Raw genomic sequence first — 72,089 nt, forward strand, 5'->3', positions numbered from 1 at the left:
ATCAGTATCTTGCACATGTCTCCACTGCCCCATTGCATGCTGGGAAATGATCGCTCACTGGATCGGTGAGTTTATCTTCATTTGCTCGTTGCCTAGGGGGATCTGTAGTCGTTAGAAGCGATGCACCGCTTTTTAAGGCGCAACACTAACTGCAGGGAGGAAAATGCTGCAGATCATACAATCTATGATATGTGGCATTTCAAGAGACTTTGCCACAGAACGTAGATTCTATGATCTGTGGCATTTAGAGGGTTAAATACCTGCTCAGTCTTAATTTCATGAGGAGGCATTAATGGTTGGCCAAGCTTTTGTACTCAGACTATCACAAAGGAAGTCCAACGTGAGTTTACTAATCACAATCTGTTTCTGTCATCTGCAAAAGAAAACAAGAAGGTTAAGTGCTATGGAACCAAAGAGTTCAACTGTTGTCAATTTTGGGAAACACTGCAAATCACATGGTAAGACAACATTAAAATGCTACAGAGAGAGTTCCTGAGCAATGTGAGACTTTCTGCCACACACATGTAGGCCATAGGTAGCGGATTTCCTATTCTTTGCAGATAGAAGCAGTGACAAGCAAATAAGACCTTTTGACTGCTGACACAATGGAAACAATTCACATACTTATATAATGGGGAAACCTGAAATGCTTTGTTGTTCTTAAGGTAATGCTATAGAGAAAAAGTCCCAGTAAGCATAGGAATCAGCTGTGATAGCAGATGCCCAAAAAAATACAAAGAATATTTACATTTTACTTACTAGACAAAAATCCATGTTCTCAATAGTGTATACAGGCAGCGGCAATACAGCACATATATAAAGGCCAACTGCAATTGCACTGAAACATCCAAACATTCAAAATGGGAAAGGTAAGTCAGAACCATGACTAGTTTGATATTTTCTAGATAATACATAACCATGATCAAGCTATTCATAGAGGTACAGTATATATATATATATATATATATATATATATATATATATATATATATATATATATATATATATATGAGACACAAAGGAATTTTTCAAGATGCAAAATAACTATGCAATATTTTGCACTAGTGATAGAACTATAGAGTATGCTAATAAAGAGAGACCTAGAAAGATAATTTTGGCATGTTTATGAATAGATATCTATATAGACAAAAATACATTCAAATTCACCAATTGTGTATTATGAAGTTGACGTTCAAGCTCATTAGAGCAAATGTAAAACCGTTTCAAATTTGGACAGACTTTTTTCATTAAAAATGTTCATTTTCTATGTTTTTTTCAGCTTCGGTAATATTCTAATATGACTTTAAAAAATGATGGCAGTTTAATAAGCAAGATTGCAAAGATCAGCAATATATATTTAACCTGAAAAGCTGTATCAGTTTAATGCCATTATTATTAGTATTTAGTACTGATAGTAGTATTTATTAGTATTTATGTACCTTAACTTACCTTGAATCCATCTTTAAATATTTAACATGTGGAAACTGCAATACTTAAAGGTATGTTCCTGTATCTCAGGAATAAAGAGATAAAAAATAAACTTTTCATAAACCAAAAACACACAAAAAATTATCTCAAAGAATGTGTGTGTACCGTAGTGTTAGTTGTAAAATTGAATCTACAATGTCTTTCTTCAGATCTTCTTCTATGAGGAAAGGAACTTCCAAGGCCGCCACTATGAGTGCGGCTCAGATTGTTCTGACCTTTCCTCATACTTCAATCGCTGCAACTCCATCAGGGTAGAGGGTGGAAACTGGATCCTATATGAGCACCCCAGTTACAGGGGACACCAGTATTATCTCTGGCAAGGAGAATACCCAGACTTTCAGAGGTGGATGGGCTTCAATGACTCCATCAGGTCCTGTCGATTTGTTCCCAATGTAAGTTACATAAGGTTCTTAAGCAGAAAAAGTACTAATGGAAACGATGTTTGCGATTACTCATAAGTAGATGTTCAGACTCTTAAAATCTCGCATTTAACCTAGAAAATAAAATGCAGATACAATATAGTAGAAAATAAAACTGTATAATGGAAGGACATTATATATTTACCAGATTTACATTTTAAGTAGCTTAATTTGAGGTTGCATTGAAAAGAAATATTGCAGCTTTTGTACTTTTTTTTAATTTTAATGCTTGCACAAATCAATATCAACTTTAATTTTTTTAAACAGATATGTTTAATATGTTTCCCTTTCTTTGTAGTACCATGGTCAATACAAAATGAGAATCTACGAAAGAGGAGATTTCCAAGGACAGATGATGGAGTTCTTTGATGACTGCCCCAATACTTATGATCGATTCCGTTTCCATGACATTCACTCCTGCAATGTGTTTGATGGCCATTGGATGTTCTACGAGGAACCCAACTACAGGGGACGTCAGTACTACTTGAGATCTGGAGAATACAGGAGATTCAATGACTGGGGTGCCTCAAGCTCCAGAATTGGATCATTCAGAAGAGTTTATAACAGATTTTAAAATATTAACTTAGCAAATCAAATATGTCTATGTTTCAATAAAGCTGACAAATTCCAGATTAACTATTGGCGTTATGGTTTCTCTATTTACTGTGCAGCATTGATATCCATGCCATTAAAACAACATAACTACATGGCAATTTAGTGAAAGTAAGCATCTCAGTTATGCAGACATCCTGGCCAGTGTGAGTTTATGTAGATTGGAGAAGAGGAATGTGGGAGGAGGATGATAACTCTGTATTACTCTATTATATTCTCACAAATAGGCTTACACATAGTATACTGACACATGTTTTAACATTAAAAGAAAACAGGTTCAATCTTTAGGTTGGAAAGTTAAACAATATACATACAATATATCTTTTCAAATAGTCTTGTAGTTTGTCAGGTACCTTATGGCAGGGCCCTTTAAGGTCCTTATAAAATACAGAGGTTTACTGTAATTAATTCCCCAAAAACAATGTTGATCCAAAGATTGGTCTTCAGAAAACTTCCTGATTTAGTATAGCATTTTTTACCCTTATAATGAAAATGAAATACAGCAAAAATATTTTCTCTGATTTTCAAGCTAAACAAGATTTTTCTGAATGTACATTATTGAAAACTATTGATGTTTTTAGTCTAATATTGGGCAGGATAATAGTCTCTAATATGTATGTAGTTATGTATATAGCTAATAGTAATAATTTGAAACAAATGAAACCAATTTGCTCACCATGCAAGCAAGTTCTTCATTTAGAAAGGCTTAGAATTAAGTAATTCTTCATTGTCATAGGGTCAAAACACATACTGCCTGTAGTTATATTCAGACCCAATTGTTCCAGGGATGGTTTCAAGTCAGTTTTATGAGGCAGATTTATGAAGATTTGAATTGTGAAATAATGTAAGTTTTTTTAACTTTAATTTTCTTCTAAATTCGATTGGGATTTTATTTATTAAAAAACTTGAATATCTAAAACTCAGAAGACTTTTTACCGAACCAAAAACTTCAATCGAATTCGATTCGAATTCGACAAAACTCCATTTGAGTTTTTTATCTGAAAAATCTCGAATGTCAGGAAGGCTACAAACATCTCCATATTGGTCATTGGACCTTTCCCATTGACTTAGACATACATTTGGCAGGATTTAGGTAGCAAATAGTTGAATTTAAATTCTTAAATGGCCAGAGTTTGATTTAATTTAATTTTTTTAAAAAATTTAATCAAGTCGAAAAAATTTTGAAAATTCAAATTTGAATTTTCAATTCGACCCTTAATACATTTGCAAATTAAATGCCAGTCCTGTATTAAGGCAGCTGAGTATAAAGGACCTGCCCCAGTTTTGAAAGCACCATCAATATTATTAACATGTATTTATATAGCGCCAACATATTGCATAGCACTGCTATTACTCTGAAATTTCCACCATAAATAAGTGTAGTGTTTCTAATTACCTATAAGTTATGACAGAAGTTATTTGGCCAGCGAGAAGCTCTAGCAACTTAAAGAATAACATCCTTTTTATTCCAGTTACAAAATTTTTAGTGAAGTCAAATACTAGTAATATCAAAAGATACTCTACACACTCACTCTAATCGTAAAATTTAAAACAATAATATTGCTATTAATGAAGAAGCTTTTAAATAACTGTTCAGTCTCAATTTCATGGGGGGGCCCATTTATGATTGCCCAAGCTTTTGGGTTCAGTCAGTCGTAAATAAAATCCAACATGAATTTACTAATCACTATCTATTTCACTAATTTGAAAGAGAAATATAAGAGGTTAAAGGGATACTGTCATGGGAAAAAATGTTTTTTTCAAAATGAATCAGTTAATAGAGCTGCTCCAGCAGAATTCTGCACTGAAATTCATTTCTCAAAAGAGCAAACAGATTTTTTTATATTCAATTTTGAAATCTGACATGGGGCTAGACATATTGTCAATTTCCCAGCTGCCCCAAGTCATGTTACTTGTGCTCTGATAAACTTCAATCACTCTTTACTGCTGTACTGCAAGTTGGAGTGATATCACCCCCCTCCCTTTCCCCCCCAGCAGCCAAACGAAAGAACAATTGGAAGGCAACCAGATAGCAGATTCCTAACACAAGATAACAGCTGCCTGGTAGATCTAAGAACAACACTCAATAGTAAAAACCCATGTCTCACTGAGACACATTCAGTTACATTGAGAAGGAAAAACAGCAGCCTGCCAGAAAGCATTTCTCTCCTAAAGTGCAGGCGCAAGTCACATGATCTGGGGCAGCTGGGAAATTGACAAAATGTCTAGCCCCCATGTCAGATTTCAAAATTGAATATAAAAAAATCTGTTTGCTCTTTTGAGAAATGGATTTCAGTGCAGAATTCTGCTGGAGCAGCACTATTAACTGATGTGTTTAAAAAAAAATGTTTTCTGATGACAGTATCCCTTTAAGCACTAAAGAACAAAGTAATTTAATCTGCTATAAATTGTGGGAAACATTGTCTATGGCCGACACTGGAAGTCACATGCTAACAGGACATAGAAATGCTACAGAAAAAGTTCCAGAGCAATTTCTGGCTTCCAGCAATACACATGTAGGCCATAGGCAGTGGATTTCCTATTCTTTGCAGAGAGAAACAGTGACAAGCAAATTACCTTTTGACTGCTAAGACAATGGAAACAATTCACATGTGTATATAATGAGCAAACCTGTAATGTTTTGTTGCTCTTAAGGTAATGCTATACAGCAAATGTGCCAGTAAGCATACTAAACAGCTGTGACAGCAGAGCCCAAAAAATACAAAAGATATTTACATTTTACTTACTGGACAAAAATACATGTTCTCAGTAGTGTATGCAGACAGTGGCAATACAGCACATATATAAAGGCCATCTCTTTCCACTTGTCAATTGCAATGAAACTTCCAAACATTCAAAATGGGAAAGGTAAGTCAGAAACATGACTATTTTAATATTTTCTAGATAATGCATAACCACGATCAAGCTATTCATAGTGGTACAGCAAGCCATATATGAAATGTACATTCATATTTTACAGTGATTCATTCCAATATTAGAGCCAAAAAGGAATTTAAAAATATGCAAAGAGTTATAAAAATATTTATAATCCATTAGTGTATTACATTCTGCTAATACATTGAGACTTACACAGATCATTATTGGCATATATCAATAGATGTAGAGATTGAAAAATCCATACTTTTAAATTAACCACTTGTACAGTCAAGTGTTGACCAGTTGATCGAAATATGTTGTAATCTTTTTTTTTTTTGTTACCTTTTTTATTCCCTCAAAGGGTAATCTCAAGGGATATTTAGTTACAGAGAATATTTTTCCACCAGAATATTCGCAGGGACTAAGTTTACTAAACAGCGATGCGCTCAGAAGTCATTGCGATCACTTGCGGTAACTATGTTAATGAACCAGCTTACATTAGCGGTAATTTTAGTGAGTTGTGAATTTTCTGGCGACAAATTACGGTTTTGCGAATATTTATGCTATAAAATAGTCTTGTTTTATGGCGGTTATTATGGCAATTTTTACATTTATGGCCAGAAATGCATCTTCAAAAATTATTAGGGGATATTTCCTGCCCCTTGAGAATTTTCTGGCGAAAAAATACTTTTACGCCACTACATAGGTGGCGGTAAAATGTTGGGAATACTCTGGCGTAAATTAAGTCTTTTGCACATTTCGCTGTTTAAAATACCAGGCATTAATGTGTATGTGGCGTTATTTTCAGCGAATGCGATAACTGGCGAAAACATATTTTTGCGCAAGAAAATTCACAAATTTATATTTACAGTAGGTTAGTAAACTGGCAAAAACATATTTGGCTACAAATTTGTCTATATATTGTGAGAAGATTTTTACTGCGCTTTAGTAAACGGACCCCTCAGAGTTAGAGAGCTGAAAAGCAGGAAGTTTGTTTCTGTTAGACATCCAGTCACTCCAGCCTTTTTAGATTACAATTTTGGCTAACTAACTATATCAGAAACAGTTTATATTTTGCACAGCCTATCTATTTACCCAGTTATTTATTTTTACACTAAACGGTTCCTTTAAGCCATTCCATGATGCCCTACTGCATAGTTATACAAGTTCTTAAATGCATCTCTTCTCCTATGTTCAAAAAAAAAGACCTGGTCAGAAGTAAGATGGAACTGCAATCCCTCTCATAGCAACATCTGCTGTCATTGCATCCATCCTATTAGCCTGGACACAGATTATATTATCTGTCCAGAACAGCAGATTTTTATTCTATAAAATTGCATTTGTGTCTGTCAAATGTTCCCCATCAGGTACCCATGCATGTTTAATTGGCCTGACAGTAAGTAAAATAATTGTAAAAATGTACAGCCACCTATACTTACATTCATTTTTATTTTCTGTGTTTCTGTTTTTTTACTTTCAATTTTTTTCCAAAAAAAATTATGAGTTTAACTAATTAGCAAGCTTCATTAGGAATGATCTTACCTGTCTTTTTTCTGAAAAGCCACATCTATTTTCACTTCAATTATTTATGTACTGATTACTACTATTACCTTAACTTACCTTGAATTTATCTTTTAACGTTTAACATGTGGAAACTGCAATACTTAAGGTAAGTTCCTGTATCTCAGGAAATAAAAGGTGAAACAAATAAAACTTTTCATAAAACAGAACTACAACAAATATCATTTTAAAGATTTTATCTGAGCGCTAATTTTATTTGTAAACATAAATATACAATTTCTTCAGATCTTCTTCTATGAGGAAAGGAACTTCCAAGGCCGCCACTATGAGTGCAGCTCAGACTGTTCTGACCTTTCTTCATACTTCAATCGCTGCAACTCCATCAGGGTAGAGGGTGGAAACTGGATCCTCTATGAGCACCCCAGTTACAGGGGACACCAGTATTATCTCTGGCAAGGAGAATACCCAGACTTTCAGAGATGGATGGGCTTCAATGATTCCATCAGATCCTGTCGATTTGTTCCCAATGTAAGTTATGTAATGCTCTTATCACCTTTAGTAGAAACAGAACTAATGGAATAGATTTGGGTGATTATGCATAAGTGAATATACAGAATCTCACTTTTAAACTAGAAAATTAAGTGTAGATCGAATACAGTCAAAAATAAGACTGCCTAAAGTAAGGTCATTTTAATTCGTTTAATGTGAGGTTGGATTCAAAAGAAAATTTGCAGCATGTTTCACTTTTATGCTTGCACATAGATTATACCAGTTTTTAATTATGCAAATAGAAATAAAAAAACACAACCTATTGAAAGAATTGTACAGATCTGATTTAATAGTTTATTCCTGAAGCATAACTATATTTAATATTTTTCCATGTCTTTAAAGTACCAAGGTCAATACAAAATGAGAATCTATGAAAGAGGAGATTTCCAAGGTCAGATGATGGAGTTCTTTGATGACTGCCCCAATACTTATGATCGATTCCGTTTCCATGACATTCACTCCTGCAATGTGTTTGATGGCCATTGGATGTTCTACGAAGAACCCAACTACAGGGGACGTCAGTACTACCTGAGATCTGGAGAATACAGGAGATTCAATGACTGGGGAGCCTCAAGCCCCAGAATTGGATCATTCAGAAGAGTTTATAACAGATTTTAAAATATTAACTTAACAAATCAGATGTATTGGTGTTCTAATAAAACTGACAAATTCCAGATTAGCTGTTTGTGTTGTGGTTTCTCTATTTTCTATGCAGCATTGATATCCATACCATAAAAACATAATGTAACTTTATGGCAATTTAGTGCAAGTATGTTGGTCTATGCAAAGAAGCATCTCAGTTATGCAGACATCCCAGCCAGCTTCAGTTTATGTAGATTGGAGAAGAGGAATGTGGGAGGAGGATGATAACTCAGTATTACTCTATTATATTCTCACAAAAATGCTTTCACATAGTTTACTGATACATGTTTTAACATTAAAAGAAAACAGGTTCAATCTTTAGGTTAGAAAGTTAAACAATATACATACAATATATCTTTTCAAATAGCTTTGTAGTTTGTCAGCAACCTTATGGAAGGGCCTTTTAGGTCCTAATAAAATACAGAGGTTTACTGTAATTAATTCCCCAAAATCAATGTTGATCCAAAGACTAGTTAGCAGAAAAGGTCCTGATTTAGTATAGCATTTTTTCACCCTTATGATGAAAATGAAATACAGCAAAAGTCTTTTCTCTGCTTTACAAGCTAAATAAGATTCTTTTAGGACCAGTAACATCAAAACAATTTTAAAAAAAATTCGTTAGAATACAACGAAAAAAACCACCAAGACAAATTAAAATTTCAAATTGCAAAGGTTTTATTAAGAAATAACTCACCGAAACTCCACTTCCTGTCCTCTTCAGAAACGGCGATATGGTGACCATCCATAGTGCGGTGCTGGATTTGTCCTCCCTGGCTAGCTCCCATAGTCTACTGACAGCAGGAAGACGGTGCTGGAAATCGGCCCGGCTGGATGAAAAGCTGAATTGCCCGGTGTGCGGCTCCTTCTACAGGGAGCCCATTATCCTCCCCTGCTCCCACAGCCTGTGCCTATACTGTGTGCCTGGAACATCCTTGTGCAGAGCCGGCGCACCTCTGGGGAGATCTTGCGAGGACTCAGCCTCCTACTCACCTTGCCCTGCAGCATCAAGTGATGATTAGCGAGAGGGCCCCAGGCGGTTGGCAGGGTACACAGACAAATGGCGCAAATTCGCCCATCACTAATAATAAAGGCTTTGCAATTTGAAATTTTAATTTGTCTTTCGTTGTATTCTAACGAATTTTTGTATATAGCTAATAGTAATAATTTTAAGCAAATGAAACCAATTTGCTCACCATGCAAGCAAGTTGCATGGTGAGCAAAACACCATGTCATAGAGTCAAAACACATACTGCATGTATTTATATTTAGACTTAATTGTTCCAGGGATGGCTTCAAGTCAGTTGCTATTAAAGGACCAGTAACATCAAAAAAAAAATTAAAAAATTTGTTAGTGCACAATGAAAAATAAATACCAAGACAAATGAAACTTTTAAAAAGCAAAGACTTTATTAAGAAATAACTTACATAAAATCCACTTCCTGTCCTCTTCAGAAACGGCGAAAAGGTGACCATCCACACTGCATCGATCGATTTCTCCTCCCTATCTATTCACTGACAGGCATCCTCCTCCCGGCGTCCATGCAAGCTGTGTCTGAGGCTCTTCACTCCTTCCCCGTGGATCAGCTTCCCTCCTCCGCTCACCTCCCTCTCTGTCTTCCCTCCTCCCCTGCTCCACTACTCTGAGAGAGACATGCGGCGCCTGATTACAACCCAGGAAAGGCGCACGTTACAGGCTCTCCTCTCCTTCACTGAGCAGTGAGCGATCCTTGCCTGAGCCCTCCCCTCCCACGTGGGAACTGACCTGGGATTAACTCTATCGCTGCCAATGCACGGTGAAGAGGAGAGCCTGTGACACTGCTGGACGCCTGTAACGTGCGCCTTTCTGTTCTGCCTGGGTTGAAATCAGGCGCCGCATGTCTCTCTCTGAGAGTAGGGAGGAGGGAAGACAGAGAGCGAGGTGAGGAGAGCGGAGGAGGGAAGCTGATCCACGGGGAAGGAGTGAAGAGCCTCAGACACAGCTTGCATGGACGACAGGAGGAGGATGCCTGTCAGTGAATAGCCAGGGAGGAGAAATCGATTGATGCAGTGTGGATGGTCGCCTTTTCGCTGTTTCTGAAGAGGACAGGAAGTGGATTTTATGTAAGGTATTTCTTAATAAAGTCTTTGCTTTTTAAAAGTTTCATTTGTCTTGGTATTTATTTTTCATTGTGCACTAACCAATTATTAAAATTTTTTTTTGATGTTACTGGTCTTTTAAGATTACTTTAGGTTGGCAATTGAAGTATGTTGTGATAGGATAAAACATTTGGAACTATAATCAGAAACATATACCCTAAATAATGTAGGCCTCTATGAAAATATATTGCATAAAACAGCTCATATATTAACACCTTCTTCATCTAAATTTTCATAATATATTTTATAGCAGTATATTTTATTGCACAATCCTCCCCCAGGGATCATATCAGGGGTGTAACTACAGAGGAAGCAGACCGTAGAACAGGCCACCTTATCAATATTTTGGGGCCCTAAATTGAATCTGCTGTGGGGCCCAGTGACATATAGCTATGCCACTGGATCATATGATTAACAGTGCACACAAACAATGCATTATAGCTGCATTATTTCTGGGCAGGTGATCTCTGAGGCAACACAGAATATATCATAAAATAGGGGTTCAAAGAATAATAAGTAAAAGGGTAATATCTACTTAAATATATATTCCAGTTTGGTAAGAATCTTTAATATGCCACTTGTTATGATATAAAGTATCTGTTGTTAAAGTATTCATTTTGGGGTATCATTTTCCTTTAAGTATTTGCAGAATAGTACTTTCAGGGAATTTATCAGAACAAGAAGAACAACTATACAGTGGTGTGGATCTATGAGACTAATAATTATTGTCTGATTTTGTACCCCAAGATGAATTACAGGGAATGCAACAACCATAATATAGAGCACATCACAATATACTGTATTCCACATTCTTTAAAATGGATCACTTTCAAAGTTACAACAATGTTGTATTAACAGGGATGAATGATTTTTTTTATCAGGCATGGATTCACTGAGAAAATAGAGAATTCCTATCATACTTACCGTAATTCTCTTTTCCTGGCCACTCTCCATATCAGCATTACATACGGGGGGCTCCGCCCATCCCCGCCCATTGACCAGATAGTCCCTCCCTCCCAAGCTTTAAAGCCACCCCCAGGGGCCCACATACCTCGTCTAATACCAAGCTTCTGGCCGAAGAGGGGTGGGAAATGCTGATATGGAGAGTGGCCAGGAAAAGAGAATTACGGTAAGTATGATAGGAATTCTCTATTTTCCCTGGCCACTCCATATCAGCATTATCAGCATTGGGAAGAAAAACCACAAAACACCAGAGGTGCTGATACAAAAAATTTTTTACTGACAAGAAAAGGCAAGGTGGGCCCCTGCCGCAAAAGCATGGTTACTCGAAGAGGGTAGATCCAAACGATAGTGCTTAATGAAGGTCCGAGCCAAAGACCATGAAGCGACTTCACAGATCTGAGAAGGAGGAACATCTGCCAATGCTGCCCAAGAAGAAGCGACCGCCCTGGTGGAGTGAGCCGTTAAACCCTCCGGAGCTAGCTTGCCCTGAGCTTGATAGGCTTTTGAGATACACAAGGTCATCCATCTGCTGATGGTAGAAGTGGCAGCAGCCTGCCCTTTTCTGTTTCCCGCTGGGACAACAAATAGTCTGTCTGATTTTCTAAAGGAAGCTGACATTTCCATATATCGCTTCAGACTTCTTACTGGATCAATCTTTTTTAAATTCTCTGCTTCCTGAATGTCCTCCGAGAAAATAGGAAGAGTGACTTCTTTCCTCAAGTGAAAAGTCGAGACAACCTTTGGGAGAAAAGACTGAACTGGCTTAATAATCACTTTGTCATGCAGAAAGGTTATGTGTTCTTGACTGCAGGAGAGGGCTTGCAGTTCCCCTACTCTGCAAGCTGAGGCAATGGCCAATAGGAATAAGGTCTTTAAAGTCAGATTCCAGAATGAAATTGACTCAAGAGGCTCAAACGGTGGCAAGGATAGGGATCCTAGGACCAATGGTAGACTCCAGGCAGGTGAGGTTTTAACCCCTGGAGGGCGTACCTTCAAGGTTGCTTTAAAAAATCTTTGGACTGTAGGATCCGAAGACCAGGATTTTCCAGAAATGGCTGATATGGCGGAAGCATGAGATTTTAGGGTTCTATACTGTAGACCTTTCTCTAAACCAGATTGGAGGAAGCCTAGAACCTGAGGGAGAGAGATCTCTTCCCACGAGAAACCAAACTGATTGCACCAAAGCTGAAACCTTTTCCAAACTCTGCAGTAAGTGGATGATGTGGAAGACTTCCTAGACTTGAGCAGGGTGTCTATAACACTTTCAGGTAAGCTCAACTTTTCCAGCCTTTTGCGCTCAACCTCCAGGCCTGAAGAGACAGAGCCGCTGGGTTTGGGTGAAGGAGAGGTCCCTGACACAGCAAGTCCCTCCTCCTGGGAAGAGGCCACGGGGGATCCACTAAAAGTTTGAGAAGTAATGGGTACCAAGGCCTGCGCGGCCAATTTGGTGCAATTAAGATCAAATCGCTCCTGTCTTGGATTACTTTTTGGAGAATCTTCATGATAAGCGGGAACGGAGGAAAGGCATAGGCCAGGCTGAAGAACCAGCTCTGAAGCATGGCGTCTGCTGCTTGAGCTGTCGGGCAAGGTTTTCTTGAGAAGAAAATTGGAAGCTTTGCATTGAGATGTGACGCCATGAGATCGATTTCCGGAAGACCCCATCTTTCCACCAGCTTCTGAAAGACCTCCTGGCTTAAGGACCATTCGTGACTTGACACCGAATTGCGGCTCAGAAAATCCGCCTCCTGATTGTCTTTCCCTGGGAGATATTCCGCTGTCAGTGAGACCAGATTCCTCTCTGCCCAACTGATGATAGGTTGAACCTCCTGGAGAAGAGAAGAACTCCTGGTACCCCCTTGTCTCCTGATGTAAGCCACTGCCGTGGTATTGTCTATAAGGAGCCTGACTGAGGAATTGTGCAGATTTTTTGTGAACGAAAAGAGAGCTAACTTCGCAGCCCTTATCTCCAGGATATTGGAAGGCACATTGGTCTGTCGTGAGGACCATGTCCCTTGTACCCATTCCGAGTCCAGGTGTGCCCCCCAACCCCAGGTTGAGGCATCGGTGATCAGTGTCTTCCATTGAGGTTGTGATAAGGGAAAACCCTTCTCTAGGTTCTTCTCCTTGGTCCACCAGAAGAGCGACTCTTTGAAAGGGTGAGAGAGAAGAATCTGCTGCTCCCAGTCTTTCGTTTCCCTGTTCCATTGATCCAGGAACAAAAACTGGGCTGGCCTCATATGCCATCGTGCCCACTTTGTGACAGGTATTGTCGATGCCATGGACCCCAATAAGGACATCATTTTTCTGGCTGAGACTTGGGACTGAGTCAAGAAATGTGAGGCTAGGTTGATGATAGCCGCAATTTTCAGAGGAGGAAGAGATACTAAGTTTTCTTGGGTATTGAACCAAGCCCCTAGATAGACCAAGGATTGGGATGGGGATAGTTGGCTCTTCTCTCCATTTATCAACCAACCATGGGAAAGTAGGAAGTCTAGGACTCTCTCTCGATGTTTCAGTAGAGTCTCCTTGTTTCTTGCTGACAGAAGGATGTCGTCCAAATAATGCCAGATTGAGATCCCCTCCAGCCTGAGTGCCGCCACCAAGGTGACCAGAATCTTTGAAAAAACTCTCGGGGCTGTGGACAGACCGAAAGGGAGACAACGAAACTGGAAATGTTTCCCTCCGATGGCAAATCGAAGGAAACGCTGATGTGAGGCTGTCACAGGGATATGTAAGTAAGCGTCCCTCAGATCGATGGAGAGGAGCCAGTCTCCTGGGAGAATTGCAGCAATGATCGAATAGATTGATTCCATCTTGAACTTCTGCACCCTCAGATGCCTGTTGATTAATTTCAAGTCCAGAATAGGTCTCCATCCTCCTGAGTTTTTCCTTACCAGAAATAGTACTGAATAAAACCCCTTGTTTTGTTCCGCTACCGGGACAGGAGACAGAACTTTCTCTTCCAGCAGCCATTGTAGGTAGTGATCCATGGCTTCTCTTTTTTCCCCTTTTTTGGGGTAAGAAGAGGTGACAAAATGGTTCTTTGTTGGGATGGAGTTGAATTCCAGCCGATAACCCCTTGACAGGATATCTAGAACCCACTGATCTGAGATGGTAGAAATCCATATTTGGAGAAAATCTGCCAGCCTGGCTCCTACCTTTTCTATTGTGGACGGATAGTCAGGAAGGCTTCTTATTAGACTGGGATGACCTGGACTTGTCTCCTCTGACAAAGGTCGCTTGGCCTTTTTTCCATGAAAAGGGCTTGTAGTTTTCACCTGCTGGTCTGGAGACTTGTCTTCCCGCAACCGGTCTTCCTGAGCCGCGAAAAATAGAGGATCTAAAATGGAAAGATGATGGTCTCTTCTTTTCTTGGGGTAAAAATAAGCTTTTCCCCCCAGAAGCCTTAGATATTACGTCATCCAATTTGGACCCGAAGAGGCGTAGGCCCTCAAAAGGTAAGGTGCACAAGCTTGTCTTGGAGGAGACGTCCGCCGTCCATGATCTGAGCCAGAGAGCTCGATGAGCCGCCACCGATAGGGCCATAGAAGGAGCTGCTAATCTGGTGAGATCTACTGTGCCTTCCGATATGAACGCTGTGGCAAGTTTGAGTTCTGCTAGGCTAGAAGAAATTTCCTTCCTATCCACTCCTTCGGCAAGGGCTTTTTCGATGCCATCTATCCAGAGGGACATGGCCTTAGCCACCGAGACCAGAGCCACTGCTGGTTTACATGCTGCCCCAGCTACCAGAAACCCCTTTCTGAGGTCTGCATCTACTCGTCTGTCCATGGGGTCTCTAAGGGCAGAGCTGTCGTCAATTGGCAGGGTAGTTTTCTTTGCCAAATGTATGACTACGGGGTCCACTGAAGGGGCAGTGACCCATTCCTTAACCTCTGAATCTCTAAATGGATAGAGTTTGGAGAACCTAGTGCCTTGTGACACAAAGGAGACCTTCTTTGCAGCTTTTTGCCACTCTATCTTGATAAGGTCAGAGATAAGACCTCTTGGAAGAGAGGAAATGTATGACGGTTTTTTGCAGGAGATGGCAGGACCTTAAGAGTTGAGGTTCCTGTGCTTTCCTCTTCTACCCCCAGGGTCTGCTTTACTGCCCTAATTAGTGGAGTAACAAGGGAGAGATCAAAGGTATCCTGGGGGCTGTCTATTTCCTCATCTGAGTCTAACAAGGCTTCCGACTGTAACTCAGGGGAAAGACACTCGTCTTCAGAGGAATCCTCTGCCGCTCCCCAGGCATCCCTATGCTGGGAGACAAGATCCTGACCTTCTTCCACATTCCCTGTGGCTAAGACAGGAATCCCAGAGGCTGAGCTGCAGAAATCTTTCCAGCAAGACTTGCAAAATTTTTTGCCCACTAGGGGAGGGCTAAAACAACCCATGCATTCTGGGGGAGCCGACTGGGGACTTTTAATCCTACGTCTTTTAGCAACATCTTCAGGCAAGCTGAAAAGAGAGAATGGGGAGAATGAGAGAGAAAATAAGAAATGGAAAATAAGAAAAAGAGGAATAGTACAGGAGGGACCTACCTAGCTTGGAGGGCAGAGGCTGTAGAGGCTGAGGAATCCATAGGAAACCAGGCAAAGGATACCTGTAATGCAATACACATGCAAGTGGGGTGAACTGAAAAGATCCCTTAGCAGGATAAATGGAAATATGGAGCAGCACTGAGTGGCCTAATCCTTAAGAACCCCCCCCTCGCAAGCAGGACGCAATAACCCCCTTTCACCTACCAGAGCTGAGTCAGCAGCAGGGAAGCTCGAACCTTCAGGCACTTAAGAGGAGCAAAACCAGCAGCAAGCGAAAAACAGATGCGCCAGAATTAAAACACCCGGGACCGGAACCGGAAGTGCGTCACAGCCGCAGACTTTGCCCACATCCAAAATGGCCGCTGCCATGGACGCGGAGCCATGTGGACGACTCCAAACACGCTTAGCCCACAACAAAGATGGCCGCCGCGTGTCTGGAGGAAGGAGCGCTTCTACTGAAGGCAGCAGAGGTTCTGGCTGAAGCGGGTCAGAGAGACCCACAAAGGGAAAAGTATGGACGGATTCCTAGTGCCACAGGCAACCTTAAGTGATCACCTCCATGGCACGGCCTCATTGGAAAAACTTTCTGGGGTCGCACTGCTGCAGGCCAAGTGCTAAACCGTGAGTAACCTGCCTGTCCCTGTCCTCACAAGAGAGGGAGGAGGAGTAAGCACTCTGCCCTGATCCACCTGAGGAAGCTTACAACTACCTAGGGGATGAGTAACAAACTAGGAAGGACCCTCTGGTCAGTCAGAGCAAAGGACAGAAAGAAAAAAGATGAGGTATGTGGGCCCCTGGGGGTGGCTTTAAAGCTTGGGAGGGAGGGACTATCTGGTCAATGGGCGGGGATGGGCGGAGCCCCCCGTATGTAATGCTGATATGGAGAGTGGCCAGGGAAATACCTCATTTTGTCGTCTGCAAAGTTTTTTTTTACAAAACTGAGTCAAAAATTCTAAGCAAAAAAAAAAATTCAATGCGATAAAAAAGTCCCAGAGAAAAAAATTTGCCTCAAGAAAAAATGCCCTCGGACTTTAATGCATTTTGAGTGAGAAATAACTTGAGACAAAAATGCCCATTGACTTTAATGCATTCTGAGAAAAAGTCACTGAGCCAAAAAGTCACCACATGAAAAAAAACGTCTATTGACTTTAAATCATTTGGAGGGGAAAAAAAGTTGCGCATGTAAAAAATTGACGCACATCAATGTTTTTTTTCCCTATTGACTTCAATGAGTTTTGCCAATTTTTCACAACAAAACAGATTCGCTCATCACTATCCATTAACCAAAAATAAGCTCATACTTAGATTAAGACCACTGTTATAGAGGTGACTACAGAGGTGCTTCATCAATGAGGCAAGTTGAGGCTCTTGCCGTAGGCGGCAGCACCCCACTAGGTACCAGGGGCGGCAAAAAAGTCACTCCTGGTAATGGATTCACTGAGAAATACCTCATTTTGTCGTCTGCAAATTTTTTTTACAAAACTGAGTCAAAAATTCTAAGCAAAAAAAAAAATTCAATGCGATAAAAAAGTCCCAGAGAAAAAAATTTGCCTCAAGAAAAAATGCCCTCGGACTTTAATGCATTTTGAGTGAGAAATAACTTGAGACAAAAATGCCCATTGACTTTAATGCATTCTGAGAAAAAGTCGCTGAGCCAAAAAGTCACCACATGAAAAAAAATGTCTATTGACTTTAAATCATTTGGAGGGGAAAAAAAGTTGCGCATGTAAAAAATTGACGCACATCAATGTTTTTTTCCCCCTATTGACTTCAATGAGTTTTGCCAATTTTTCACAAAAAAACAGATTCGCTCATCACTATCTATTAACCAAAAATAAGCTCATACTTAGATTAAGACCACTGTTATAGAGGTGACTACAGAGGTGCTTCACCAATGAGGCAAGTTGAGGCTCTTGCCGTAGGCGGCAGCACCCCACTAGGTACCAGGGGCGGCAAAAAAGTCACTCCTGGTACTTTAAGATCCACTCTTAAAGGCATTAACTGAATCAGCCATCACAACATCACCCAATGCACGAACATGGAGAGCTCAACCTAATCCCAACACACTTGTTGTAAGTGTAGGGTGCTTGACAAAGGACCCGGAGGGGTCCAAAACGTTGCCCCTTTGTGATGTATACTTTGGGCTTCAAATAAATCGCCGTTTGGACACAATTGCAACTAACAGGTGTGCATCCGAGTGCCTTTTTTCCAGAGAAAATATATCCCTCTTAAGGACTGGAGTCCAAAACTGCACTGCATACTCCAGATGAGGCCTCACCAGAGACCTATAAAGAGGCATAATTATGTTTTGATCCCTTGAGTTAATGCCCTTTTTTATGCCACAGAATGACACTGCCCAGACAACTTGTTATCTACAAAAAGTCCTAGATCTTTCGCATTTAAGGAAACTCCCAACACACTGCCATTTAGTGTATAACTTGCATTTATATTATTTTTGCCAAAGTGCATAACCTTGCATTTATCAACATTGAACCTCATTTTCCAGTTTGCTGCCCAGTTTCTCAACTTAGACAAATCACTCTGCAAAGTGGCAGCATACTGCATGGAACCTATAGTTCTGCACAATTTAGTATCATCTGCAAAAATAGAAAAGGTACTTTCAATGCCCACCTGCAGGTCATTACTAAACAAGTTGAAAAGCAAGGGACCTAGTACAGAGCCCTGCGGTACTCCACTAACAACACTGGTCCGATTAGAAAATGTCCATTTACCACCACTCTTTGTAGTCTATCTTTTAGCCAGTTCTATATCCAGGTACAAATACTATATGTTCCTGGCCAACATTCCTTAACCAGTAACCTTTTGTGTGGCACTGTATCACATGCTTTAGCAAAGTCTAAGTAAATCACACCCACTGCCATCCCAGAATCGAGGTCCCTGCTTCCCTTCTCATAAAAAGAAATTAAGTTAGTCTGACAAGATCTATTACGCATAAAACCATTCTGGCACACACTCATAGTATTATGATTTGATATAAAGTCCAGTATCTTATCCTTTATTAACCCTTCAAAAAGCTTTCGTACCACTGACGTCAGACTAATTGGCCTATAGTTTTAAGTCTGAGAATAGGAATACATCCATTACTCTGAAATGTCCACCTTAAATGGGACCCGGCACCCGATGAAATTATTCCCAATACTATTTTATGGCATTAGTCAAGCAAAATAAACTTTAATTACACTTCATAAATTATTTGAATCTTGTTTTCTTTGGTCTGGGAACTCATCATGATAGCATGTATGCAGGAACCATTTTGTGGACACTGTTATTAAGGGAAACCTTATCATCTCACAATCTTGTTTGTGCACCAGAATGGGGGACCTGATGTCCATCCCCATACACTGGTTACACTATTAAATGGTGAAGAAAGCGGGGGAATATGGGGAGTGCAGTGACATCTAGTCAGTGCTGAATGGAAAGTGAAAGTAACTGCCTGTATAGAGTTGGGGCAGGCAATATTTGATTGACAGCTGAGATCTATGAATGCTTTACTAAAAAAGGAATTTGGATTTCATGTTTCATTTGAAAAGCACTTTTATTATACAGCTTTTTATTTCTTGGTGACAGGTCCCCTTTAAATAGGTGTAGTGTTTCAAATTATGTTTTCAAATTAGCTATGGCTAAAGTTATATGCCCAGCGGGAAACTCTTGCAACTAACAGAATAACATCTTTTGTAATCCAGTTGCAAAACATTTAGTGAAGTGTAATACTAGTAATATCAAACGATATTCTACATACTCGTTCTAATCATAAAGCTTAAAACAATAATTCTGATATTAATGGGGAAGCTTATAAATAACTGTTCAATCTCAGTTACATGGGGGGCCCATTTATGATTGCCCAAGCTTTTGTGTTCAGTCAGGCATAAATAAACTCCATTTATGGAAGTCAGATTTTAACAGGTCACAGAAATGCAACAGAGAGAGTTCCTGAGCACTTTCCGCCCCTTTCAGCACTACACATGTAGGCCATGGGCAGTGGATTTTCTATTCTTTGCAGAGAGATGCAGTGACATACAAATTAGACCTTTTGCTGACACAATGGAAACAATTCACATACATATATAATGAGCAAACCTACAATGCTTAGTTGCTCTTAAGGTAAAGCTATACAGCATAGGTCCCAGTAAGCATAGAGAAAAGCTGTGACAGCAGAGCCCAAAAAATACAAAAGATATTTACATTTTACTTAATAGACAAAAATGCATGTTCTCAGTAGTGTATGCAGACAGCAGCAATATAGCACATATATAAAGGCCATCTCTTTCCACTTGTTGATTGTACAGAAACTTCCAAACACTCAAAATGGGAAAGGTAAGTCAGAACCATGACTATTTTGAAATTTTCTAGATAATACATAACCATGATCAATCTTTTCATAGAGGTACAGCAGAATATATATATATATATATATATATATATTATACACATGTATATACCTGTATATATATATATATATATATATATATATATATAGAAGTTCACAAAGTACCTGCACTCCTTCCTTGTTAGCCAAAGGTGGGTGCTTGGTCAGTCGGAGTATACAATGTTCAAAATGGACCAGCACACCAAATCTTCAATCAGAAAAAGGTTTATTTCAAGGCCCTAATGTGGGCCGAAACATTGGACACGTGAGTGATGTTGAAATAAACCTTTTTCTGATTGAAGATTTGGTGTGCTGGTCCATTTTGAACATTATATATATATATTATATATATATTATTATATATCTATCTTATCTATCTATCTATCTATCTATCTATCTATTTTATATATATATATATATATATATATATATATATATATATAATCTACAGTTCTGGGATAAAAACCTTGAATACATTATACAGTTATTCATTCTTATATTTTAGGAACAAAGGAATTTTTTAAGATGCAAAATAATTATGTAATATTTTGCACTAATGATAGAACTATACAGACTGCTAATAAAATCTGACCCACAAAGATTATCTTTGGCATGTTTATGAATAGATATCTATTTAGACAAAAACACATTCAAATTCACAAATTGCATATTATGAAGTTGGCTTTCCAGCTCCAAATCAAATAAGGCTGTCTTTTTCAAAAGGTAAAAATACCCTAATGATGCACTACTGCGTAGTTATCCAAGTCCTTACATGAGGTTCTCCAATCTTAAGAATTGCATTTTCTAGAGTCTCAAGTCCCTAGCAATCAAACACAGATACTTAATTTTAAGGTGATGCAAAACACAAAATGATAGCAACACTAAGTGGGTTATTTATTAAAGTCCTAATGCCAAAAACGCAAAAAACTAATTTAAAGAGGTTGTTTTAACCAAACTCCAAATGTTTAGTGAAAGAAAAATTAATTTTTTGAGATTTATTATACCCTCAGGATGGAAAAATTCCAAATCTGAAAATCTGGCATCTCAGACCTACCAAGATTGTATAAAAGTCAATGGGAGAGGTCCCTTCACTATTTGGCCATTTCTGTGGAATAGCTGAGCTGGTTTTAGCCTGAAAATCCAACTATATTGGACTTTTCGTCCAAAAATACGAAAAATGCTGGCTTTCTTGGAAAAAGCCCAAAAAAATCAAGTGATTTGGCCAAAAACTCATGGATGTCTCATCCAATTTATTAGCCTGGACACAGATTTTCTGTCCATAAAGGCATATTGTGAATACTACAGACATGTCTGTCAAAACTTTCCTATGCAGTATCCTTACATGTCTAGTTGACTTGGCATTAACAAAAACTGCATTACCAAATGTGTGGATATGTGGCCCCCTATACTTACCTTCATTTTAATTTTCTATGTTGTTTTTCCAATATTACTTAAAAAATGATGGCAGTTTAATTAGCAAGATTGATAGGATCAGCAAGACATATTTGATCTGAAAAGCTGTATCTGTTTAATGACATTATTAATTAGTATTTAGTACTAATAGTAGTAGTTAGCTTGAATCTGTCTTTAAACATTTAACATGTGGATTCTGCAATACTGTTTCTGTTTCTCAGGAATAAGGAATAAAAAAATAAATGTTTCATAAACCAGAAACACACAAAAAATCATCTTAAAAATGTGTGGATGCCCTAGTTTTATTTGTAAAATTGAATCTACAATGTCTTTCTTCAGATCTTCTTCTATGAGGAAAGGAACTTTCAAGGTCGCCACTATGAGTGTGGCTCAGACTGTTCTGACCTGTCCTCATACTTCAATCGCTGCAACTCCATCAGGGTAGAGGGTGGAAACTGGATCCTCTATGAGCACCCCAGTTACAGGGGACACCAGTATTATCTCTGGCAAGGAGAATACCCAGACTTTCAGAGGTGGATGGGCTTCAATGACTCCATCAGGTCCTGTCGATTTGTTCCCAATGTAAGGTTCTTAAGCAGAAACAGTACTAATGGAATAGATTTTGGTGATTATTCATCAAAAATCACCCTTAAAATCTCCTATTTAACCTAGAAAATTAAATGTAGATATAATACAATACAATACTGTACAATATAGTAGAAAATAAGACTGTCTAACGTAAAGACTATTTATGTCTACCAGATTTTTATTTTAAGTAGCTTAATGTGAGGTGGGATTGAAAAGAAAAATTGCAGCATTTTTAATTTTAATGCTTTCACAAAGGATATATCAGCTTTAATTTTTTTCAAACAGATGTGTTTAATATTTTTCCATTTTTTTAAAGTACCATGGTCAATACAAAATGAGAATCTACGAAAGAGGAGATTTCCAAGGGCAGATGATGGAGTTCTTTGATGACTGCCCCAATACTTATGATCGATTCCGTTTCCATGACATTCACTCCTGCAATGTGTTTGATGGCCATTGGATGTTCTACGAGGAACCCAACTACAGGGGACGTCAGTACTACCTGAGATCTGGAGAATACAGGAGATTCAATGACTGGGGAGCCTCAAGCCCCAGAATTGGATCATTCAGAAGAGTTTATAACAGATTTTAAAATATTAACTTAGCAAATCAAATATATCTATGTTCCAATAAAATGAACAAATTCCAGATTAGCTGTTTGCATTATATTTTCTCTATTTACTGTGCAGCATTGATATCCATGCCACAAAAACAACATAACTACATGGCAATTTAGTGCAAGTATGTTAGTCTATGCAAAGAAGCATCTCAGTTATGCAGACATCCTGGCCAGTTTGAGTTTATGTTGATTGGAGAAGAGGAATGTGGGAGGAGGATGATAACTCTGTATTATTCTATTATATTCTCACAATTAGGCTTTCACATAGTATACTGACACATGTTTTAACATTAAAAGTAAACAGGTTCAATCTTTAGGTTGGAAAGTTAAACAATATACATACAATATATCTTTTCAAATAGTCTTGTAGTTTGTCAGAAACCTTATGGCAGGGCCCTTTAGGTCCTAATAAAATACAGAGGTTTACTGCAATTCATTCCCCAAAAACAATGTTGATCCAAAGTCTGGACTTCAGAAAAGTTCCTGATTTAGTATAGCATTTTTTACTCTTATAATGAAAATGAAATACAGCAAAAATATTTTCTCTGCTTTTCAAGCTAAACAAGATATTTCTGATTGCACTTTATTGAAAACTATTGATGTTTTGAAGTCTAAGATATTGGGCAGGTTAATTAGCCTCTAATATGTACGTAGTTATGTATATAGCTAATAGTAATAATTTGAAACAAATTAAACCAATTTGCTCACCATGCAAGCAAGTTATTCATTTAGAAACGGATTAGAATTAAGTAACTCTTGATATAGGGGTCAAAACACATACTGCCTGTATGCCTTTATGGCCATAATAAAATGCAGAGGTTTACTGTAATTAATTCCCCAAAAACAATGTTGATCCAAAAACTGGTTAGCAGAAAAGGTCCTGATTTAGTATAGCATTTTTTTACCCTTATGATGAAAATGAAATACAGCAAAAGTCTTTTCTCTGCTTTTCAAGCTAAACAAGATATTTTTAAGTGCACTATATTGGGATAATTTGAAGTCTGAGATATTGGGCAGGTTAATTAGCCTGTAAAATGTACGTAGTTATGTATATAGCTAATAGTAATAATTTCAAGCAAATTAAACCAATTGGCTCACCATGCAAGCAAGTTATTCATTTAGAAACTGCTTAGTATTAAGTAACTCTTAATTGCCATAGGGTCAAAACACATACTGCGTGTATTTATAATTAGACCCAATTGTTCCAGGAATGGCTTCAAGTCAATTACTACTAAGATTACTTAAGGTTGGCAATTGAAGTATGTTGTGATAGGATAAAACATTTGGAACTATAATCAGTTTATCTTTTTAAAGGAAACCTATACCCCCAAATAATATAGGTCTCTATGAAAATGTAAAACCCTGCTTCATCTAAATTTTCATAATAATATAATAATATACTTAATATACTAATTATTGAGTAATCCTCCCCCCAGAGATCCTACAATTAACAGTGCATACAAACAATGCATTAGAGCTGCATTATTTCTGGGCAGGTAATTTCAGAGGCAACACAGGCATAGAAAATCCACTGCCTCTGGCCTACACGTGTAGTGCTAGAAGCCAGAAACTGCTCACGAACTCTCTCTGTAGCATTTCTATGTCCTTTTAGCATGTGACTTCCAGTGTCGGCCATAGACAATGTTTCCCATAATTTATAGCAGATTAAATTCTTTTGTTCTTAAGTTTTCTCTTTCAGATCAGTGAAATAGATAGTGATTAGTAAATTCACGATGGATTTCATTTATGACTGACTGAACCAAAAAGCTTGGGCAATCATAAATGGCCCCCCCATGAAATTGAGACTGAACAGTTATTTATAAGCTTCCTCATTTACGAGGGGATCTGCAGATAAGGTACAAGATAATGTGGATCAAAGAGGCTGAGTATAAATTAGGGCTGAATTATTGGAGTGTAGAATCAAAGCAATTCCATATGATCTCTTAGTCCATATCCAGTAGGGATGCACCGAATCCACTATTTTCTATTCGGCCGAGCCCCCGAATCCTTCGCGAAACATTCGGCCGAATACCAAACCGAATCCAAACGGTGGGAAGGGGAAAAAATGTTTTACTTCCTTGTTTTGTGACAAAAAGTCACATGATTTCTCTCCCCGTCCCTAATTTGCATATGCAAATTTGGATTCGGTTCAGCCAGGCAGAAGGATTCGACCAAATCATGGCCGAATCCCGAACCGAATCCTGGATATGTATCCCTAATATCCAGACATATTGGTATTTCTGACCTTTGACCCACATTATCTTGTACCTTATCTGCAGATCCCCTTGTAAATGACTTGGACACCTTACACATAGATTGATATTCCTTTTTGTTGGTCATTTGACCTATGAGCTGAATGTTGTTTATATACCAGAGAACACCACAGCTTCATTGTAATCAGCTTGAAAAAGGAACTAAAATGTTCTGACCACTTGCTATGATTATATTAGTTAGCCAATAAAGGTATCGCCTTTATACCACTTTTGTTATTTTTTTATTTGAAAAGGGTTGCCCTGTAACAATTTTACTGGCTAATACGGTACAGCAACTTTACCTGCAATTACCCTTATGAGGAAAATGGAAAACAGCCAAAGTTTTTTCTCTGCTTTTAAAGCTAAACAAGATATTTTAGAGTGCACCACATTGCAAAATACTGATGTTGTGAAGCCTGAGATATTGTGCCTGGCTATTTAGCCTGTAATGTGTATGTAATTCATGTACATAGCTTATAGTAATAATTTCAAGAAAATGTAACCAATTTGCTCACTATGCAAGCAAGTTATTAATTTAGAAACCACTTAGAATAAAGCAACCTTTGAAATACTATAGGCCATTCTGTGTCATACAATTCTGGTGCCTCTTTCCCACACTTCTGATAATGCCAATACTCCATATTCTGGCCAGGTCAAGGTCTCGAGTATCTGGGGGGGACTGCTTTCAAAATCTACCTTTCTTTCCTATGACCAATTATACTTAAAATGTCAATCTGAAAACCACAACTATATAAATACTTCCAGCGCCAACATGCATTTAATGCCCATGAAAATGATACAACAGAAGCATGCAAGAACTCTCTGACTATTGTTCAGGCAGGCCCAGATTTGTTGGAGCCACTGGGGGTATCAGTATTTCCTATTGCCTATACAGACACACATGAATATGTCAGAAATTGATTTCACAGAAATCAAGTCCAGTGTTTTTACCATCACTCCTCATTTTCCTCCTTGACACAAAATCTAAGCCCTTTACATAGTTACATAGTTACATAGTTAAATTGGGTTGAAAAAAGACAAAGTCCATCAAGTTCAACCCCTCCAAATGAAAACCCAGCATCCATACACACACCCCTCCCTACTTTTAATTAAAATTCTATATACCCATACCTATATTAACTATAGAGTTTAGTATCACAATAGCCTTTAATATTATGTCTGTCCAAAAAATCATCCAAGCCATTCTTAAAGGCATTAACTGAATCAGCCATCACAACATCACCCGGCAGTGCATTCCACAACCTCACTGTCCTGACTGTGAAGAACCCTCTACGTTGCTTCAAATGAAAGTTCTTTTCTTCTAGTCTAAAGGGGTGGCCTCTGGTACGGTGATCCACTTTATGGGTAAAAAGGTCCCCTGCCATTTGTCTATAATGTCCTCTAATGTACTTGTAAAGTGTAATCATGTCCCCTCGCAAGCGCCTTTTTTCCAGAGAAAACAACCCCAACCTTGACAGTCTACCCTCATAATTTAAGTCTTCCATCCCTCTAACCAATTTAGTTGCACGTCTCTGCACTCTCTCCAGCTCATTTATATCCCTCTTAAGGACTGGAGTCCAAAACTGAACTGCATACTCCAGATGAGGCCTTACCAGGGACCTATAAAGAGGCATAATTATGTTTTCATCCCTTGAGTTAATGCCCTTTTTTATGCAAGACAGAACTTTATTTGCTTTAGTAGCCACAGAATGACACTGCCCAGAATTAGACAACGTGTTATCTACAAAGACCCCTAGATCCTTTTCATTTAAGGAAACTCCCAACACATTGCCATTTAGTGTATAACTTGCATTTATATTATTTTTGCCAAAGTGCATAACCTTGCATTTATCAACATTGAACCTCATTTTCCAGTTTGCTGCCCAGTTTTCCAGTTTAGACAGATCACTTTGCAAAGTGGCAGCATCCTGCATGGAACCTATAGTTCTGCACAATTTAGTATCATCTGCAAAAATAGAAACAGTACTTTCAATGCCCACCTCCAGGTCATTAATAAACAAGTTGAAAAGCAAGGGACCTAGTACAGAGCCCTGCGGTACTCCACTAACAACACTGGTCCAATTAGAAAATGTTCCATTTACCACCACTCTTTGTAGTCTATCTTTTAGCCAGTTCGCTATCCAGGTACAAATACTATGTTCCAGGCCAACATTCCTTAATTTAACCAGTAACCTTTTGTGTGGCACTGTATCAAATGCTTTAGCAAAGTCTAAGTAAATCACATCCACTGCCATCCCAGAATCGAGGTCTCTACTTACATTCTCGTAAAAAGAAATTAAGTTAATAACCACAGAATACATCCTGCATATACCTCAATTGTCAATAATCACCAAAAGCAGTAACATGATCAGTTATTGGGGTGAAATCAGTGGTCAGAACTATAGATCCATCAGCGTCACTGCAAAGGGAAACTTTTCTGGGGAACTAAACCAGCAGTAAATAACAATGCAAAGGAATAAACATAATAAAATAAAAAATATCCAATGAAATCACCAAAAGCAATAAAATGAACAGTTATTGGAGTGAAATTGGTGGTCAGAAATCTAAATCCACCAGCGGATGATAACAAGTGCCCAAGAACAAAACAAGTAACAATGCGGAAAAACACAACGCAATGAGTAAAGTGTCAAAGAAACAAAAAAATACAATCAAATAACTATAGAACAAGATCATACTGTAAATAAATTTTGAGCAACAAATAAAGAAAAACTACTAAAGCAAGAAAAGTAAAAAAAAAGAAAAGAAGTACAGAGGAAAAAAGTAAGAAAAAAAGAAGAGTAAGTCTGAGTGTGTGTTTGGCAAAATTGCCTGTAAGTGTCAGTGTGCTATGGCCAAAGACAGAAAAAGGAAAAAAAGAGATTTTTTTTAGAGAGTTATAAACAGATATAATAGAAAATAAAGGTTGAAGAGAAGTGCAGTTGAGCTCAAAAAGCTCAATCCAGGCAATCCAGGCGACCAATCCAGGAGGAATCTCTCTGAAAGGCAGCAGGAGGGTTCCAACATTGACAAGTGCGCAGCAGGAGGGAAGAGGCGGTGTTTGGGGGATGTGATTTATAGGGGGAATAGTGGAGACATCATCAGTGTGTTGTAAATGTCTCCACTGCCCCATTGCATGCTGGGAAATGATCACTCACTGGATCGGTCAGTTTATCTTCATTTGCTCATTCCCTAGGGGGATCTGTAGCCGTTAGAAGCGATGCACCACTTTTTAAGGCGCATCACTGGCTGCAGGGAGGAAAATGCTGCAGATTATACAATCTATGATCTGTGGCATTTCAAGAGACTTTGCTACAGAACGTAGATTCTATAATCTGTGGCATTTAGAGGGTTAAGCTTTTGTACTCAGGCTATCATAAAGGAAGTCCAACGTGAGTTTACTAATCACAATCTCTTTCTGTCATCTGCAAAAGAAAACAAGAAGGTTAAGTGCTATGGAACCAAAGAGTTCAAACTGTTGTCAATTTTGGGAAACACTGCAAATCACATGCTTAGACAACATTAAAATGCTACAGAGAGAGTTCCTGAGCAATGTGAGACTTTCTGCTACACACATGTATTCCCTAGGTAGCGGATTTCCTATTCTTTGCAGATAGAAGCAGTGACAAGCAAATAAGACCTTTTGACTGCTGACACAATGGAAACAATTCACATACTTATATAATGGGGAAACCTGAAATGCTTTGTTGTTCTTAAGGTAATGCTATACAGCAAAAGTGCTAGTAAGCATAGGAATCAGCTGTGATAGCAGATGCCCAAAAAAATACAAAGAATATTTACATTTTACTTACTAGACAAAATCCATGTTCTCAGTAGTGTATGCAGACAGTGGCAATACAGCACATATATAAAGGCCAACTTTTTCCACTTGTCAATTGCACTGAAACATCCAAACATTCAAAATGGGAAAGGTAAGTCATAACCATGACTAGTTTGATATTTTCTAGATAATACATAACCATGATCAAGCTATTCATAGAGGTACAGCATATATATATATATATATATATATATATATATATATATATATATATATATATATATATATATATACAGTATATATATATGAGACACAAAGGAATTTTTCAAGATGCAAAATAACTGCAATATTTTGCACTAGTGATAGAACTATACAGTCTGCTAATAAAGAGAGACCTAGAAAGATAATTTTGGCATGTTTATGAATAGATATCTCTATAGACAAAGATACATTCAAATTCACCAATTGTGTATTATGAAGTTGACTTTCAAGCTTATTAGAGCAAAAGTAAAACCGTTTCAAATTTGGACAGACTTTTTTCATTAAAATAATTTTAATTTTCTATGTTTCTTTTTACCTTCAGTAATATTCTAATATGACTTTAAAAAATGATGGCAGTTTAATAAGCAAGATTGCTAAGATCAGCAATATATATTTAACCTGAAAATCTGTATCAGTTTAATGCCATTATTATTAGTATTTAGTACTGATAGTAGTATTTATTAGTATTTATATACCTTAACTTACCTTGAATCCATCTTTAAATATTTAACATGTGGAAACTGCAATACATAAAGGTATGTTCCTGAATCTCAGGAATAAAGAGATAAAAAATAAACTTTTCATAAACTAAAAACACACAAAAAATTATCTCAAAGAATTTGTGTGTACCGTAGTGTTATTTGTAAAATTGAAGCTACTTTCTTCAGATCTTCTTCTATGAGGAAAGGAACTTCCAAGGTCGCCACTATGAGTGTGGCTCAGATTGTTCTGACCTGTCTTCATACTTCAATCGCTGCAACTCCATCAGAGTAGAGGGTGGAAACTGGATCCTCTATGAGCACCCCAGTTACAGGGGACACCAGTATTATCTCTGGCAAGGAGAATACCCAGACTTTCAGAGGTGGATGGGCTTCAATGACTCCATCAGGTCCTGTCAATTTGTTCCCAATGTAAGTTACATAAGGTTCTTAAGCAGAAAAAGTACTAATGGAAAAGATGTTTGCGATTACTCATAAGTAGATGTTCAGACTCTTAAAATCTTGCATTTAACCTAGAAAATTAAATGCAGATACAATATAGTAGAAATATAATGTGTATAATGGAAGGACATTATATATATATATTTACCAGATTTACATTTTAAGTACCGTAGCTTAATATGAGGTTGCATTGAAAAGAAATATTGCAGCATTTTTAATTTTTGTTAATCTTAATGCTTGCAGAAATCAATATCACTTTAATTTTTTTAAACAGATATGTTTAATATTTTTCCCTTTCTTTGTAGTACCATGGTCAATACAAAATGAGAATCTACGAAAGAGGAGATTTCCAAGGGCAGATGATGGAGTTCTTTGATGACTGCCCCAATACTTATGATCGATTCCGTTTCCATGACATTCACTCCTGCAATGTGTTTGATGGCCATTGGATGTTCTATGAGGAACCCAACTACAGGGGACGTCAGTTCTACCTGAGATCTGGAGAATACAGGAGATTCAATGACTGGGAAGCCTCAAGCTCCAGAATTGGATCATTCAGAAGAGTTTATAACAGATTTTAAAATATTAACTTAACAAATCAGATGTATTGGTGTTCTAATAAAACTGACAAATTCCAGATTAGCTGTTTGTGTTGTGGTTTCTCTATTTTCTATGCAGCATTGATATCCATGCCACAAAAACATAACGTAACTATATGGCAATTTAGTGCAAGTATGTTGGTCTATGCAAAGAAGCATCTCAGTAATGCAGACATCCCAGTCAGCTTCAGTTTATGTAGATTGGAGAAGAGGAATGTGGGAGGAGGATGATAAATCAGTATTACTCCATTATATTCTGACAAATAGGCTTTCACATATTATACTGATACATGTTTTAACATTAAAAGAAAACAGGTTCAATCTTTAGGTTAGAAAGTTAAACAATATACATACAATATATCTTTTTAAATAGCTTTGTAGTTTGTCAGCAACCTTATGGAAGGGCCTTAATGGTCCTAATAAAATGCAGAGGTTTACTGTAATTAATTCCCCAAAAACAATGTTGATCCAAAGACTGGTTTGCAGAAAAGGTCCTGATTTAGTATAGCATTTTTTTACCCTTATGATTAAAATGAAATACAGCAAAAGTATTTTCTCTGCTTTTTAAGCTAAACAAGAGATTTCTAAGTGCACTTTATTGGGATATTTTGAAGTCTGAAATATTGGGTAGGTTAATTAGCCTGTAATATGTACGTAGTTATGTACTGTATATAGCTAATAGTAATAATTTCAAGCAAATTAAACCAATTTGCTCACCATGTAAGCAAGTTATTCATTTAGAAATGGCTTAGTATTAAGTAACTCTTAATTGTCATAGGGCCAAAACACATACTGCGTGTATTTATATTTAGACCTAATTGTTCCAGGGATGGCTTCAAGTCAGTTGCTACTAAGATTTCTTTAGGTTGGCAATTGAAGAATGCTGTGATAGGATAAAACATTTGGAACTATAATCAGTTTATCTTTTTAAAGGAAACATAAACCCTAAATAATGTAGGTCTCTATGAAATATATGAACACCTTCTTCATCTAAATTTTCATAATAAAATATTTTTTAATAGTATGTGCGGGGTGTGGCCTGAGGCTAGATGTGATCAGACGTGCATGGCAGAGCTCCTCTCCCTGAGCCCCAGTTATCCTGTGTTAGACTACTGATCCTCTGTTAATTACGGCTCCAGAAGAAGTCCAGGGGCAACCTTTACCCCAAAGGGTAATAATGGGGCAGAATAGAGCTCAGAAAAGGGCTTCTGCGGCAGCAGTGAAGTTGGGGAAATATGCCCACAAGGACAGGCAAGATGGTGGAGACTCCCAACCTAGCGCTCCCTCCTCACCCACTCTACCGGCCGAGGAGGAAACAACCTTGCTAGACATCCTACAAGAAATCAAAGCATCCACAGAGGCGAGTGCAACGCTAATAAATGCTAAAACTGATGAGATCAAACTAGATCTGTCCATAATATGGCAAGACCTGCAGAAACTGCGGGAAAGGACATCAGACAGGCGGGTGAGCGCTCTGGAGGACCTGTGTAACCCACTGCCGGAGCAGCTGCGGGATGTCCATCCCCATACACTGGTTACACAATTAAATGGGGAAGAGAGCGGGGGGAATATGCGGAGTGCAGTGACATCTAGTCAGTGCTGAATGGAAAGTGAAAGTAATTGCCTGTATAGAGGAGGGGCAGGCAATATTTGATTGACAGCTGAGATCTTTAAATGAGTTTACAACAACTATGAATGCTTTAATAAAAAAAGAATTTGGATTTCATGTTTCATTTGAAAAGCACTTTTATTATACAGCTTTTTATTTCTTGGTGACAGATCCCCTTTAAATAGGTGTAGTGTTTCAAATTACCTTAAGCTATGGCTAAAGTTATATGCCGAGCGAGAAACTCTTGCAACTCTTGTAATCTAGTTGCAAAACATTTAGTGAAGTGTAATACTAGTGTAGCGCTACAGTAAACTGCTTTGTATTTAGCAGTTTAGCTACTTTCCTTTGTGGGCTGATACCACAGATGAGCTCTCTTTTTTCAGGGGCAAGCCCTCGCAACGCGGTGGAGGCAGGGTTTAGTGTAACTGTAACTAGGTGCGATAGCACAATGATGGGCACCAGTAGTTCTTTAACGGTTGATCATAGAACTGTATTTATTGAACAATATCACATAGATCATTCAGCACATTGATCCACAATGGAGCATAGAATATACACAGCAGCATAAAGGAAGCATATACTCACAGCACGTATAGGCCGAATCTCCACAGGCTAGGGCATATACAGCAGAGAGTAAGTTGGCAGCATGTGAGAGGTATTGCCCAGTTTTCAGGATATCTTCCAGTGGCAGACTAGGGGAATTCCTATCATCCCTATCTCAACACTTTAGTCCTTACTCCGGGTCAGTAATACCCTGGGATCTTAATTCCTCTAATCTCCTCGGCGGAGCCTTGAGCTGCTCAACTAAATAACCTCTCTATCACTCCTAGAGTGATATATAATTGAGTATAGCTGTCTACTAGGGCCAAGGCACCTAGGGTCGACACTACCCATTCCCTTGCAGCCTGCTTGGTTGGGCTAAAGCAATGGACCCAGACCTCATGGTTCCTAAACCTTATATACTCTGGCACAGAGCCATCTGGTGTACGCTGTGTGAACTACAGGGGTTACATAAGCACAAGATCCCCATAAGGACCCACTGAGGTGTCCATATAACTAGGGATGTACCTGTCTGTAAAGTGTAAGGGTGTCTAAGATTTCCACATCCCTACACTAGTAATATCAAACAATATTCTACACACTCTCTCTAATGATAAAGCTTAAAACAATAATGCTGCTGTTAATGGGGAAGCTTATAAATAGGGATGTAGCAAACTGTTCGCCGGCGAACTAGTTCGCGCGAACTTCGACTGTTCGCGTCCGCTGCAAGTTCGCGAACATCGCGCGACGTTCGCCAATAGGCGTTCGCGTCAAAATCGTTCGACCATTCGACCATTCGATCGCTAAAATCGAACGATTTTCGTTAGATTCGAACGATTTTCGGATGTTCGAAGTTCGCAAACAGTTCGCGAACTGTTCGCATTTTTTGCCGGCGTTCGCGAACGGCGTTCACGAACACATACTCGGCGGTTCGCTACATCCCTACTTATAAATAACTGTTCAATCTCAGTTACATGGGGGGCCCATTTATGATTGCCCAAGCTTTTGTGTTCAGTCAGGCATAAATAAACTCCATTGTGAATTTACTAATCACTATCTATTTCACTAATCTGACGGAGAAAACCAGGAGGTTAAGCACCAAGGAACAAAATAATTTAAACTGCTATAAATTATGGGAAACATTGTTTATGGCTGACACTGGAAGTCACATGTTAACAGGACACAGAAATGCTACAGAGAGAGTTCATGAGCACTTTCCGCCCTTTTAGCAGTACACATGTAGGCCATGGGCAGTGGATTTTCTATTCTTTGCGGAAAGATGCAGTGACATACAAATTAGACCTTTTGCTGACACAATGGAAACAATTCACATACGTATATAATGAGCAAACCTACAATGCTTTGTTGCGCTTAAGGTAAAGCTATACAGCATAGGTGCCAGTAAGCATAGAGAACAGCTGTGACAGCAGAGCCCAAAAAATACAAAAGATATTTACATTTTACCTAATAGACAAAAAATGCATGTTCTCAGTAGTGTATGCAGACAGCAGCAATATAGCACATATATAAAGGCCATCTCTTTCCACTTATCGATTGTACAGAAACTTCCAAACACTCAAAATGGGAAAGGTAAGTCAGAACTATGACTATTTTGATATTTTCTAGATAATACATTACTATGATCAATTTTTTCATAGAGCAGATATATATATATATATATACGTATATATATATTCTACAGTTCTGGAATAAAAACCTTGAATACATTATACAGTTATTCATTCTAATATTTGAGACACAAAGGAATTTTTCAAGATGCAAAATTACTATGCAATATTTTGCACTAATGATAGAACTATACAGTCTGCTAATAAAATGAGACCCACAAAGATTATCTTTGGCATGTTTATGAATAGATATCTATACAGACAAAGCCACATTTAAATTCACCACTCGCATATTATGAAGTTGGCTTTCGAGCTCCAAATCAAATAAGGCTGTCTTTTTCAAAAGGTAAAAATACCCTAATGATGCACTACTGCATAGTTATCCAAGTCCTTACATGAGGTTCTCCAATCTTAAGAACTGCATTTTCTAGAGTTTTAAGAGCCTAGCAATCAAAAACATATACTTAAATGGATGGTGATGCAATACACAAAATGATAGCAACATAAGGGGGTTAAGTCCTAATGCCAAAACCCCCCAAAAAATGTAAAGAGTTTTTTTAACCAAACTACGAATTTTTAGTGGAAAAAAACCTGATTTTTTGAGATGCATTTTACCATGAGGATGGAAAAATTCCAAATATGAAAATCTGGCATCTCAGACCTACCAAGATTGTATAAAAGTCATTGGGAGAGGTCCCGTCACTATTTGGCTATTCTGTGGAATTTCTGAGCTGAAATGATCCCAAAATCCAAATTAATCAGACTTTTTGTGTGAAAATCCAGAAAATGCTGGCTTATTGTGAAAAAAGCCACAAAAAAATCAAGTGACTCAGCCAAAAACTCACGGATATCCCATTCAATTCTTTAGCCTGGCCACATATTTTCTGTCCATAAGAGCAAGTTTGCTAAAATCAGTAATACATATTTTATCTGAAAAGCTGTATCTGTTTAATGCCATTATTAATTAGAATTTAGTACTGATAGTAGTATTTACCTGGAATATAGCTTTAAACATTTAACATGTGGATTCTGCAATACTTAAAAGGTATGTTCCTGTATCTCAGGAATAAAAAGATAAAAAATAACGTTTTATAAACCAGAAACACACAAAAAATCATCTTAAAGAATGTGTGTATGCCCTAGTTTAATTTGTAAAATTGAATCTACAATGTCTTGCTTCAGATCTTCTTCTATGAAGAAAGGAACTTCCAAGGCCGCCACTATGAGTGCGGCTCAGATTGTTCTGACCTGTCCTCATACTTCAATCGCTGCAACTCCATCAGGGTAGAGGGTGGAAACTGGATCCTCTATGAGCACCCCAGTTACAGGGGACACCAGTATTATCTCTGGCAAGGAGAATACCCAGACTTTCAGCGGTGGATGGGCTTCAATGACTCCATCAGGTCCTGTCGATTTGTTCCCAATGTAAGGTTCTTCAGCAGAAACAGTACTAATGGAATAGATTTTGGTGATTATTCATAATCTAGAAACCTATTTAATCTAGAAATTTTAATGTAGATACAATATACTAGAAAATAAGACTGTCTAACGCAAGGACTATATATGTTTACCAGATTTATATTTTAAGTAGCTTTATGTGAGGTTGGATTGAAAAGAAAAATTGCAGCATTTTTAATTTTAATGTTTGCACAAAGGATATATCAACTTGATCTTTTTTTTCAAACAGATATGTTTAATATTTTTCCATTTCTTTAAAGTACCATGGTCAATACAAAATGAGAATCTATGAAAGAGGAGATTTCCAAGGGCAGATGATGGAGTTCTTTGATGACTGCCCCAATACTTATGATCGATTCCGTTTCCATGACATTCACTCCTGCAATGTGTTTGATGGCCATTGGATGTTCTATGAAGAACCCAACTACAGGGGACGTCAGTACTACCTGAGATCTGGAGAATACAGGAGATTCAATGACTGGGGAGCCTCAAGCCCCAGAATTGGATCATTCAGAAGAGTTTATAACAGATTTTAAAATATTAACTTAGCAAATCAAATATGTCTATGGTTTCAATAAAACTGACAAATTCCAGATTAGCTATTTGCGTTATGGTTTCTCTATTTACTGTGCAGCATTGATATCCATGCCACAAAAACAACATAACTACATGGCAATTTAGTGCAAGTATGTTAGTCTATGCAAAGAAGCATTTCAGTTATGCAGACATCTTGGCCAGCGTGAGTTTATGTAGATTGGAGAAGTGGAATGTGGGAGAAGGTTGATAACTCTGTATTACTCTATTATATTCTCACAAATAGGCTTTCACATAGTATACTGACACATGTTTTAACATTAAAAGTAAACAGGTTCAATCTTTAGGTTGGAAAGTTAAACAATATACATACAATATATCTTTTCAAATAGTCTTGTAGTTTTCAGGAACCTTATGGCAGGGCCTTTTAGGTCCTAATAAAATACAGAGGTTTATTGCAATTCATTCCCCAAAAACAATGTTGATCCAAAGTCTGGTCTTCAGAAAACTTCCTTATTTAGTATAGCATTTTTTTACCCTTATAATGAAAATGAAATACAGCAAAAATATTTTCTCTGATTTTCAAGCTAAACAAGATTTTTCTGAATGTGCATTACTGAAAACTATTGATGTTTTAAGTCTAATATTGGGCAGGTTAATTAGTCTCTAATATGTACGTAGTTATGTATATAGCTGATAGTAATAATTTGAAACAAATGAAACCAATGTGCTCACCATGCAAGCAAGTTATTCATTTAGAAAGGCTTAGAATTAAGTAATTCTTGATTGTCATAGGGTCAAAACACGTACTGCCTGTAGTTATATTCAGACCCAATTGTTCCAGGGATGGCTTCAAGTCAGTTGCTACTAAGATTGCTTAAGGTTGGCAATTGAAGTATGTTGTGATAGGATATAACATTTGGAACTATAATCAGTTTATCTTTTTAAAGGAAACCTATACCCCCAAATAATGTAGGTCTCAATGAAAATATATTGCATAAAACAGCTCATATGTAAAACCCTGCTTCATCTAAATTTTCATAATAATATAATATAATAATTATTGATGCACCAAATCCACTATTTTGGATTCGGCCGAACCCCCAAATCCTTCTTGAAAGATTCAGCCAAATAGTGAACCGAATCCGAATCCTTGGGAAGCTTAAAATATATTTTACTTCCTTGTTTTGCAACAAAAACTCACGTGATTTCCCATTCAGTTCGACCTGGCAGAAGGATTCGGCCAAATCTGAATCCTGCTGAAAATCCTGGATTCGGTGCATCCCTAATAATAATATATTATTATGCTTATTATTGAGTAATCCTCCCCTCATGGATCCTACAATTAACAGTGCATACAAACAATGCATTAGAGCTGCATTATTTCTGGGCAGGTGATTTCAGAGGCAACACAGACAATATTATAAAATGGGGCTCAAGGAAAAATAAGTAAAATAATATATGGTTACATATATATTCCAGTTTGGTAAGAATATTTAATATGCCAATTAATATGATATATCTTAATATGAACTTTCATGCTGCTAAAGTATTCATTTTGGGGTATCATTTTCCTTTAAGTATTTGCAGAATAGTAATTTTTGCCAATTGACTTCAATGAGTTTTGCCAATTTTTGGCAGAGAAACAGATTCGCTTATCACTATCCTTTAACCAAAAATAAACTCATAGTTAGATTAAGACCACTGTAATAAGGCTGCCTAGTATTGTTTGTATTTAAATTTTTTGTAATTTGAGCTGGCATTAAGGCTAATGGCATACTCTACTTTTTTAGGCAAATTCTCTTTATAATATTATAAAGGTATTGGAGTGCCATGGAATAAATGTTGGTGCTACACAGTAGCATGCATTCTGTGTTCACATTCTCATGAAATGCTGAGGCCATGCTGTGTCAAATATTCATGCAGCCACACTGTCATAAAATGCTGGGGGGCTATGCTAAGTCAATGAAATACTGGGGCCATTTTGTGTTATAAATTTCATTAAAAAAAATGTATTATTAGAAAAAATGCTGTCTCATAAAATGCTAGGGGGCCATGCTGTTTCATGAAATGCTGACCAAAAGCAGTAAATACACAAAACATTAGCAGATAAAAGCATACAATGTGAGACAAAAGAGTTTGAGGCCGTACCAAGAAACTTGTGAAAACAAACAAGCAGCAGATAGTGTGCAACTGAAGCCTGAAGTAGCCGCTGCACCCATATGTATCACTACCTTACTAACCTTATCTACTGCTGTACCACTGATGGCAAATTGTAGTCACCCATCAACTACTTTGTAGTTTGTCAATATTATTAACATGTATTTATATAGCGCCAACATATTGCGTAGCACTGCTATTACTCTGAAATTTCCACTAATTTGAAAGAGAAAAAAAAGAGGTTAAGCACTAAAGAACAAAATAATTTAATCTGCTATAAAATATGGGAAACATTGTCTATGGCCGACACTGGAAGTCACATGCTAACAGGACATAGAAATGCTACAGAGAGAGTTCCTGAGCAGTTTTTGGCTTCCAGCACTACACATGTAGGCCATAGGCAGTGGATTTCCTATTCTTTGCAGAGAGAAACAGTGACAAGCAAATGAGACCTTTTGACTGCTAAGACAATGGAAACAATTCACATGTATATAATGAGCAAACCTGTAATGCTTTGTTGCTCTTAAGGTAATGCTATACAGCAAAGGTGCCAGTAAGCATATGAAACAGCTGTGACAGCAGAACCCAAAAAATACAAAAGATATTTACATTTTACTTACTGGACAAAAATACATGTTCTCAGTAGTGTATGCAGACAGTGGCAATACAGCACATATATAAAGGCCATCTCTTTCCACTTGTCAATTGCACTGAAACTTCCAAACATTCAAAAAGGGAAAGGTAAGTCAGAAACATGACTATTTTAATATTTTCTAGATAATACATAACCACGATCAAGCTATTCATAGTGGTACAGCAAGCCATACGTATATGAAATGTACATTAATATTTTACAGTGATTCATTCCCATATTAGAGCCACAAAGGAATTTAAAAATAAGCAAAGAGTTATAAAAATATTTATAATCCATTAGTGTATTACATTCTGCTAATACATTGAGACTCACAGAGATCATTATTGGCATATATCAATAGATTTAAATTAACCACTTGTATAGTCAAAATTATAAAATGATCCAGTGTTGACCAGTTGATCGAAATATGTTGTAATCTTTTTTTTTTGTTACCCTTTTTACTTCCCTCAAAGGGTAATCTCAAGGGATATTTAGTTACAGAGAATATTTTTCCGCCAGAATATTCACAGGGACTAAGTTTACTAAACAGCGATGCGCTCAGAAGTCATTGCGATCACTTGCGGTAACTAGGTTAATGAACCAGCTGACATTAGCGGTAATTTTAGTGAGTTGTGAATTTTCTGGCGACAAATTACAGTTTTGCAAATGTTTATGCTATAAAATAGTCTTGTTTTATGGCGGTTATTATGGCAATTTTTACATTTATGGCCAGAAATGCATCTTCAAAACTTTATTGACTGATGATTATACCATCCAACAACATTACCAACATTACCAACAACAATCAAACATGTATGCATCATACAAACCCTTCTGCCAATAGAATCATATGAACAAGAAATCATACCAGACAATCTCTTTGCTTCATAGAAATGTACAGTTTAATGTAGCCAATCACAATGAAACCAAAAAAGCGTAGCGGCTGATGAATCCTTGGACTGTGATGCCCGCTGCCAATAATACTCCTCTGAGCTGAAACTGCTGCTGTTACAACAGATAGAAGCAGAAGCCAAATCATCCTGTCAGCAATAGCTACAGATCTCTCTCCTGTCAGCAAAGAATGATGGGTAAAATAAAAAAGTATTATGAGATATTTCCTGCCCCTTGAGAATTTTCTGGCGAAAAAATACTTTTACACCACTACATAGGTGGCGGTAAAATGTTGGGAATATTCTTGCGTAAATTTAGTCTTTTGCACATTTCGCTGTTTAAAATACCAGGCATTAATGTGTATGTGGCGTTATTTTCAGCGAATGCGATAACTGGCGAAAACATATGTTTGCGCAAGAAAATTCACAAATTTATATTTACAGTAGGTTAGTAAACTGGCAAAAACATATTTGGCGACAAATTTGTCTATATTTTGTCCGAATATTTTTACTGCGCTTTAGTAAACGGACCCCTCAGAGTTAGAGAGCTGAAAAGCAGGAAGTTTGTTTCTGTTAGACATCCAGTCACTCCAGCCTTTTTAGATTACAATTTTGGCTAACTAACTATATCAGAAACAGTTTATATTTTGCATAGCCTATCTATTTACCCAGTTATTTATTTTTACACTAAACGGTTCCTTTAAGCCATTCCATGATGCCCTACTGCATAGTTATACAAGTTCTTAAATGCATCTCTCCTCCTATGTTAAAAAAAAAAGACCTGGTCAGAAGTAAGATGGAACTGCAATCCCTCTCATAGCAACATCTGCTGTCATTGCATCCATCCTATTAGCCTGGACACAGATTACATTATCTGTCCAGAACGGCAGATTTTTAGTCTATAAAATTGCATTTGTGTCTGTCAAATGTTCCCCATCGGGTACCCATACATGTTTAATTGGCCTGACAGTAAGTAAAATAATTGTAATTTATCTTTTAACGTTTAACATGTAGCAACTGCAATACTTAAGGTAAGTTCCTGAATCTCAGGAACTAAAAGGTGAAACAAATAAAACTTTTCATAAAACAGAACTACAACAAATATCATCTCAAAGATTTTATCTGAGCTCTAATTTTATTTGTAAACTTAAATATACAATTTCTTTAGATCTTCTTCTATGAGGAAAGGAACTTCCAAGGCCGCCACTATGAGTGTGGCTCAGACTTTTCTGACTTTTCTTCATACTTCAATCGCTGCAACTCCATCAGGGTAGAGGGTGGAAACTGGATCCTCTATGAGCACCCCAGTTACAGGGGACACCAGTATTATCTCTGGCAAGGAGAATACCCAGACTTTCAGAGATGGATGGGCTTCAATGATTCCATCAGATCCTGTCGATTTGTTCCCAATGTAAGTTATGTAATGTTCTTATCACCTTTAGTAGAAACAGAACTAATGGAATAGATTTTGGTGATTATGCATAAGTGAATATACAAAATCTCACTTTTAAACTAGAAAATTAAGTGTAGATCGAATACAGTCGAAAATAAGACTGCCTAAAGCAGGGGTAGGGAGCCTCATGTGGCTCTTCATCCTGCTTGCTGTGGCTCAGTCTTGCGGCTTTGCCTGTCAGGTAGCTTCTTGAGTGTGCGACAGCGGTAAGCACACTGAAGAAGCCGCCAGCAGGTGCGAGGGCTGTATAGACATCCCAGGAGTGGCAAGACTGAGCAACAGCAAGATGATTCATCATGGTCCTTACCGCGGTCACACACTCAAGACAAGAGAGAGAAGATCAGCATGGAGCTTCAGAAACAGAAGTCACATTAAACAGATGAGAACACTAGCATTTAATAGGGCTATTCAGTGTTTCATTTATTTCAACGTAGCCATGCATATACACAATGCACTTCTGTTTGTTGTATTCTGTTGTTGTAACAGTTAAAATTAAAAAAAAGGTTAAAAAAGTTTATAAGCTGTGTTATGTTTTATGGCTCCAGACTATTTTTCTTTAGTGGGAGAGGGGCAAAATGGCTCTTTTGATAGTAAAGGTTGCTGACCCCTGGCCTAAACTAAGGTCGTTTTAATTCGTTTAATGTGAGGTTGGATTCAAAAGAAAATTTGCAGCATGTTTCACTTTGATGCTTGCACATAGATTATATCAGTTTTTAATTATGCAAACAGAAATAAAAAACAACCTATTGAAAGAATTGTAAAGATCTGATTTAATAGTTTATTCATGAAGCATAACTATATTTAATATTTTTCCATGTCTTTAAAGTATCATGGTCAATACAAAATGAGAATCTATGAAAGAGGAGATTTCCAAGGGCAGATGATGGAGTTCTTTGATGACTGCCCCAATACTTATGATCGATTCCGTTTTCATGACATTCACTCTTGCAATGTGTTTGATGGCCATTGGATGTTCTACGAGGAACCCAACTACAGGGGACGTCAGTACTACCTGAGATCTGGAGAATACAGGAGATTTAATGACTGGGGAGCCTCAAGCCCCAGAATTGGATCATTCAGAAGAGTTTATAACAGATTTTAAAATATTTACTTAACAAATCAGATGTATTGGTGTTCTAATAAAACTGACAAATTCCAGATTAGCTGTTTGTGTTGTGGTTTCTCAGCATTGATATCCATACCATAAAAACATAACGTAACTATATGGCAATTTGGTGCAAGTATTTTGGTCTATGCAAAGAAGCATCTCAGTTATGCAGACATCCCAGCCAGCTTCAGTTTATGTAGATTGGAGAAGAGGAATGTGGGAGGAGGATGACAACTCAGTATTACTCTATTATATTCTCACAAATAGGCTTTCACATATTATACTGATACATGTTTTAACATTAAAAGAAAACAGGTTCAATCTTTAGGTTAGAAAGTTAAACAATATACATACAATATATCTTTTCAAATAGCTTTGTAGTTTGTCAGCAACCTTATGGAAGGGCCTTTTAGGTCCTAATAAAATACTGTAATTAATTCCCCAAAATCAATGTTGATACAAAGACTGGTTAGCAGAAAAGGTCCTGATTTAGTATAGCATTTTTTTACCATTATGATAAAAATGAAATACAGCAAAAGTCTTTTCTCTGCTTTCCAAGCTAAATAAGATATTTTTAAGTGCAGGATAATTAGCCTGTAATACAGTATGTATGTAGTTATGTATATAGCTATTTGTAATAATTTTTAGCAAATGAAACCAATTTTCTCACCATGCAAGCAAGTTGCATGGTGAGCAAAACACCATGTCATAGTGTCAAAACACATACTGCGTGTATTTATATTTAGACCTAATTGTTCCAGGGATGGCTTCAAGTCAGTTGCTACTAAGATTACTTTAGGTTGGCAATTGAAGTATGTTGTGATAGGATAAAACATTTGGAACTATAATCAGAAACATATACCCTAAATAATGTAGGTCTCTATGAAAATATATTGCATAAAACAGCTCATATATGAACACCTTCTTCATCTAAATTTTCACAATATATTTTATAGCAGTATGTGTCATTGCACAATCCTCCCCCAGGGATCATATGATTAACAGTGCACACAAACAATGCATTAGAGCTGCATTTTTTCTGGGCAGGTGAGGCAACACAGAATAGATCATAAAATAGGGGTTTAAAGAATAATAAGTAAAAGGGTAATATGAATATCTACTTAAATATATATTCCAGTTTGGTAAGAATCTTTAATATGCCACTTGTTATGATATAAAGTATCTGTTGCTAAAGCATTCATTTTGGGGTATAATTTTCCTTTAAGTATTTGCAGAATAGTAATTTCAGGGAATTGATCAGAACAAGAAGAACAACTATACAGTGGTGTGGATCTATGAGACTATTAATTATTTTAATTACTTTTTCATGCTGTCCGATTTTGCACCCCAAGATGAATCACAGGGAATGCAACAACCATAATATAGAGCACATCACAATATACTGTATTCCACATTCTTTAACATGGATCTCTTTCAAAGTCACAACAATGTTTTATTAACAGGGATGAATGATTTTTTTTTTATCAGGCATGGATTTACTGAGAAATACCTCATTTTGTCGTCTGCAATTTTTTTTTACAAAATTGAGTCAAAAATTCTAAGCAAAAAAAAAAATTCAATGCGATAAAAATGTCCCAGAGAAAAAAAGTTGCCTCAAGAAAAAATGCCCTCGGACTTTAATGCATTTTGAGTCAGAAATAACTTGAGACAAAAATGCCCATTGACTTAAATGCATTCTGAGAAAAAGTCGCTGTGCCAAAAAGTCCCCACATGAAAAAAACGTCTATTGACTTTAAATCATTTTGAGGAAAAAAAAAGTTTTGTGTTTAAAAAATTGACACACATTAACATTTTTTTTGCCTATTGACTTCAATGAGTTTTGCCAATTTTTCACAAAAAAAACAGATTCGCTCATCACTATCCATTAACCAAAAATAAACTCATACTTAGATTAAGACCACTGTTATAGAGGTGACTACAGGGGTGCTTCGCCAATGAGGCAAGTTGAGGCTCTCGCCGTAGGCGGCAGCACCACACTAGGTAACCGGGGGCGGCAAAAATTTCACTCCTGGTACTTTAAGATCCACTCTCAAAGGCATTAACTGAATCAGCCATCACAACATCACCCGGCAGTGCATTCCACAACCTCACTGTCCTCACTGTGAAGAACCCCCTACGTTGCTTCAAATGAAAGTTCTTTTCTTCTAGTCTGAAGGGGTGGCCTCTGGTACGGTGATCCACTTTATGGGTAAAAAGGTCCCCTGCTATTTGCCTATAATGTCCTCTAATATACTTGTAAAGTGTAATCATGTCCCCTCGCAAGTGCCTTTTTTCCAGAGAAAACAACGCCAACTGTGACAGTCTACCCTCATGATTTAAGTCTTCCATCCCTCTAACCAATTTAGTTGCACCTCTCTGCACTCTCTCCAGCTTATTTATATGCCTCTTAAGGACTGGAGTCCAAAACTGCACTGCATACTCCAGATGAGGCCTCACCAGGCACCTATAAAGAGGCATAATTATGTTTTCATCCCTTGAATTAATGCCCTTTTTTATTATGCCACAGAATGACACTGCCCAGAATTAGACAACTTGTTATCTACAAAAAACCCCTAGATCCATCTCATTTAAGGAAACTCGCAACACACTGCCATTTAGTGTATAACTTGCATTTATATTATTTTTGCCAAAGTGCATAACCTTGCATTTATCAACATTGAACCTAATTTTCCAGTTTGCTGCCCAGTTCCCCAAATTAGACAAATCACTCTGCAAAGTGGCAGCATCCTGCTTGGAACCTATAGTTCTGCACAATTTAGTATCATCTGCAAAAATATAAACAAAACTTTCAATGCCCACCTCCAGGTCATTAATAAACAAGTTGAAAAGCAAGGGACCTAGTACAGAGCCCTGCGGTACTCCACTAACAACACTGGTCCAATTAGAAAATGTTCCATTTACCACCACTCTTTGTAGTCTATCTTTTAGCCAGTTCTCTATCCAGGTACAAATATTATGTTCCAGGCCAACATTCCTTAATTTAACCAGTAACCTTTTGTGTGGCACTGTATTAAATGCTTTAGCAAAGTTAATCATATCCACTGCCATCCCTGAATCAAGGTCCCTCCTTTCCTTCTCATAAAAAGAAATGAAGTTAGTCTGGCAAGATCTATTACGCATAAAACCATGCTGGCACACACTCATAGTATTATGATTTGCTATAAAGTCCAGCATCTTATCCTTTATTAACCCTTCAAAAAGCTTTCCTACCACTGACGTCAGACTAACTGGCCTATAGTTTTGAGGCTGAGAACAGGAATACAGCTATTACTCTGAAATCTCCACCGTAAATGGGACCAGGAACCAGATAAAATTATTCCAAATCCTATTTTATGGCATTAGTCAAAGCAAAATAAACTTTAATTACACTTCATAAATTATTGGAATCCTGTTTTCTTTGGTCTGGGAATGCATCATGATAGCAAGTATGCAGGAGACATTTTGTGGACACTGTTATTAAGGCAAGCCTTATCATCTCACAATCTTGTTTGTGCACCAGAATGGGGGACCTGATGTCCATCCCCATACACTGGTTACACAATTAAATGGTGAAGAGAGCAGGGGAATATGGGGAGTGCAGTGACATCTAGTCAGTGCTGAATGGAAAGTGAAAGTAATTGCCTGTATAGAGGAGGGGCAGGCAATATTTGATTGACAGCTGAGATCTTTAAATAAGTTTACAACAACTATGAATGCTTTAATAAAAATAGAATTTGGATTTCATGTTTCATTTGAAAAGCACTTTTATTATACAGCTTTCTATTTCTTGGTGACAGGTCCCCTTTAAATAGGTGTAGTGTTTCAAATTACCTATAAACTATGGCTAAAGTTATATGCCCAGCGGGAAACTCTTGCAACTAAAAGAATAACATCTTTTGTAATCCAGTTGCAAAACATTTAGTGAAGTGAAATACTAGTAATATCAAATGATACTCTACACACTCGCTCTAATCATAAAGCTTAAAACAATAATGCTGCTGTTAATGGTGAAGCTTATAAATAACTGATCAATCTCAGTTACATGGGGGGCTAACAGGACACAGAAATGCTACAGAGAGAGTTCCTGAGCACTTTCCGTCCTTTTAGCACTCCACATGTAGGCCATAGGCAGTGGATTTTCTATTCTTTGCAGATAGAAGCAGTGACAAGCAAATAAGACCTTTTGACTGCTGACACAATGGAAACAATTCACATACTTATATAATGGGGAAACCTGAAATGCTTTGTTGTTCTTAAGGTAATGCTATACAGCAAAAGTGCTAGTAAGCATAGGAATCAGCTGTGATAGCAGATGCCCAAAAAAATACAAAGAATATTTACATTTTACTTACTAGACAAAATCCATGTTCTCAGTAGTGTATGCAGACAGCGGCAATACAGCACATATATAAAGGCCAACTATTTCCACTTGTCAATTGCACTGAAACATCCAAACATTCAAAATGGGAAAGGTAAGTCATAACCATGACTAGTTTGATATTTTCTAGATAATACATAACCACGATCAAGCTATTCATAGTGGTACAGCAAGCCATAAATGAAATGTAGATTAGTATTTTACAGTGATTCGTTCCCATATTAGAGCCAAAAAGGAATTTAAAAATATGCAAAGAGTTATAAAAATATTTATAATCCATTAGTGTATTACATTCTGCTAATACATTGAGACTCACAGAGATCATTATTGGCATATATCAATAGATGTAGAGATTGAAAAATCCATACTTTTCAAATTAACCACTTGTACAGTCAAGATTATAAAATGATCCAGTGTTGACCAGTTAATTGAAATATGTTGTAATCTTTTTTTCTTTTGTTACCTTTTTTACTTCCGTCAATGGGTAATCTCAGGGGTTATGTAGTTCTTAAAGGAACTGTTCATTATAAAACAAAAGGTGGGTAAAGAGATTGACTGTGCAAACTAAAAAATGTTTCCAGTATAGTTAGCCAAAAATGTAATAAATAGAGGCTGGAGTGACTGGATGTCTAACATAATAGCCAGAACACTACTTCATGTTTTGCAGCTCTTTTGGGTTCCACTGATTGATTACCAGGCAGTGACCAATCGGGGACTTGAGGGGGGCCCCATGGGTCATTGTTGTTTGTTTTTGAATTTGACCTACATGCTAAGGATCTGTATACTAAGGATAAATCAAAAACTCACTTAACAGTTATGTCTCTTGTGGCCCCCCTTAAAGTCACTGGCTAACTTAGAGTTAGATAGCTGAAAAGCAGGAAGTTTGGTTCTGTTAGACATCCAGTCACTCCAGCCTTTTAGATTGCAATTTTGGCTAACTAACTATATCAGAAACAGTTTATATTTTGCACCGCCTATCTATTTACACAGTTTTTATTTTTACAATAAACGGTTCCTTCAAGCCATTCCATGATGCCCGACTGCATAGTTCTACAAGTTCTTAAATGCATCTCTCTTCCTATATTAAAAAAAAGGACCTGGTCAGAAGTAAGATGGAACTGCAATCCCTCTCATAGCAACATCTGCTGTCATTGCATCCACCCTATTAGCCTGGACACAGATTACATTATCTGTCCAGAAAGGCAGATTTTTAGTCTATAAAATTGCACTTGTGTCTGTCAAATGTTCCCCATCGGGTACCCATACAGGTTTAATTGGCCTGGCAGTAAGTAAAATAATTGTAAAAATGTACAGCCGCCTATACTTACATTCACTTTTAATTTAAAGTTTAACTAATTAGCAAGCTTCGTTAGCAATGATCTTACCTGTCTTTTTTCTGAAAAGCCTATTCTATTTTCACTTTAATTATTACATACTGATTACTATTTAAGTACCTTAACTTCCCTTGAATTTATCTTTTAACGTTTAACATGTAGCAACTGCAATACTTAAGGTAAGTTCCTGTATCTCAGGAACTAAAAGGTGAAACAAATAAAACTCTTCATAAAACAGAACTACAACAAATATCATCTTAAAATTTTTTATCTGAGTGCTAATTTTATTTGTAAACTTAAATATACACTTTCTTCAGATCTTCTTCTATGAGGAAAGGAACTTCCAAGGCCGCCACTATGAGTGCGGCTCAGACAGTTCTGACCTTTCTTCATACTTCAATCGCTGCAACTCCATCAGGGTAGAGGGTGGAAACTGGATCCTCTATGAGCACCCCAGTTACAGGGGACACCAGTATTATCTCTGGCAAGGAGAATACCCAGACTTTCAGCGGTGGATGGGCTTCAATGATTCCATCAGATCCTGTCGATTTGTTCCCAATGTAAGTTATGTAATGTTCTTATCACCTTTAGTAGAAACAGTACTAATGGAATAGATTTTGGTGATTATGCATAAGTGAATATACAGAATCTCACTTTTTAAACTAGAAAATTAAGTGTACATAGAATACAGTCGAAAATAAGACTGCCTAAAGCAAGGACATTTTGATATTTAACAGATTTACATTTTAATTAGTTTAATGTGAGGTTGGAGAAAATTAGCAGCATGTTTCACTTTGATGCTTGCACATAGATTATATCAGTTTCTAATTATGCAAATAGAAATAAAAAACAACCTATTGAAAGAATTTTACAGATCTGATTTAATAGTTTATTCATAAAACATAACTATATTTAATATTTTTCCATGTCTTTAAAGTACCAAGGTCAATACAAAATGAGAATCTATGAAAGTGGAGATTTCCAAGGGCAGATGATGGAGTTCTTTGATGACTGCCCCAATACTTATGATCGATTCCGTTTCCATGACATTCACTCCTGCAATGTGTTTGATGGCCATTGGATGTTCTACGAGGAACCCAACTACAGGGGACGTCAGTACTACCTGAGATCTGGAGAATACAGGAGATTCAATGACTGGGGAGCCTCAAGCCCCAGAATTGGATCATTCAGAAGAGTTTATAACAGATTTTAAAATATTAACTTAACAAATCAGATGTATTGATGTTCTAATAAAACTGGACAAATTCCAGATTAGCTGTTTGTGTTGTGGTTTCTCTATTTTCTATGCAGTATTGATATCCAAACCAAAAAAACATAACGTAACTATATGGCAATTTAGTGCAAGTATGTTAGTCTATGCAAAGAAGCATCTCAGTTATGCAGACATCCTGGCCAGCTTCAGTTTATGTAGATTGGAGAAGAGGAATGTAGGAGGAGGATGATATATTCTCACAAATAGGCTTTCACATATTATACTGATACATGTTTTAACATTAAAAGAAAACAGGTTCAATCTTTAGGTTAGAGAGTTAAACAATATACATACAATATATCTTTTCAAATAGCTTTGTAATTTGTCAGCAACCTTATGGAAGGGCCTTTTAGGTCCTAATAAAATACAGAGGTTTACAGCAATTAATTCCCCAAAAACAATGTTGATCCAAAGACTGGTTAGCAGAAAAGTTCCTGATTTAGTATAGCATTTTTTACCCTTATGATGAAAATGAAATACAGCAAAAGTCTTTTCTCTGCTTTTCAAGCTAAACAAGATATTTTGAAGTGCACTATATTGGGATATTTTGAAGTCTGAGATATTGGGTAGGTTAATTAGCCTGTAAAATGTATGTATTTATGTATATAGCTAATGGTAATAATTTCAAGCAAATGAAACCAATTTGCTCACCATGCAAGCAAGTTAGTCATTTAGAAACTGCTTAGTATTAAGTAACTCTTAATTGTCATAGAGTCAAAACACATACTACGTGTATTTATATTTAGACCTAATTGTTCCAGGAATGGCTTCAAGTCAGTTGATACTATGATTACTTTAGGTTGGCAATTGAAGTATGTTGTGATAGGATAAAACATTTGGAACTATAATCAGTTTATATTTTTAAAGGAAACATATACCCTAAACAATGTAGGTCTCTATGAAAATATATTGCATAAAACAGCTCATATATGAACACCTTCTTCATCTAAATTTTCATAATATATTTTTTAGCAGTATGTGTCATTGCATAATCCTCCCCCAGGGATCATATGATTAACAGTGCACACAAACAATGCATTAGAGCTGCATTATTTCTGGGCAGGTGATCTCTGAGACATCACAGAATATATCATAAAATAGGGGTTCAAAGAATATTAAGTAAAAGGGTAATATCTACTTAAATATATATTCCAGTTTGGTAAGAATCTTTAATATGCCACTTGTTATGATATAAAGTATCTGTTGCTAAAGTATTCATTTTGGGGTATCATTTTCCTTTAAGTATTTGCAGAATAGTAATTTCAGGAAATTGATCAGAACAAGAAGAACAACTATACAGTGGTGTGGATCTATGAGACTAATAATTATTTTAATTACTTTTTCGTGCTGTCCGATTTTGTACCCCAAGATGAATTACAGGGAATGCAACAACCATAATATAGAGCACATCACAATATACTGTATTCCACATTCTTTAACATGGATCTCTTTTAAAGTTACAACAATGTTGTATTAACAAAAATTGTAAGCAAATGTAATAATTTCAATGCGATACAAAAGTCCCAGAGGAAAAAAGTTGCCTCAAGAAAAAACACCCATGGACTTATAATGTTTTTTCAGTCAGAAATAACTTGAGACAAAAAATGCCCATTGACTTTAATGCATACTGAGAAAAAGTCGCTGAGCCAAAAAGTCACCATATGAAAAAAACGTCTATTGGCTTTAAATCATTTTTAAGGGAAAAAAAAGTGCATGTAAAAAATTGATGCACCTCAAAAAAATGTTTGCCTATTGACTTAAATGAGTTTTGCCAATTTTTCACAAAAAAACAGATTTGCTCATCACTATCCATTAACCAAAAATAAACTCATACTTAGATTAAGACCACTGTGCCTACAGGGTTGCTTCGCCAATGAGGTGAGTTGAGGCTCTCGCCGTAGGCGGCAGCACCCCACTAGGTACCAGGGGTGGCAAAAATGTCACTCCTGGTACTTTAAGATCGACTCTTAAAGGCATTACCTGAATCAGCCATCACAACATCACCAGGCAGTGCATTCCACAACCTCACTGTCCTTACTGTGAAGAACCACCTACATTGCTTCAAATGAAAGTTCTTTTCTTCTAGTCTGAAGGGGTGGCCTCTGGTACGGTGATCCATTTTATGGGTATTAATGTCCTCTAATGTACTTGTAAAGTGTAATCATGTCCCCTCGCAAAAACCTTTTTTCCAGAGAAAACAACCCCAACCTTGACAGTCTACCCTCATGATTTAAGTCTTCCATCCCTCTAACCAATTTAGTTGCACGTCTCTGCACTCTCTCCAGTTTATTTATATCCCTCTTAAGGATTGGAGTCCAGAACTGCACTGCATACTCCAGATGAGGCCTTACCAGGGAACTATAAAGAGGCATAATTATGTTTTCATCCCTTGAGTTAATGCCCTTTCTTATGCAAGGCAGAACTTTATTTGCTTTAGTGGCCACAGAATGACACTGCCCTGAATTAGACAACTTGTTATCTACAAAAACCCCTAGATCCTTCTCATTTAATGAAACTCCCAACTCACTGCCATTTAGTGTATGACTTGCATTTATATTATTTTTGCCAAAGTGCATAACCTTGCATTTATCAACATTGAACCTCATTTTCCCGTTTGCTGCCCAGTTTCCCAAATTAGACAAATCACTCTGCAAAGCGGCAGCATCCTGCATGGAACCTATAGTTCTGCACAATTTAGTATCATCTACAAAAATAGAAACAATACTTTCAATGCCCACCTCCAGGTCATTAATAAACAAGTTGAAAAATAAGGGACCTAATACAGAGCTCTGAGGTACTCCACTAACAACACTGGTCCAATTAGAAAATGTTCCATTTACCACCACTCTTTGTAGTCTATATTTTAGCCAGTTTTCTATTCAGGTATAAATACTATGTTCCAGACCAACATTCCTTAATGTTAACCAGTAACCTTTTGTGTGGCACTGTATTAAATGCTTTAGCAAAGTCTACGTAAATCACATCCACTGGCATCCCAGAATCGAGGTCCCTGCTTATCTTCTCATAAAAACAAATTAAGTTAGTCTGGCAAGATCTATTACACATAAAACCATGCTGGCACACAATCATAGTATTATGATTTGCTATAAAGTCCAGTATTTTATCCTTTATTAACCCTTCAAAAATCTTTCCTACCACTGACGTCAGACTAACTCGCCTATAGTTTTGAGGCTGAGAATGGGAATACAGCTATTACTCTGAAATGTCCACCTAAAATGGGAACCAACACCCGATAAAATTATTCCAACTCCTATTTTATGGCATTAGTCAAGCAAAATAGACTTTAATTACACTTCATAAATTATTGGAATCTTGTTTTCTTTGGTCTGGGAACTCCGACACTTTCTTTGGTCTGTGGACACTGTTATAAGGCAAGCCTTATCATCTCACAATCTTGTTTGTGCACCAGAATGGGGGACCTGATGTCCATCCCCATACACTGGTTATACAATTAAATGGTGAAGAGAGCGGGGGGATTATGGGGAGTGCAGTGACATCTAGTCAGTGCTGAATGGAAAGTGAAAGTAATTGCCTGTATAGAGGAGGGGCAGGCAATATTTGATTGACAGCTGAGATCTTTAAATTAGTTTACAGCAACTACGAATGCGTTAATAAAAAAAATAATTTGGATTTCATGTTTCTTTTGAATAGGACTTTTATTATACAGCTTTTTATTTCTTGGTGACAGGTCCCCTTTAAATAGGTGTAGTGTTTCAAATTACCTATAAGCTATGGCTAAAGTTATACTGTATGCCCAGCGGGAAACTCTTGCAACTAAAAGAATAAAATCTTTTGTAATCCAGTTGCAAAACATTTAGAGAAGTGAAATACTAGTAATATCAAACAATATTCTACACACTCACTCTAATCATAAAGCTTAAAACAATAATGCTGCTGTTAATGGGGAAGCTTATAAATAACTGTTCAGTCTCAGTTACATGGGGGGCCCATTTAGGATTGCCCAAGCTTTTGTGTTCAGGCAGGCATAAATGAAATTCAATTTGAATTTACTTATCACTACCTATTTTACTAATCTGAAGGAGAAAAAAAGGAGGTTAAGCACCAAGGAACAAAAGAATTTAAACTGCTATAAATTATGGGAAACATTGTATTTGACCGACACTGGAAGTCACATGCTAACAGGACACAGAAATGCTACAGAGAGAGTTCCTATGTAGTTTTCGCCCTTTTAGCACTACACATGTAGGCCTAATGCTGTTTATGGGGAAGCTTATAAATAATTGTTCAGTCTCAGTTACTTGGGGGGCCCATTTAGGATTGCCCAAGCTTTTGTGTTTAGTCAGTCATAAATGAAATCCAATGTGAATTTACTAATCACTATCTATTTCACTAATCCGAAAGAGAAAACAAGAAGGTTAAGCACTAAAGAACAAAAGAATTTGTAGTGCTATAAATTATGGGAAACATTGTCTATGGCCGACACTGGAAGTCACATGCTAACAGGACATAGAAATGCTATACAGAGGGTTCCTGAGCAGTTTCCACCTTTCAGCACTACACATGTAGGCCATGGGCAGTGGATTTCCTATTCTTTGCAGAGAGAAGCAGTGACAAGCAAATAAGACCTTTTGACTGCTGACACAATGGAAACAATTCACACACTTATATAATGGGGAAACCTGAAATGCTTTGTTGTTCTTAAGGTAATTCTATATACCAAAAGTCTTAGTAAGCATTGGAATCAGCTGTGATAGCAGATGCCCAAAAAAATACAAAAGATATTTACATTTTACTTACTGGACAAAAATACATGTTCTCAGTAGTGTATGCAGACAGTGGCAATACAGCACATATATAAAGGCCAACTATTTCCACTTGTCAATTGCACTAAAACTTCCAAACACTCAAAATGGGAAAGGTAAGTCAGAACCATGACTAGTTTGATATTTTCTAGATAATACATAACCATGATCAAGCTATTCATAGAGGTACAGCAGTATATATTATATATATATTACCGTATATACTCGTGTATAAGCCGACCCGTGTATAAGCCGAGGTACCTAATTTTACCTACAAAAACTGGGAAAACTTATTGACTCGCGTTTAAGCCTAGGGTGAGAAATGCAGCAGCTACTGGTAAGTTTCAATAATAATGTCACGCCTCCACACACCATGCCTACTTACACATTTAGTACTGAGGCTGCTGTATTAAATATGAAAGGTGGGAGAGTACATGAGTACCGGTAATGTAAAATAAATACTTTTTTTTATACTATTCAAATATTTTGGCTCCTGGGTATTTTAGTCTTGTACATTAAACTTTGCAGTAGGCAAATTGTTAAAACAAAAACTACATTTCCCAACATACATTGGGAGATATTTAGCACATTAGGGCAAGGAAAAATTTCAGCTGGTTTCCAAGCAGCCAAAGGCCCAAAAAGTAGCCCAAATCCGTACCTTGGCTAGTTTGTGCTTTCAAAACCCGCCTGGGCTTTAAATTACTAGCCTAATTTGGCTGGAAAACAGACAACATGGCAACCCTGGGGTAAAATACCCAGCATGCCATGCCAGCCCCGTTAGTCTAACTTGCGCCCCTTGTGGTCAGTGCAGGTACTACAAGCAGCACATTACTGAGTCCCTCTAATTGCCCTGTTGCACAGTACCCAGCCACTGTCTGGATAACCCAGAAAAACAAGCCCGGGCTGCTCACGGATTACGGGGAATTTACCACTTTCAGGTCGAGCACCCCATCCTTCGCCTCCTGCAGCAGCGACACAAACTTACTAGTGAGCAGCCCAAGGCTCTTCTCGTGCCGGCTGGACGCTCCCGCTGCTTCCGCCATGGTATCCACCGACTGCAACTTAACTCGGGGCGGGCCCTTAAGCCCGCCCCCCAACTCGGCAAGTGATAACGAGGAAACTCGGTGAGACACGCGGCCCGCCCCCCTCCCTGACTCTCTCCTCCTCCGACACCACTAGCAGCAGCACGCCTTGCAGGGAGCGCGCACCGCGGGCACACACACTCCCTAGCCTGGGAGTCAGGGGCGGCAGCCAGGCAGCAGTCAGCAAGAGAGGGAAGGCGCAGGCGCAGCCATCAGCACGGAAGAGGCACGTGCATCAAATAGGTAATTTTTCTTAACTGACCCGCGTATAAGCCGAGGCAGCATTTTTCAGCTTATTTTGGGAGCTGAAAAACTCGGCTTATACGCGAGTATATACGGTACATATAAACCCACAGGAAGCCGGCACTCTTGACAATAAAGTGTTCATATGCCTGGGTGCATGTTCAACACGTTATCTTCATCCATCCCATATAGAACAGCACTCTCGACAGCTTGTGATTAACGTTTCTGCCTAGTCCTAGGCCTTTCTCAGGACTAGGCCGAAATGTAAGTCACAAGCTGTTTTATGAATAAAAACCTTTTTTTTATCATTTTAAGTCCTGAGAGTATCAATTATCAGCAGACGAGCACTCCCTTTAAAAACTTGATAATTTTATTGTCGTAGTATCAAACTACCATGGCCACTGTTTCAATCCCTAGATCATGTGGGATAGAAGTGTACAAGGAGGAGACATCCATTGTGCAGAGAAATGTATGCTGTGGAACTACAGCTATTGCCCCCCTATACTTACCTTCATTTTTATTTTCTATGATTTTTTTCACCTTCAATTAGCTTCTAATATTACTTCAAAAAATTATGGCAGTTTAATTAGCAAGATTTGCTAAGATCAGCAATACATATTTTATCTGAAAAGCTGTATCAGTTTAATGCCATTATTAATTAGTATTAAGTACTGATAGTAGTATTTATTAGGATTTATGTACCTTAACTTACTTTGAATCCATCTTTAAATATTTAACATGTGGAAACTGCAATACTTGAAGGTATATTCCTGTATTTTAGGAATAAAGAGATAAAAACCCATAAACCAAAAACACACAAAAAATTATCTTAAAGAATGTGTGTATACTGTAGTTTTATTTATAAAATTGAATCTACAGTTTTTTTCTTCAGATCTTCTTCTATGAGGAAAGGAACTTCCAAGGTCGACACTATGAGTGTGGCTCAGACTGTTCTGACCTGTCTTCATACTTCAATCGCTGCAACTCCATCAGGGTAGAGGGTGGAAACTGGATCCTTTATGAGCACCCCAGTTACCGGGGACACCAGTATTACCTCTGGCAAGGAGAATACCCAGACTTCCAGAGGTGGATGGGCTTCAATGATTCCATCAAGTCCTGTCGATTTGTTCCCAATGTAAGTTACATAAGGTTCTTAAGCAGCAAAAGTACTAATGGAATAGATTTTGGTGATTATTCATAAGTAGATATTCAAACTTTTAAAATCTAATATTTCACCTAGAAATTTAAATGCAGATACAATATAGTAGAAAATAAGACTAACGTAAGGACTATATATATTTACCAGATTTACATTATAAGTAGCTTAATATGAGGCTGCATTGAAAACAAAATATGTTTAATATTTTTCCATTCCTTTGAAGTACCATGGTCAATACAAAATGAGAATCTATGAAAGAGGAGATTTCCAAGGACAGATGATGGAGTTCTTTGATGACTGCCCCAATACTTATGATCGATTCAGTTTCCACGACATTCACTCCTGCAATGTGTTTGATGGCCACTGGATGTTCTACGAAGAACCCAACTACAGGGGACGTCAGTACTACCTGAGATCTGGAGAATACAGGAGATTCAATGACTGGGGAGCCTCAAGCTCCAGAATTGGATCATTTAGAAGAGTTTATAACAGATTTTAAAATATTAACTTAACAAATCAGATGCGTCTGTGTTCCAATAAAATGGAAAATTCCAGATTAGCTGTTTGCGTTGTGGTTTCCTATTTTCTATGCAGCATTGATATCCATACTGCAAAAACATAACGTAAATATATGGCAATTTAGTGCAAGTATGTTGGTCTATGCAAAGAAGCATATCAATTATGCGAGCTTGAGTTTATGTAGATTGGAGAAAAGGAATGTGGGAGGAGGATGATAACTTTGTATTACTTTATTATATTCTCACAAATAGACCTTCACAGACTATACTAAAAAAATGCTTTAACATTAAATGAAAAATGGTTATTTAGACGGTTAGAGCATTACTCTATTATATTCTCACAAATAGGCTTTCACATACTATACTGATACATGTTTTAACATTAAAAGAAAACAGGCTCAATCTTTAGAATGTAAAGTTTTACAATATACATACAATATATCTTTTCAGCATAAAAGTAGTTTGTCAGCAACCTTATGGAAGGACCTTTTAGGTTTTAAGTGAACCATATTGGGAACTATTGATGTTTTGAAGTCTGAGATATTGGGCAGGTTAATTAGCTTGTAATATGTACGTACTATAGTTATATGTATAGCTAATAGTAATAATTTAAAGCAAATGAAACCAATTTGCTCATCATGCAAGCAAGTTATTCAAGTAACTGTTGATTGCCATATGGTCAAAACACTTATTGCCTGTATATATATTTAGACCTAATTGTTCCAGGGATGGCTTCAAGTCATTTGCTACTAAGATTACTTTAGGTTGGCAATTGAAGTATGTTGTGATCGGATAAAACATTTGGAACTATAATCAGTTTAATCAATCTTTTTAAAGGAAACCTATACCCTGAATAATGTAGGTCTCTATGAAAATATATTGTATAAAACAGCTCATATGTAAAACCCTTCCTCCTCTAAATTTTCATAATAATATACTTTTTTAGAAGTTTCTGTCATTGCTTAATCCTCCCCCAGGGAGGGGGATATAAAAAGAGGGATAGGATGGAGCAAACAATTCAGCAGATTTTACTGCAAAACATTTATTAACACGGCATGTTTCGGACCTTCAAGGATCCTTTTTCAAGTGTAACATACAATATTTACACTTGAAAAAGGATCCTTGAAGGTCCGAAACATGTTGTGTTAATAAATGTTTTGCAGTAAAATCTGCTGAATTGTGTGCTCCATCCTATCCCTCTTTTTATATATTATATTGGTCGGACTGGTGTGGCCTAATCAGTAAAGAGAGCAGCAACAGATGGTGGATTTCGTTAGAACAAACCTGCCTTGTCCAGGGAGGGGGATGGCATTAGAGCTGCATTATTTCTGGGCAGGTGATCTTTGAGGCAACACGGAAAATATCATAAAATGGTGGTTCAAGGAATAATAACATCTGCTTAAATATATATTCCAGTTTGGTAAGAATCTTTAATATGCCACTTAATATGATATAAACTATCTGTTGCTAAAGCATTCATTTTGGGGAATCATTTTCCTTTAAGTATTTGCAGAATAGTCATTTCAGGCAATTGATCAGAACAAGAAGAACAACTATACAGTGGTGTGGATCTATGAGACTAATAATTATTTTATTTACTTTTTCATGCTGTCTGATTTTGTACCCCAAAATGAATCACATAGAATGCAACAACCATAGTATAGAACACATCACAATATACTCTATTCCACATTCTTTAAAATGGATCACTTTTAAAGATATAACAATGTTGCATTAACAGGGATGATTTTTTTTTCACCAGGCATGGATTCACGACGAAATACCGCATTTCGTCTGCAAATTTGTTCCATGAAATTGAGTCAGAAATTCAAAAAAAATAAAAAAAATTCAATGGTATAAAAAGTCCCAGAGACAAAAAAGTCACCTCAAGAAAAAAATGTGCATTGACTTCAATGCATGTGGAGAAACAGTAGCTGAGGCATAAAAGTCAGCAAGACAAAAAAGTCTCCACATGAAAAAGCACCCATTGACTTGAAAAAGTTGCACGCGTAAAAAATTTCAAATGTCAAAAAATGTTATTAGCCTATTGACTTTAATGAGTTTTGCCAATTTTTGGCAGAAAAACAGATTCTCTTATCACAATCCTTTAACTAAAAATAGACTCATACTTAGATTAAGACCACTGTAATAAGGCTGCCTATTATTGTTTCTATTTAAAATTTGTGTCATTTGAGCTGGCATTAAGACCAATGGCATACTCCACTTTTTTAGGCAAATTCTCTGTATAATATTATAAAGGTATTGAAGTACCATGGAATAAATGCTGGTGCTACACAGTGGCATGCATTTTTCTGTTCACTTTCTCATGAAATGCTGAGGCCAAGCTGTGTCAAATATTCATGCAGCCACACTGTCATAAAATGCTAGGGGGCTATACTAAGTCATGAAATGCTGGGGCCATTTTATGTTATAAATTTCTGGGGCTATTCTTTTTAAATGTCTGTGGAGACATGTGATGGGGAGGTAGATTTATCAAGATTTGAATTTTGAAATAATTTGAGTTTTTTTAACTCTATGAAATTTAATTTTTCTTCAAAACTCGATTGGGGGGTTTATTTATTTAAAAAATGGAATATCTAAAACTCGGAAGAATTTTAATGACCCAAAAACTCGAAACTCAGAAATAAACTAGAATGTCAGGAAGGCTACAAACATCTCAAAATTGGAGACTGGACCTCTCCCATTGGTTTATACATGAATTTGGGAGCTTTTAGGTGGTGAATAGTTGAATTTGAATTCTTAAATAGCCAGAGTTTGATTTGATTTGATATGAATGTTTTTAAAAATTAGAATTGAGTTTGGTTACTTCCCTAGTCGAATTTGACAGTTTTGACTATGAAAAAATTTGAATTTCCAATTTGACCCTTAATAAATCTGCAAATTAAATAGACACTGGGGGTCTATACTGCCAGTCCTGTATTAAGGCAGCTGAGTATAAAGGACCTGCCCTAGTTTTCAATGCACCATTAATTAACATAGTAATACCTATGATTAAGTATCGGAGGGTACAAAACATGTAACTTGGATCATATGGGGGTCAGTATGTATGTATTTTAACTTTGATATTAATGGAATAAACATTTGAATTTACAGATTTTTTCAAGAGTATTTTTTACTTCCGCTTCATATATCTGCCCCTAAATGTTGGAGCAATATTGCATCATGAAATACTGGGGAAATACTGTGCATACATTTCTGAGGTCTAACTGGGCCATAAACTTTGGGGCCACACAGCCATAAAAATAATACAGGGATTAAAAAATCTTACCTTTAGAAAAAATGCTGGTGCCATGCTGTGTCATAAAATGCTAGGAAACCATGATGTTTCATGAAATGCGGACCCAACAGCAGTAAATACACAAAACATTAGCAGATAAAAGTAAATTCAAATACTGTATGTCAAGTCAGACGTCAATGTCATCTCTATCGCATAAGAAAAAGTACAATGTGAGACAATAGAGTTTGAGGCCGTTTCAAGAATGCAACAACATACAACATAATTAAAAATAAAGCAAGTAGCAGATAGTGTGCAACTCAAGCCTGAAGTAACCACTGCACCAGTGTGCTTCACTATTTTACTAACCATATCTGCTGTGGCACCACTGATAGCAAATTGCAGTCACCCATTGACTGCATAGCTTATTTTGTAGTGCATCAATGCAGCTATTACTCTGAAATTTCCACCTTAAATAGGTGTAGTGTTTCCAGTTACCTATAAGCTGTGATGGAAGTTATATGCCCAGTGGGAAGCTGTTGCAACTAAAAGAATAACATCTTTTGTTTTCTAGTTACAAAATATTTAGTGAAGTCAAATACTAATTATATCAAAAGATACTCTACACACTCACTTTAATAATAAAGCTTAAAACAATAATGCTGCTATTAATGAGGAAGCTTTCAAATAATTGTTTAGTCTCAATTACATGGGGGCCCATTTACGATTGCCCAAGCTTTTGTGTTCAGTCAGTCATAAATGAAATCCAATGTGAATTTACTAATCACTATTTATTTCATTTTCAATTTGAAGGAGAAAACGAGAAGGTTAAGCACCAAGGAACAAAATAATTTAAACTGATATAAATTATGGGAAACATTGTATTTGGCCGACACTGGAAGTCACATGTTAACAGGACACAGAAATGCTATAGAGTTCCTGAGCAGTTTCTGCCTTTCAGCACTACACATGTAGGCCATAGGCAGCAGATTTTCTATTCTTTGCAGAGAAAAGCAGTGGCATACAAATTAGACCTTTTGACTGCTAAGACAATGGAAACAATTCACATGTATACAGTATAATGAGCAAACCTGTAATGCATTGTTGCTCTTAAGGTAAAGCTATACAGCATAGGTGCCAGTAAGCATAGAGAACAGCTGTGACAGCAGAGCCCAAAAAATACAAAAGATATTTACATCTTACTTAATAGACAAAAATCCATGTTCTCAGTAGTGTATGCAGAGCGACAATACAGCACATATTTAAAGGCCATCTCTTTCCACTTGTCAATTGCACAGAAACTTCCAAACACTCAAAATGGGAAAGGTAAGTCAGAACCATGACTATTTTGATATTTTCTAGATAATACATAACCATCATCGATCTTTTCATAGAGGTAGAGCAGCATTCATTTATTTTATTATATATTATTTTATTTATATAAAATCTACAGTTTTGGAATGAAAAACTTGAATACATTATACAGTTATTCATTCTGATATTTGAGACACAAAGGAATTTTTCAAGATGCAAAATAACTATGCAATATTTTGCACTAATGATAGAACTATACAGTCTGCTAAAATGAAACCCACACATTTTTTTGGCATGTTTAGGAATAGATATCTATATAAACAAAAACATTTTCAAATTCACCATATGCATATTATGAAGTTGGCTTTCCAGCTCCAAATCAAATAAGGCTGTCTTTTTCAAAAGGTAAAAATACCCTAATGATGCACTACTGCATAGTTATCCAAGTCCTTACACGAGGCTCTCTAGAGTCTCAGGACCATAGCAATCAGACACAGATACTAAAATTTATGGTGAGGCAATACACAAAATGATAGCAACACTAAGGACTTATTTATTAAAGCTCTAATGCCAAAAACTCAAAAAAAATGTTTTAAAGAATTTTTTTAACCAAAGTCCGAATTTTAGCTGAAAAAAAAAACGTATTTTTTGAGATTTATAATACCCTGAGGATGGAAAAAGTCCAAATCTGAAAATTCAGCATCTCAGACCTACCAAGATTGTATAAAAGTCAATGGGAAAGGTCCCTTCGCTATTTGGACATTTCTGCGGAATTTCTGAGCTGGAATTAGTACAAAAATTAAACTATATTGGGCTTCCATGTGAAAATCTGAAAAATGCCTGCTTTATTGGAAAAAGCCCAAAACAATAAAGTTATTCAGGCAAAAACTCATAAAAATTGTACCATTCGGATTTTTGCAAAAGAAATTTCTGTTTCTTCCAGAACCGATAAAATTATGATTTTGTTTTTTATAATAAATAAGGTCCAATCATGGATTGTCATTTGGTCGGACTTTTATCATTAAAATAGCCAGAACAAATCAGTCTTTGATAAATAAGGCTCTAATAGTAAGATAGCATTAGGTTGTTTGTTATTATGGCCACATCTGCTGTTGTCCCATCCAATGTATTATCCTGGTCACAGATTTTCTGTCCAGAAAGGCAGATTGTGAATACTACGGACATGTCTGTCAAAACTTCCCCATGCAGTACCCTTACATGTCTAGTTGACTTGGTAGTAAGAAAAACTGGCAAAACTGCATTACCAAATTCGTGAATGTGTGGCCCCCTACACCTTCATTTTCTATGTTTTTGTGCACCTTCAATTATTTTCTAATATTACTTTAAAAAATTATGTCAGTTTAATTAGCAAGATTGCTAAGATAAGAAATACATATTTTATCTGAAAAGCTGTTATTAATAAGTATTTAGTACTAATATTAGTAGTTACATTGAATCTATCTTTAAACATTTAACATGTGGATTCTGCAATACTTACGGTAAAGGTATGTTCCTGTATCTCAGGAATAAAAAGTATATAATCATTTCATAAACTAGAAACACACAAAAAATCATCTTAAAGAATCTGTGTATGCCCTAGTTTTATTTTTAAAATTGAATCTACGTCTTTCTTCAGATTTTCTTCTATGAGGAAAGGAATTTCCAAGGCCGCCACTATGAGTGCGGCTCAGATTGTTCTGACCTGTCTTCATACTTCAATCGATGCAACTCCATCAGGGTAGAGGGTGGAAACTGGATCCTCTATGAGCACCCCAGTTACAGGGGACACCAGTATTATCTCTGGCAAGGAGAATACCCAGACTTTCAGAGGTGGATGGGCTTCAATGACTCCATCAGGTCCTGTCGATTTGTTCCCAATGTAAGGTTCTTAAGCAGAAACAGTACTAATGGAATAGATTTTGTCGATTAGTAGATATTCAGACCCTTAAAATCTCCTATTTAACCTAGAAAATTAAATGTAGATACAATATAGTAGAAAATAAGATGAACTTAAGGACATTTTATATTTACCAGATTTACATTTTAAGTAGCTTAATGTGAGGTTGGATTGAAAAGAAATTTTAATGCTTGCACAAAGGATATATCAACTTGAATTTTATTTTTACATTTCTTCGAAGTATCATGATCAATACAAAATGAGAATCTACGAAAGAGGAGATTTCCAAGGGCAGATGATGGAGTTCTTTGATGACTGCCCCAATACTTATGATCGATTCCGTTTCCATGACATTCACTCCTGCAATGTGTTTGATGGCCACTGGATGTTCTATGAGGAACCCAACTACAGGGGACGTCAGTACTACCTGAGATCTGGAGAATACAGGAGATTCAATGACTGGGGAGCCTCAAACCCCAGAATTGGATCATTCAGAAGAGTTTATAACAGATTTTAAAATATTAACTTAACAAATCAAATATGTCTATGTTCCAATAAAACTGACAAATTCCAGATTAGCTGTTTGTGTTATGGTTTCTCTGTTTTCTGTGCAGCATTGATATCCAAACCACACAATCCTAATATAACTATATGGCAATTTAATGCAAGTATGTTAGTCTATGCAAAGAAGCATCTCGGTTATGCAGACATCCTAGCCAACTTGAGTTTATGTAGATTGGAGAAGAGGAATTTTGGATGAGGATGATAACTAATTATTACTCTATTATGCTCTCTCATTTAGGCTTTCACATAGTATACTGACACATGTTTTAACATTAAAAGAAAACAGGTTCAATCTTTAGGTTGGAAAGTTAAACAATATACATACAATATATCTTTTCAAATAGTCTTGTAGTTTGTCAGCAACCGTATGGGCAGGGCCTTTTAGGTCCTAATAAAATACAAAAGTTTACTGCAATTCATTTCCCAAAAACAATGTTGAACCATCAGAAAAGGTCCTGATTTAGTATAGCATTTTTTTACCCTTATGATGAAAATGAAATATAGCAAAAGTATTTTCTCTGCTTTTCAAGCCAAACAAGATATATTTGAGTGCACTATATTGGGAACTATTGTTTTCAACTCTGAGATATTGGGCAGGTTAATTCGCCTATAATATGCACTTAGTTATGTATATAGCTAATAATAATAATTTCAAGCAAATTAAACCAATTGGCTCACCATGCAAGCAAGTTATTAATTTCGAAACTGCTTAGAATTAAGTAACTCTTGATTGTCATAGGGTCAAAACACTAGGGATGTAGCGAACGTTGGAAAAAAAGTTCGCGAACATATTCGCGAACTTGCGTCAAAAATGCGAACGGTTCGCGAACGTCGCGAACCCCATAGACTTCAATGGGAAGGCGAATTTTAAAAGCTAGAAAAGACATTTCTGGCCAGAAAAATGATTTTAAAGTTGTTTAAAGGGTGCAACGACCTGGACAGTGCCATGCCAGAGGGGGATCAAGGGCAAAAATGTTTCTAAAAAATCCATTGTTGACACAGCGCTGCGTTTTGTGCTGTAAAGGGCAGAAATCACACTACATTTCTAAACCTGTGTAATAAAATGCTTTAAAACGTCCGGCGTCTACATGCCAATCAAGTCGTGTAAAGGTTACAGCCTGTTCACACGCAAAGACGAAACGCGGTGCTTACTGCAACGCAAAAAGACGCAAAGAGCTTTAATGAATGATACCGTCAAGTGAGCAAATAATAGTTTTTAATTACTAGTTGCTTCTCACCTCCAGGATGTTCGTCCTGTTGGTGGCAATATTTCTGTAGTGGTGTGTTTAGCAGTCACCGTGCTTGTGCGCACGTGCACGGTCAGGCAGAGGTAATTCAATGTACAGTGAAGTGAACCAAAAAACACTGATTCTGCAGTGTGGGCCCAGTTTTGGTCTACTTTATTGATCACCTGCGGTGACCATAAAAGATGCGATTTTGCCACTGTTGCAGAACCCTGAAAAATTAGGCATGTGTACTTTCCTGAAAAATTATGTTTTTTTGTCGCAGCCACTGAACCAGAAGTCCAGAAACAATATGCCATATAAATGCTGAAAATATTAATTTTTTTTGTGGCAGCCACTGCAGCACAGAGGCCAGAAAAAATATGCCATGTAAATGCAAACAATATTAATTTTTTTTTGTCGCAGCCACTGAAGCACAGAGGCCAGAAAAAATATGCCATATAAATGCAAACAATATTAATTTTTTTTTGTCGCAGCCACTGCAGCACAGAGGCCAGAAAAAATATGCCATATAAATGCAAACAATATTAATTTTTTTTGTCGCAGCTACTGCAGCACAGAGGCCAGGAAAAATATGCCATATAAATGCTAACAATATAAATTTTTTTTGTCGCAGACACTGAAGCACAGAGGCCAGAAAAAATATGCCATATAAATGCTGAAAATATTCAATTTTTTTGGTCGCAGACACTGAAGCACAGAGGCCAGAAAAAATATGCCATATAAATGCTGAAAATATTCTGTTTTTTTTGGTCGCAGCCACTGAAGCACAGAGGCCAGAAAAAATATGCCATATAAATGCTGAAAATATTCTGTTTTTTTTGGTCGCAGCCACTGAAGCACAGAGGCCAGAAAAAATATGCCATATAAATGCTGAAAATATTCATTTTTTTGTCACAGCCACTGAAGCACAGAGGCCAGAAAAAATATGCCATATAAATGCTGAAAATATTCTGTTTTTTTTGGTCGCAGCCACTGAAGCACAGAGGCCAGAAAAAATATGCCATATAAATGCAAACAATATTAATTTTTTTTTGTCGCAGCCACTGCAGCACAGAGGCCAGGAAAAATATGCCATATAAATGCTAACAATATAAATTTTTTTTGTCGCAGACACTGAAGCACAGAGGCCAGAAAAAATATGCCATATAAATGCTGAAAATATTCAATTTTTTGGTCGCAGCCACTGAAGCACAGAGGCCAGAAAAAATATGCCATATAAATGCTGAAAATATTCTGTTTTTTTTGGTCGCAGCCACTGAAGCACAGAGGCCAGAAAAAATATGCCATATAAATGCTGAAAATATTCTGTTTTTTTTGGTCGCAGCCACTGAAGCACAGAGGCCAGAAAAAATATGCCATATAAATGCTGAAAATATTCATTTATTTTTGTCGCAGCCACTGAAGCACAGAGGCCGAAACAATATGCCATATAAATGCTGAAAATATTCATTTTTTTGTCACAGCCACTGAAGCACAGAGGCCAGAAAAAATATGCCATATAAATGCTGAAAATATTCTGTTTTTTTTGGTCGCAGCCACTGAAGCACAGAGGCCAGAAAAAATATGCCATATAAATGCTGAAAATATTCATTTATTTTTGTCGCAGCCACTGAAGCACAGAGGCCAAAACAATATGCCATATGAATGCTGAAAATATTCATTTTTTTGTCACAGCCACTGAAGCACAGAGGCCAGAAAAAATATGCCATATAAATGCTGAAAATATTCTGTTTTTTTTGGTCGCAGCCACTGAAGCACAGAGGCCAGAAAAACTCAGGATTTACCTGGATTCAAATTAAACCAGTAGGGTTTGCACCCTAGTTTGTAACGGTGGTGGAGGGAGGAGGACGCTAAAGGACAGCTGTATGTGGAGTCATGAGGCGTGCAGAGAAGGACAGCTGCATGGGGAGTCAGAATCAGAAACTCAGAACAAGTCTTCCGGCGTGCAGTAACCCTCCGAGATCCACCCCTCATTCATTTTAATAAAGGTCAGGTAATCCACACTTTTGTGACCTAGGCGAGTTCTCTTCTCAGTTACAATCCCTCCTGCTGCACTGAAGGTCCTTTCTGAGAGGACACTTGAGGCGGGGCAAGACAAGAGGTTCGTGGCAAATTGTGACAGCTCTGGCCACAGATCAAGCCTGCGCACCCAGTAGTCCAGGGGTTCATCGCTCCTCAGAGTGTCGATATCTGCAGTTAATGCCAGGTAGTCCGCTACCTGCCGGTCGAGGCGTTCTTTGAGGGTGGATCCAGAAGGGTTCTGCCGCTGCCTTGGACAAAAAAACATTTGCATGTCTGACGTTACAGAGTGGCCAAAGTGCTTTGTCCTTGCAGGTGCACTCGTGGCAGGATTACTGGCACCTCTGCCCCTGGAATGTTGATGAGTTCCTGAAGTGACATCACCCTTAAAAGCATTGTACAACATGTTTTGCAGGCTGGTTTGTAAATGCAGCATCCTTTCAGACTTGTGGTATGTTGGTAACATTTCTGCCACTTTATGCTTGTACCGAGGGTCTAGTAGAGTCGAGACCCAGTACAGGTCCTTCTCCTTAAGCCTCTTGATACGGGGGTCCTTCAACAGGCATGACAGCATGAAAGACCCCATTCTCACAAGGTTGGATGCAGAGGTATCCATCTCTGCTTCCTCGTTATCAAGGACTGCATCATCCACGGTCTCCTCCCCCCAGCCACGTACAAGACCAGGGGTCCCCAAAAGGTCACCACTAGCCCCCTGGGAAGCCTGCTCCTGTTGGTCCTCCTCCTCCACAAAGCCACCTTCCTCCTCTGACTCTACTTCTGACACCTCTCCCTGCGTTGCAGCAGGTGCCTGGGTTCGTTCTGGTGATTCCGACCAGAAATCGTGCGCTTCCTGCTCCTCGTCACGCTGGTCTACAGCCTCATCTGTCACTCGTTGCACGGCACGCTCCAGGAAGAAAGCAAAGGGTATTAGGTCGCTGATAGTGCCTTCGGTGCGACTGACCATATTTGTAACCTCTTCAAAAGGGCGCATGAGCCTGCAGGCATCGCGCATAAGCACCCAGTAACGGTGGAAAAAAATCCCCAGCTCTGCAGATCCAGTCCTACCACCCAGTTCAAACAGGTATTCGTTGACGGCTCTTTGTTGTTGCAGCAGACGTTCCAACATGAGGAGCGTTGAATTCCAGCGAGTCTGGCTGTCGCAAATCAAACGCCTGACTGGCATGTTGTACCGCTGCTGAATGTCAGCAAGGCGTGCCATGGCTGTATAGGAACGTCTGAAATGGGCCGACACCTTCCTGGACTGCCTGAGAACGTCCTGGAATCCTGGGTACTTTGAGACAAAACGTTGTACTATTAAATTCAGAACATGTGCCATGCAGGGCACATGTGTTAAATTGCCCAGTCTCAGTGCTGCCAACAGATTGCTTCCATTGTCACACACCACTTTTCCGATCTTCAGTTGGTGTGGGGGTCAGCCACCGATCGGCCTGTGACTGCAGAGATGACAGGAGTACAGATCCAGTATGGTTTTTGCTTTCCAGGCACGTCATCCCCAAGACAGCATGACAACGGCGTACCTGGCACGTCGAATAGCCTAGGGGGAGCTGGGGGTGCACAGGTGTGGAGGAGGAGGACCCAGCAGCAGAGGACGAAGAAGAGGAAGAAGACGAGGTAGAGAGCGAAGGAGGAGTAGAGGTGGTGGCAGAACCGCGTGCAATCCGTGGCGGTGACACCAACTCCACTGTCGTTGTTGAGCCACACATTTCCTGCTTCCCAGCCATGACCAAGTTCACCCAGTGGGCAGTGTAGGTGACATACCTGCCCTGACCATGCTTGGAGGACCATGCGTCAGTAGTCATATGGACCTTTGGCCCAACACTAAGTGACAGAGATGCGGTGACTTGGCTCTGCACATGGTGGTACAGGTGTGGTATTCCCTTTTTTGAAAAAAAATTGCGGCTGGGTACCTTCCACTGCGGTGTCCCAATTGCTACAAATTTGCGGAAGGCCTCAGAGTCCACCAGCTGGTATGGTAAAAGCTGGCGGGCTAAGAGTGCAGACAAGCCAGCTGTCAGACGCCGGGCAAGGGGGTGACTCGCAGACATTGGCTTCTTACGCTCAAACATGGCCCTCACAGAAACTTGGCTGGGGGCAGATGACTGGGAATGGGAACTGGTGGTCAAGGTGGAAGGCGGAGTGGAGGGTGGTTCAGACGGGTCAAGGACAGCAGAGGTAGAGCAGTAAGATGCTGGACCAGAAGGAGGGTGGCTTTTAGTTTGCCTGTTGCCTTTGAGGTGTTGCTCCCAAAGTGCTTTGTGCTTGCCGTTCATGTGCCTTCGCATAGAAGTTGTACCTATGTGGCTGCTGGGCTTCCCAAGACTCAGTTTCTGACTGCACTCATTGCAAATTACAACGCTTTTGTCAGAGGCACACACATTAAAAAATCCCACACTGCTGACCTTTTTGAAGCTGGCAATCTGGCGGTAACAGTAGAAGTTGGCGGCGTTGGCGGCAATGGCGGGTGCGTTGGCCGGCTGACCACAGGTGCCGATACATGTTGTTGCCCCTACTGTTCCCTGCGAGCTGTCCTCCCTGCTTCTTCTAAGTCTTATTCTCCTCCTGCCTCTCTGACTCTCCGTCTCTCCATCTGAACTATCCTCCTCTTGCTCTCTTCTACTGGGCACCCACAAAACATCAATCTCCTCATCATCATTCTCCTCAGATGCATCAATTTCTTCTAACAGCTCACAGAAGGAAGCAGCAGCGGGGACCTCCTCGTCATCACTCATTATGTCCATCTCTGTTGTGTTCTCTGCCAGAATTAAATCTGGTGTAACGTCCTCATCTCCTTCATCTTCTTCTGCCAATAATGGTTGCGCATCACTCAGTTCAAGAAACTCATGTGAAAATAACTCCTCTGACTCCAGTGAAGAAGGGGCGCCGGTGGTGGAGGAAGTGTTACGTGGGGTGGCCATAGCAGTGGAGGATGAGGATGTTGTGGTAAAGTTAGAAACGGTAGAGGATGGGGTGTGCTGTGTAAGCCAGTCAACTACCTCTTCAGCATTTTGGGAGTTCAGGGTCATTGCCTTTTTAAAACTGGGCAATTTCCTAGGGCCACAGGATAGCATAGCAGCACGGCCCCTAGTGCCTCTGCGTGGCGGCCTGCCTTTGCCTGGCATTATTTTTAAAACAAAAACAACAACAACTCAGGTGGTGTTTCTGGAGACGGTATTATTATTGATATTTAGACAGAATGTGAACAAGCTCACACAGCTAAGTGGCAGTGGTTTGAAAATGAAGAACACACTGGGCAAATAATGCCTGCAAGGTCAACGTATACACTACAGCAGTGGTGGATACGGAATATATTATTGCTGCTTGAAAAACGTCACTCAGGTGGTGTTTCTGGAGACGGTATTATTATTGATATTTAGACAGAATGTGAAAAAGCTCACACAGCTAAGTGGCAGTGGTTTGAAAATGAAGAACACACTGGGCAAATAATGCCTGCAAGGTCAACGTATACACTACAGCAGTGGTGGATACGGAATATATTATTGCTGCTTGAAAAACGTCACTCAGGTGGTGTTTCTGGAGACGGTATTATTATTGATATTTAGACAGAATGTGAAAAAGCTTACACAGCTAAGTGGCAGTGGTTTGAAAATGAAGTACACACTGGGCAAATAATGCCTGCAAGGTCAACGTATACACTACAGCAGTGGTGGATACGGAATATATTATTGCTGCTTGAAAAACGTCACTCAGGTGGTGTTTCTGGAGACGGTATTATTATTGATATTTAGACAGAATGTGAACAAGCTCACACAGCTAGATGGCAGTGGTTTGAAAATGAAGAACACACTGGGCAAATAATGCCTACAAGGTCAACGTATACACTACAGCAGTGGTGGATACGGAATATATTATTGCTGCTTGAAAAACGTCACTCAGGTGGTGTTTCTGGAGACGGTATTATTATTGATATTTAGACAGAATGTGAAAAAGCTCACACAGCTAAGTGGCAGTGGTTTGAAAATGAAGAACACACTGGGCAAATAATGCCTGCAAGGTCAACGTATACACTACAGCAGTGGTGGATACGGAATATATTATTGCTGCTTGAAAAACGTCACTCAGGTGGTGTTTCTGGAGACGGTATTATTATTGATATTTAGACAGAATGTGAAAAAGCTCACACAGCTAAGTGGCAGTGGTTTGAAAATGAAGAACACACTGGGCAAATAATGCCTGCAAGGTCAACGTATACACTACAGCAGTGGTGGATACGGAATATATTATTGCTGCTTGAAAAACGTCACTCAGGTGGTGTTTCTGGAGACGGTATTATTATTGATATTTAGACAGAATGTGAAAAAGCTCACACAGCTAAGTGGCAGTGGTTTGAAAATGAAGAACACACTGGGCAAATAATGCCTGCAAGGTCAACGTATACACTACAGCAGTGGTGGATACGGAAT

The 72,089-nt window shown here is 37.8% G+C and overlaps 8 protein-coding genes across 8 annotated transcripts; all 8 read left to right on the plus strand.

Annotated features, from left to right (window-relative positions):
• Window positions 1-5,378: 5,378 nt before the first annotated feature.
• Window positions 5,379-8,084, plus strand: crygdl.11.L (crystallin gamma D like gene 11 L homeolog). The gene is made up of 3 exons (XM_041585638.1): window positions 5,379-5,387; window positions 7,203-7,449; window positions 7,816-8,084. The coding sequence occupies exons 1-3, from the start codon at window positions 5,379-5,381 to the stop codon at window positions 8,082-8,084; spliced, it is 525 nt and encodes a 174-aa protein (XP_041441572.1).
• An 11,990-nt stretch (window positions 8,085-20,074) lies between these two features.
• Window positions 20,075-22,728, plus strand: crygdl.9.L (crystallin gamma D like gene 9 L homeolog). The gene is made up of 3 exons (XM_041584429.1): window positions 20,075-20,083; window positions 21,888-22,130; window positions 22,453-22,728. Exons 1-3 carry the CDS (start codon window positions 20,075-20,077, stop codon window positions 22,726-22,728), a joined length of 528 nt encoding a protein of 175 aa, XP_041440363.1.
• A 6,199-nt stretch (window positions 22,729-28,927) lies between these two features.
• Window positions 28,928-30,568, plus strand: crygdl.12.L (crystallin gamma D like gene 12 L homeolog). Its single transcript, XM_041585646.1, has 3 exons — window positions 28,928-28,936; window positions 29,715-29,957; window positions 30,293-30,568. Exons 1-3 carry the CDS (start codon window positions 28,928-28,930, stop codon window positions 30,566-30,568), a joined length of 528 nt encoding a protein of 175 aa, XP_041441580.1.
• A 3,748-nt stretch (window positions 30,569-34,316) lies between these two features.
• crygdl.13.L (crystallin gamma D like gene 13 L homeolog) lies at window positions 34,317-36,357 on the plus strand. Its single transcript, XM_041585651.1, has 3 exons — window positions 34,317-34,325; window positions 35,546-35,788; window positions 36,082-36,357. Exons 1-3 carry the CDS (start codon window positions 34,317-34,319, stop codon window positions 36,355-36,357), a joined length of 528 nt encoding a protein of 175 aa, XP_041441585.1.
• Window positions 36,358-38,814: 2,457 nt separating this feature from the next.
• crygdl.14.L (crystallin gamma D like gene 14 L homeolog) lies at window positions 38,815-42,643 on the plus strand. Its single transcript, XM_041584435.1, has 3 exons — window positions 38,815-38,904; window positions 41,208-41,450; window positions 42,319-42,643. Exons 1-3 carry the CDS (start codon window positions 38,815-38,817, stop codon window positions 42,592-42,594), a joined length of 609 nt encoding a protein of 202 aa, XP_041440369.1. The 3' UTR covers window positions 42,595-42,643.
• Window positions 42,644-47,063: 4,420 nt separating this feature from the next.
• crygdl.15.L (crystallin gamma D like gene 15 L homeolog) lies at window positions 47,064-49,525 on the plus strand. The gene is made up of 3 exons (XM_018226288.2): window positions 47,064-47,072; window positions 48,630-48,872; window positions 49,250-49,525. Exons 1-3 carry the CDS (start codon window positions 47,064-47,066, stop codon window positions 49,523-49,525), a joined length of 528 nt encoding a protein of 175 aa, XP_018081777.1.
• A 4,951-nt stretch (window positions 49,526-54,476) lies between these two features.
• Window positions 54,477-57,352, plus strand: crygdl.16.L (crystallin gamma D like gene 16 L homeolog). The gene is made up of 3 exons (XM_041585663.1): window positions 54,477-54,485; window positions 56,587-56,829; window positions 57,077-57,352. Exons 1-3 carry the CDS (start codon window positions 54,477-54,479, stop codon window positions 57,350-57,352), a joined length of 528 nt encoding a protein of 175 aa, XP_041441597.1.
• Window positions 57,353-61,923: 4,571 nt separating this feature from the next.
• crygdl.17.L (crystallin gamma D like gene 17 L homeolog) lies at window positions 61,924-64,386 on the plus strand. The gene is made up of 3 exons (XM_018269512.2): window positions 61,924-61,932; window positions 63,557-63,799; window positions 64,059-64,386. The coding sequence occupies exons 1-3, from the start codon at window positions 61,924-61,926 to the stop codon at window positions 64,332-64,334; spliced, it is 528 nt and encodes a 175-aa protein (XP_018125001.1). The 3' UTR covers window positions 64,335-64,386.
• The last annotated feature ends 7,703 nt before the right edge of the window (window positions 64,387-72,089 follow it).

Source organism: Xenopus laevis, chromosome 1L (genome assembly GCF_017654675.1).
Source record: "Xenopus laevis strain J_2021 chromosome 1L, Xenopus_laevis_v10.1, whole genome shotgun sequence".
Lineage (NCBI taxonomy): Eukaryota > Metazoa > Chordata > Amphibia > Anura > Pipidae > Xenopus > Xenopus laevis.

Coding starts and splice junctions, on each gene's coding strand:
- crygdl.13.L (XM_041585651.1), top strand. Junction 35,789..36,081: donor CCTGTCGATTTGTTCCCAAT/GTAAGGTTCTTC, acceptor ATTTCTTTAAAG/TACCATGGTCAATACAAAAT.
- crygdl.15.L (XM_018226288.2), top strand. Junction 48,873..49,249: donor CCTGTCGATTTGTTCCCAAT/GTAAGTTATGTA, acceptor ATGTCTTTAAAG/TACCAAGGTCAATACAAAAT.
- crygdl.16.L (XM_041585663.1), top strand. Junction 56,830..57,076: donor CCTGTCGATTTGTTCCCAAT/GTAAGTTACATA, acceptor ATTCCTTTGAAG/TACCATGGTCAATACAAAAT.
- crygdl.9.L (XM_041584429.1), top strand. Junction 22,131..22,452: donor CCTGTCGATTTGTTCCCAAT/GTAAGGTTCTTA, acceptor ATTTTTTTAAAG/TACCATGGTCAATACAAAAT.
- crygdl.11.L (XM_041585638.1), top strand. Junction 7,450..7,815: donor TCGATTTGTTCCCAATGTAA/GTTATGTAATGC, acceptor TAAAGTACCAAG/GTCAATACAAAATGAGAATC.
- crygdl.14.L (XM_041584435.1), top strand. CDS start 38,815: ATGGCCGACACTGGAAGTCACATGCTAACAGGACATAGAAATGCTACA. Junction 38,905..41,207: donor TGGCTTCCAGCACTACACAT/GTAGGCCATAGG, acceptor CAATTTCTTTAG/ATCTTCTTCTATGAGGAAAG. Junction 41,451..42,318: donor CCTGTCGATTTGTTCCCAAT/GTAAGTTATGTA, acceptor ATGTCTTTAAAG/TATCATGGTCAATACAAAAT.
- crygdl.12.L (XM_041585646.1), top strand. Junction 29,958..30,292: donor CCTGTCAATTTGTTCCCAAT/GTAAGTTACATA, acceptor CTTTCTTTGTAG/TACCATGGTCAATACAAAAT.
- crygdl.17.L (XM_018269512.2), top strand. Junction 63,800..64,058: donor CCTGTCGATTTGTTCCCAAT/GTAAGGTTCTTA, acceptor ATTTCTTCGAAG/TATCATGATCAATACAAAAT.